At 42.7% G+C, this 72,089-nt stretch overlaps 1 protein-coding gene across 3 annotated transcripts; it reads left to right on the forward strand.

Moving 5' to 3' along the window:
• The first annotated feature begins 26,685 nt into the window (after positions 1–26,685).
• On the forward strand, positions 26,686–43,121 carry ufm1 (ubiquitin-fold modifier 1). 3 transcript variants are annotated; one of them, XM_037547567.1, is made up of 6 exons: positions 26,686–27,125; positions 27,217–27,273; positions 34,523–34,580; positions 35,940–35,974; positions 40,793–40,825; positions 41,947–42,019. In XM_037547567.1, the coding sequence occupies exons 1-6, from the start codon at positions 27,015–27,017 to the stop codon at positions 41,959–41,961; spliced, it is 309 nt and encodes a 102-aa protein (XP_037403464.1). In that variant the 5' UTR covers positions 26,686–27,014; the 3' UTR covers positions 41,962–42,019. The 3 variants fall into 3 exon arrangements, with proteins under 3 accessions (XP_037403464.1, XP_017546925.1, XP_017546926.1); XM_017691437.2 differs by having other exon boundaries at positions 26,901–27,125; positions 35,935–35,974; positions 41,947–43,121; XM_017691436.2 differs by lacking the exon at positions 34,523–34,580 and having other exon boundaries at positions 26,866–27,125; positions 35,935–35,974; positions 41,947–43,121.
• The last annotated feature ends 28,968 nt before the right edge of the window (positions 43,122–72,089 follow it).

Raw genomic sequence — 72,089 nt, forward strand, 5'->3', positions numbered from 1 at the left:
GGCTGGGCATCAGCATGCCGGACAAACTGGGTAGGCCTAAAAGCGGGGTGAAATTAGATGCATTGGAGGAAAAGGTCACATTAATAAGTGTCGAATAACGTGCGGTCCAGGCCAAGCTCCGTTAAGGAGGTGTGCTGGGTGAGGGCTGAAAACATGAGGCGCGAGGGCTTGGGGGCATGGAATTTTCCAGGATCTAAAGAGACCAAAGTGAGTTAAATCAGAGGTCCTCACTGAAGCGCTACCACGTCACTCAACACAAGCCAAGGACAACCTTTTCTCCAGCGAGGCCTCAGCCTGATGTCATAAAACCTGGCTCCAGGGCTTGAACCTGCTCTTGGAATGGGAATATGTGACTAAAATGATCAAATTGTCTGATGATGCTCTAGCAGCTCTGTGAATATTGATCATGTAAGCGAGCATCAGCTGCCTGCGCTCCAAACAGAGCTGAGGGCGCTAATTAACGAATCTGCAGCTCAGGCCTCTCACTTCATGTAGCCACGACGCGATCCTGAAGGCTAAATATGGAGCGTGAAGAGTGGCAAAATTACTCGCTTGTGAAATTGGTGCAGCTAGGTGCAAAGATGCACGACCGAATGTAAATCCAGCTGGGAAATGTTATTAACTGTAATCAACCAGCTTTAAGTCGCTCCTGAGTTGGTGACTCGAACTAAAGGGGAACTTAATGAGGCCTATTTGTGAGCCTGCAGCCTGGTGGCTGCCACTGAGGAGTACATCTGATTTGGTTCAGCGGACTAAAATCACACTTCCAAGGCAAATCTTACACGTCTGATCCAGCTGGGCAAGGAGTTCTGATTAGACAGGTGTTTCTGTCTGGGATCATTTAAGGATTCTGATTCTGATTCTGATGATTAGGTTACTTTCATATTAGAGAACTGATTATAATGAGAGCACCCATTACTGTTATCACCCAGCCCAAAACTAGCAAATAAAACATTTTTTCATTGTCTGAGTTTCATCAGTATCATCAGTATAAAATCCTATTCAGGCACTATATATATATATATATATATATATATATATATTGTCAAAAGTATTGGCTCATCTGCCTTCATGAACTTGAGTGACATCCAATTCTTAATCCATAGGGTTTAATATGATGTCAGCCCACCCTTTGCAGCTATAACAGCTTACACAGCACCAGCAGTAGGAGGGTCAGTTCATGCAGGTGAGATTTGCACAGCTTTGTACAGCATGAAACTCCATGGTGGTCAAAACGGTGCAGATCAGCCACCGGCCAACGGAGATGGAGCTCTGGTGATTCTAGCAGCTCTGGTGGCTGCAATGAGGCGGCATCACTCAGGGGCTCAAACAAAGGGAGAGAGAGAAATTGATTAAAGCAATTAAAAGTTCTGATATAAGGAACATTTGTGGGTTGTGGATGCTACCTGGCTTATTCTCAGTGGTGTTATGGAAGAGTGGATGCACTGTGAATAAGCTGGGCAGCAGAGTCTGGCCACTGTGTTAGGGTGAGGAATAACGACACTGCCCTCCCAGCTGGCAAAAGCACTCCACAGCCCTGTTGCTGACTGGTATGTGTATTTCTCTTCCTCCTGTCCTGACGGGTTTGATTTGCTTGATTTATTTATTAAAAATGTCACATGACCATCTGCGGCACCGCTTGTTGCTGACAGCAACAGTGCAGCCGGCGGGGGTCACTGCCAGATGGAGATGGGGAGAGGGAGTCTGCTCCACATATGCAGTCATGACTCTTGGTTCCTGCACATTTGGTTAATCTCCATATTGTTTTGTTTTCATTTTTGAAACCTGCTGTGGATGAAATGATAATCGTAAAAGTGAATCAGGTGGTTTTGGAGAATCACTGGTCTAAAAGCATCTAATGTTCAGACACAGAGGCAAAACCGAACCTCTTCGGTCCTCTGAGCAAAATATCCACGTAATTATTATGACCATTTTTTGTTTTCAGTGACAGATGAACGGCCAGACACCGATGGCCGGACACCTGTTGGCAGACATGCAGTGCGGCACGGACAATTAAAGTGCACTTCAGCGATCGCGAGACCACACAGAGCGCACAAAAGGCCCATCTCAGTCATTCAGTTACAAATGACACCCAATATCCAAACAGCATTAGCACTGATGGAAACCACTCAGCCTGGCTAGTAATGGACGGGAAAAGGCAGAATGATGAGTTGGGCGCTGATGATGTGCAGTGGGGGGAAGCAGGCGATTTTAAGCTGATCTGAGACCAGTTTTGCCAGTGGCCAAGGTTAGAATCTGACTGAGAGAGCTTGTTCTAGATCAGTGTGAGGGGCCAGTTTCTACCCAGAGACAGTTTACTGATCAGGCCATGGGCACAAGGCCCTCTGGAGACTCACACTGTGCTGATGTATTATGAATCCACAGGTCCAAATGCATATAGTTATTACCAAGAGGGCTTATGGTCTTCCAACAGGAGAAGATCATTATGTTATTCAAAGAATATGCTCCCTGTTTTAAAAGTTTGGAATCTCTGTTTTCAACAATATAAAGGCTATTTTGTTGCAGAGACATGTGGGTAATAAATGCTAATATTCAGTGTTAAACAATTTGCAGGTAGCTGTAAAAAATTAAGTCAATGTCCGTAGTGAACAGAGCTGAAGATGATCCCATTTCAAATTGTATATATACACTATATTTACAAAAGTTTTCACTCACCCATCCGAATCATTGAATTCAGGTGTTCCAATCACTTCCATGGCCACAGGTGTGTAAAGCCGAGCCCCTAGGCCTGCAGACTGCTTCTACAGACATTAGTGAAAGAATGGGTCGCTCTCAGGAGCTCAGTGAATTCCAGCGTGGTGCCGTGATCGGACGCCACCTGTGCAGCAAGTCCAGTCGTGAAATTTCCTCACTACTAAATATTCCACAGTCCACTGTCAGTGGGATTATAACAAAGTGGAAGAGATTGGGAACGACAGCAACTCAGTCACGAAGTGGTCGGCCACGAAAAATGACAGAGCGGTCAGCGGATGCTGAGGGGCATAGTGCACAGAGGTCACCGACTTTCTGCAGAGTCAATCACTACAGACCTCCAAACTTCATGTGGCCTTCAGATCAGCTCAAGAACAGCGTAGAAAGCTTCATGGAATGGAGTTCCCAGAAGGTGTGGCAACACCATATTAAACCCTATGGATTAAGTCTGGGAAGTGAAGTGAGAAGGCAGATGAGCAAATACTTTTGGAAATATAGTGTAATTACATTAAATGCATATGAACTGATTAAATAGAATCAGTAATTGTTAATTCCCTTTTTTCTCACAGTGTAAACTGGAGCTTACCTGAGCTAGACGAAGTGCAGCACGATGATTGTTGACATTAACAATTAATATGACGTTTCCACCTGATTAGAAAATCCACGCAGTTCCACTGTAACATACAGAGACGATAATTACTTGGTAAGTTCCTTTTGTCCTTTTCAATTATTTTCTGTCAAAGCTGAGCGATTACTCTCACAGCGCTGATGCCATCTTCAATTAACCATGAGCAAAAATAAATGGAGGTTAATGGAATTTGTTCATCGGAGGCAGAATTCCTTTCACGAAGTATCAGGATGCTCTCAGATTTGTCTTTTTCTCTGAGCAGCTCTCTGGTGGCACAACCTGCACGAAGTGCTCACTGGGAGGCGCTAATCAAGACGGGGATTAGACGAAGCAGATAAGAACACCAGGGGTGTTACGTGCCTGCGATGCACGGATGTTTTGTTGTTGGTTTTCTTTTCCAGATCGCCATACAGGTGTGTTGCGAATGCTTGGCTGTGCTTTTCTCTCCACCAATCAAGGTGGCTGCTTTCTGCTGAGGGGCGGGCCTTGGCAGATAAAAGGACTCACCTGAGAGGAGTCATGTGTGGGAGCATTTAGTGTGCGTGAGACTTGTGGTGAGGTGTTGGGCGAGCTGTGCTACTCCAGCTCTCTTTCTCTCAGTTCTCTCACCCAGCACGACGTGTGGACAGGCAAGTCGGGCATGCCTATACACACACTAGGCGTTGGCTTGTTTAGACCAGGGCTCACCAACCTTTTTGAAACTGAGAGCTACTTTATGGTTACCGAGTTATCCGAAGGGCAACCAGTTTGATGTGCTCTTCTTAAAAAAATTAGCCTTCAGTTATATATTATTAATAATGATTAATGATACTCATCTATGTGAAGACGCTGATCAGATGAATGAATGATTTCTCACAATAATTATCAACAATGACAACAAGGTGGAAAACAGATATCAATATTCAGCACTTTATCTCTATTAATCTCAGCGAGTTTTACATTTTCTGATGATCACTACATGTCATCACCCCCAGTTGGACGTCGGAGGGAGTGGAGATCAGATCGGTTCCATCTTTCTCATCTTTCAATAGAGTGTTAGCACTTATTAACATTGCTTCTTTGACAACTTCTCCATCTGAAAATGCCGTCTTCTTCGTCTTGATCAGAAAATGTGTAGCTGTGAACGAGGCTTCGGTTGCTTTTTGTGATTTTTATGTTCGGCCTCGTTTTTCTGCCCTTAGTGCGCTTCCAGGTGGATAGGTAGCATTGTAGCTTTTGTGGCAGGTAGTGAAGTGTCTCTCGACGTTGTGCCGCTTTGGTATCGCCGCAGCCGCCCCGCAAATGAGACACGCAGGTTTCTTCAACAGTGGTAAAGAAGAACTCTACCTCCCATTCGTTGTGAAAGTGATACGGTTTTTTTCTTTTTTCTGCCGTGGTTCTGGGGTAAGAGACCGCATGCTGTGCCCACTAGTTTACTCTCCACGATCACTGGTTTTGTCTGTGCGCAGAATACTGACCTTTGAACTACTCTAGACAAAAACTAAGACTTCATGTATAATGAACATAATTTTAAGATATTTTAAGATAAGATTTATATATATATATATATATATAAATACAAGTGGGGTTAAAAAAGAATCAAATTAGGTTTTAGATGCAGCTCACTAGTGAGTTGTGCTATTTTTAGGACAGATCTGCTGGCGACTCATATGGTCCTTGCGGGCGACCTGACCACCGTGTTGGTGACACCTGGTTTAGACAGATCAGGTAAGGGGCGAGTGCCACCCACTGTATCTTGGTGAGGATTAGACTTAGCTGGGTAGATTCGATTTTGGCTTGTTTGTCTCATTTCTTAGGCACCGTAAAGAAGATAAACAAATCAAGCCTCTTGTCTTACTCCAAGCCCAGATTGCTCAACTGAAGCTTTTATTTTGGATATATTATGAGAAGAATCGGTACAATGGAAAAGACAGTTATGCCTGGAACAGTGAAAGAAGAAGAGGAGGGCCTAGAACAACATGGATGTAATCAGAAATAAGCCATAAGAGCTGCACGATGTAAGATTTGGGGTTTTGGACATGGAAATGTATTCCAGGTGAGCGGATGAACTGGATGTTTGCAAGCGAGTTGAAAGCCGAGGACGTGAGTAAATGATCTACTATTATCACAACCCCAGTGTTAAGAAGAGTCATTTTGTCCTTTCAATCAATTTGGGAGCCACAATATGTTTATGTCCATTTTACCATGTTGTACATTGTGCTAGTGTACTAATACAGGCTGTCATATAAATGACAATACAGATTTACTTTGCTCTGCTTTAAGCTTTAGTCATGGGCTGGAGGTTAGGAACCCAGCCCTGTGACCAGAAGGTTGCTGGTTCAATCCCCACAGCTGACAGTACATGACTGAGTGTGCTCACTGCCTTTTAGTGTGTGTGTGTGTCTATTCACTAGTGTGTATGTGGTGTTTCACTCCACGGATGGGTTAAATGCAGAGGTGAAATTTCCCTGTTGTGGGATTAATCAAGCAAACTTATTTATATTGTGCTTTTTACAACAGGTGTTGTCACAAAACAGCTTTACAGAACAAGCAGCATTACCGAAAGAAAATCCAGGTCTGAGTCCCCATGAGCGTCGCCAGTGGTGACAGTGGCAAGGAAAAACACCCTAAAGAGGAAGAAACCTTGAGAGGAACCAAGACTCAGAAGGGGAACCCGTCCTCCTCTGGTCGACACCGGATAGCAAACAGTGTTGCACAGCAAGAAGCTCAGTGGTGGTCAAGCCGGTCCAGAAGGCTGGTGAGCAGCGGCACCTGATCAAGGCAGAAGAGGCAACAGCATCAGACGCACAGGATGGGCAGCCGATCAATTCGGCAAAGAAAGTAAAGAAAGTTCTGTAAAGAGTGGCACAGCAGCAGAGACTCCAGCAGGTCTAGATCTGACAGGGAATCTAATCACCAAAGGCTCCACTATACAAGTAGGTTTTTAGCCTGGACTTTAAAAAATATATATTAAGTGTCTCTTAATCTTAACATAGCTCAGCTACAGCCACTTTTCTCGCAGCTCTGGCGTGAAACTTTTCTACAAAAAGTAGAATCATTTCTATGTCTCTCAACGTTGAACTTTTACGAGGTTGAAATTTTGCCATTCCACCTTAAATGGTGCCTGAGGAGCCAGAATGTAACTGCTGCACTATTTAAGGGAAAATTGGAACAAGAAGCTTTTTAGTGTTAAACATATTAAACGTATCAGGAAACCAGCTGGAGTGATTATAAGTACAAATAAGTCCATTCATCCCCAAATTACTGACATTCATCTCTCTTGTCTGTCTCATTAGCTGCTAGCTAGGCGAGACTGTTGTCTGTGTTGCTATGCTGACCAGCAGTCTGCATGCCAACCTTTAGGATTAATGAGTAAATTAGAAGTTCTACATTAACTCCAGCGTTTAAGACCATTTACTGTTATTGATGTATTATGTACATGATCACAAAAGAGTCCAGTGGCGGCGCTTTACTCCACTGCATTCCACGCTTTGCACTGCGCTTGGTGATGTAAGGCTTGGATGCAGCTGCTCGGCCATGGAAACCCATTTCATGAAGCTCTCTACGCTGTTCTTGAGCTGATCTGAAGGCCTCATGAAGTTTGGAGGTCTGTAGTGATTGACTCTGCAGAAAGTCGGTGACCTCTGTGCACGATGCCCCTCAGCATCCGCTGACCGCTCTGTCATTTTACGTGGCCGACCACTTCGTGGCTGAGTTGCTGTCGTTCCCAATCGCTTCCACTTTGTTATAATCCCACTGACAGTGGACTGTGGAATATTTAGTAGAGTAGTACCCATTCTTTCACTAATGTCTGTAGAAGCAGTCTGCAGGCCTAGGGGCTCCGCTTTATACACCTGTGGCCATGGAAGTGACTGGAACACCTGGATTCACTATAAAGATCCTTTAAAGAACCATCCACAAAAAGGTTCTTTAGGAAACCCAAAGTGTTTATTCTATGGAGCCTCTTTGAAACTTAATTGTTACAAGTGTGTTAGGCTGTCGTATCTACCTGAGCATGAAATCACAAAAGACTCTGTTCCATTGCTAATAAATACGTCTGCCTGCCACGACCCACTGCATGTGGCCCAACAGTACTCAGGCAACACATCTTACACAATCAAATGCCTTTACAATGGCTGCTCTTTGTTCAAAAACCTGCACAATTAGAATGCAGCACTGACATTATCACTGTTATTCAAGTGCCAGCACTTCAGTAGCTTTGTCAGGTACATGTGAACCTGTTAAGAGCTAAATTACATACTCAACTGTTCTTTTCAAGGGAAAATGCTGCATTTATGAACATAAAAGGGGGAAATATCTGACAATGAAGCCCAATCAAAGACAATGGACCTGCATGGCACATGATAGGAACATTCTTCAAGAGAACATTTTCTTCTAGAGACTCTGTGCAACAGAGATGGTCTGTTTTAGCTTCTTTCATGACCACTCAGATCCCAGAGTGCTGGCTTATTAAGTGTTCCCAGAATTCCTAAGGCTGCAACTGGGGGAAGAGCTTTTTGGAATGATCTTCCAGAAACTGTTCGGGACTCAGACACAGTCTCAATCTTTAAGACCAGGCTGAAAACTCACTTGTTCAGTTCAGCTTTTGGTAGCTAATGTTCCCCCTTAGATAAAGGCAGCAGATCCAGGGATCCATGGACACAGGGAATTATAGTAAACTGAGACTGGTGCTGTCATCCCGCTGCTCGCGCTCGGTCACTCAGGTTTGTGGACGGTGGAGCGGAGGGATGCCAAACTGTCTCAGAGTGCTGCCGTGTCTGCGTGTCCTTCTGGTTCCCTCCTTTTAGCTAAGCTGTCATAGTGAGATCTGCCGGACTCTTTCGCCACACTTGGGAAATGTTCACATTCCCTGTTTTACGTAATACTTCTCTCTTGGGTTTCTCATCCAACTCCACTAGTTCTTGTTTAATGAAATTGGTATCTCATCATCATCATCATCATCATCATCATCAACAAAGCTGTTTACATCATAAAGGAAAATCTTGAATTTAATGTTAATGAAGCTTTCAAATAGTTCGATATAGTGGCCTTTTATTTAGATAGCCCCCAAAAGATTATCTATAAAAGTCCAAATTATTAACAAACTATCGGTTGGAAGTCTCAAAAGGACCAATGTTACGCTTAGGACCAGGGTGAGGGTTTGAGTTTAGACTTGGGATTAAACCAAAATTAAGGTTATTTTAATAGATAGTTATTAAAAGTATGTTAAATGCAGGATAAGCACCTACAAGGCACCTACAGTGTGCTACCCAAATAAACTGCTCTCAGATAAGTTTAATTATTACAATACTGGAATCAAAAGACTTTTTCTGAGCTAATTTTGACAATTTCTTTTCATCTCTGGCTGCGGGGTCCCTCAAGGTTCTATGTTAGGGCCTGTACTCTTGTCCCTGTACACCCAAAAAAATGATGCAAACAGGGTTGTTTGACTGAAAACTGAAAATGTTGATGTTGATGTCAAATAAATGAAACGTTGACTTTAAGTAACTAGTTTATGCAAAATGTGCAAAAATGTATTTAATTACATTTCAGTTCATGAAAACCGTCTATTTTGATCAAAAAAGGATTCCATTCCAATGAAACCCAAAAACATTTCACTGAAATGTTTCAAATTTGTTGAAATTTCAAACCTCACTATATGGTGAGGTAACAAAAGCCTACTTTAAAGCCCACTATTGAGATGTATAGCATCTCTCTCCATGGTTACAGTGGGGATCCTCAATTTTGTCTAAGGCACAAAAATTTGTGCTCAATGATGTTTTTCAGTGAGTGCCGTGTGGATATTAAAAAGCGCATATCCAACGATTTTCTGCAACTAAATGAAAGTAAATATGACACTGTCCAGGGTGTATCCTACCTTCCACCTGATGACCGCTGGGATAGGCTCCAGCACCCCTCCAGCACCCCAAACAACAGACCTTAATCTGTATGTGCCTGAGGTCACTTTAGTGTTAATTTCAGGACATTTTCAGGATGTTTATATTATTATTTTATTCTTATTCTATTTTTCTACTATTTACGATTGGCTTTTAGTGTTTTTTTTTTTATGTCTATTGTTTACCGTCTATTTAATATTATTGTTACACCACGGGTTCTGAGCATAATATAGTTTCAGTGCACTGTATGTCCTATACATATTGTAGTATTAACAATAAAGCTGACTTGACTTGACTTGTATCTCTTTAAAATGGTAATGGTAAAAGAGAAAAACATATATTACTTTTAATGTAAGTCAATGGAACCAGACTTTTTTCCAAGTTATTTTGGGCAATTCATCTTGAAATTATGATACAAGGTAAAGGCGAATAGGTATTTTCAAATTATGTCAAAAACTGAAAAATGACAAAATTTAAGATACAAGCTTTTGTTCAGACAACAGCAAAATATTCCCAAAAAAGGCTATTGCGGTAGTTCATTACCACACACTTCAGTGTTATTCTTGTTCCCCTATAGACATCCATGTATAGTTGTCCATCTATAGTTGACTAACAAACACTAAGGGGCACTGTCACAATATGGAAATCCATATATGAGGAATCATATTGCCATTTTTGAAACCAGCCTTTAATTTGATAATAAAATTGATGCTGGGCTTTCTTAAATAAAAATTCAAGCCATTTATCTCCTGACTTTGGAAAAGGTTATGTGATGATATTTGCCCTGTGGTACTTGGAAAAACCAAGATAATTGCATTTCTATTGAACACATCACATCAAAATAAGCAGGATCCAGGACAAGGACCTTTTACCTTGCCTACAAAGACACACAAGAAGCACTCACTGGTGCAATCGGAGGCTGTCGCGCTGCCTTGATGCCTGAGGAAACCCTGGAAATTCCTCCCGCTGGGCAGTTCCACTGCATTGAAGCTGCTCTGATCATCTGTTCTTATCAAACGAGAGCAGAAGCCCTGCGAGCCTGGAAACAGCTGCCTCTTTCCAGATCAGGGTCAAAGCTTGCCCAAAATAAACGGACCAAATGCTGAGGGGCTTGCCAGAGGGGGAGCTAATTTAGACAGGATGCTTCGCAGAGTTCAGGTGAAGCGTTCAGAAGAATGCAAGGCTTTAAGCAACGTCAGTCAAAACCACTTCATCAATTCCAAGCATTAAAGTCCTGCCTGCTTGCGTGTCTTGGAGAGTAAAGCTTCAAGAGAAAACAATATAAAGCATCTGAAATGGAAGCTTGGAATAACAAAAAATGTGTAGGTGTGAAAAAGCTTATTTTAGATAAGCTCAGCACACAAAGCTAAAGTGTGGTGAATAGCTGAGTCATGTTGCAGCTGTTTGCATTTAACATTTATGTTTGGCCTCACTACTGCAACAGGCCTGGGAGCTATAAAAGTTACTGTACAAATTCACTTCAGCACAGATTCCAACATGAATATTTCAAGAATAGCTCCTTAGTTGCACTCACTTTTCCAAATCGCTGCTGCTGGAACAAAACCTCCGGGCCAGGACCAGCAGACTGGGGGACAGCTTCATCCACCAGGCTGTCAGGATGCTCAACTCTCTCCCTACTTTGCCCACCCCCCCCACCCCCCCTGCTCCATAAGCTCAGTCTAACTGCACGACTGTTTATATTTGCACTATTTATACCCACAGACCTGCCCTGCGATGGACTGGCGACCTGTCCAGGGTGTATCCTACCTTCCACCTGATGACCGCTGGGATAGGCTCCAGCACCCCTCCAGCACCTCAAACAACAGACCTTAATCTGTATGTGCCTGAGGTCACTTTAGTGTTCATTTCAGGACGTCTGATATTTATATTATTATTTTATTCTTATTCTCGTCCCATTCATGCTCATAAAGAGGACAAGGCCTTTTCCGGATGCCCCCTTTAATGCCTTATTAAAAAACATGAGTCATTCTTTGGAAATGCCCCTTTTTATGTTCCTAGCATTTACAGATATATTACACTCGAAAAACACGTCAGTTTTAAAATAAAACAATATTTATATTAACTGTTACACCTTCTTTATATTGGTTTTTACATCAATTATTTAGAATTCCAGGCACCCCAGAAGAGCTCGGCCCACAGTCATGTGTAAAGGCTGCAGCCTTTATTCTGAGGTTAAAAAAATATTTAACTGCAATAAAATCTATACATGACTATAAAATATATGAATTGAATGACAAAAAGAAAACAAATTCCAAATAAACATTATAAAATATAGAATGAAAGTTCCCCAGCAGTCACTGGTGTCACACCGATGACGTCACTCGACCTCCTTCGACCTGTTTTCTGAGGATCTATGAAGAAAACCTCATGGTGAGTCCACTGCGTCTCTCAGTGCTCAGAGATCTTCTCATTCTGCTCATGATCTCATATGAAGCTTCTAGCTGACGTCACTGGTGCGACCGACTTTATTCTGAGGTCACTGTGAAAAAATAGAAACACAAATGGATTAAATTCCATATTTTAGTGGACGTTCCCTGATGGACAGTGTTCTGTAAAATGCACTGATCATTAAAAACGCCTCTGGTGTTTCCTTTGTTATGTGGAACACCGATGAAGATCAGTAACACCAGCGACTCCTATGGATGGATAAAAACGTGGATGTGTCTGTCCCAACCTTTTTGGAATGTGTTGCAGGCACCAACTTCAGAGTGAACATATATTTCCAGAAAAACAATTCAGGCCATTAGGAAAAACGGCAGATCTCGTGTCTTGACATGGTACAGGGTCAAAGTGGATTCCCATATCACTTTTATGTTCTACAGTAAAAACTTTCCATTAAAACTGGAAAATGTCTTCTGTCAGTGTTTGAAAAGGATTCAACAGTTCCGAATTCAGCACCACGGATAGCGACCGAGCGGCTATGAATAGCACAGTGACGCTGTCGCTCGAGAATTGAACAGCTTATGGGACGGTCAGGGCTTTCTTATCTTGTGCTGCCTCTGTTTCACAAAGGCGTCTAATTTGGGATAATAAGAGGACAAAACCCGGCAGGAGAATTTCTTTCAGACATCCAGAGTGCCAGGAATCTGATCTCAGGAATCTCAGACACAGATCAGAGGAAAGACAACCCTGAAATAGATTCAGTTTCCACTCAAAATAGTGCAAGCTCTCTGCAGAGAAAACAAAAGGCTGCTCAGAATTCAGTCTCCGACTTAGACGCAGCTGATTACAGTCTGCTGATATTGTCTGACTCCGTTTTCCGCACCTCAGTTTCCTTCATAAAACCCACAAACTATAATTTAGTGTCTTGCCCCACTGCTTCCTCAGAGTCGACCACCTACCAACTGTAGAGCACGTCTTCAGAAATGGAAATAAGATTGGAGTGCATGAGTTATCGCTCGAGAACGTGTTCGTATTCAGACGACTTACCGTTCGCACCATGTAGTAAATTATTTAAATTTGTTTTCTAATATGGAAATGAGATTTAAATATATCTCGCACCGTTATTCTGCTGTTTAATTCAGTCGGCTGGAAGCATTAATCTCGTCTCTCTTATCAAAACATCGTCTACGCTCAAAAATATGATTTATGGCCATCATAAACATTAAGCAGATATTTTACATAAAGCTTATTTTAAAAACATATAAGTCTATTCATTCATTCATTCATTAGAAGCAACCTAATTTAACCTGATTTAATTGAATTGTATAAGACCTGTTAGATTTCTCTTTAACTCTTATGCTGATGTGCTGATGTGCAATAGCCACAGGAAACTCACCATCAGCCGGGAAACTGCTTCCTCTGGCTTGGTGGGCCTGAAACGGCTCGGTTTATTTTTACAGTCTCCGCCATCCTTCGTTATTCAGTGCAGCTGCAATGAAATTGTGATGCGCATGAACTTGTGTTTTTAATGATTTTGAACAGATATTAAAGTTTCATTTTGCTTATTTTGAGAGAAACTCTAGACAAACACCAGCGAACTAGATCTGCTGTCATGGTAACGGGTAGAAAGGTAGATTAAATAAACGCTGGCAGTGATTTATTGTGTACCAGCATTTAAAGATGTATGCCATTGATATTCAAATCAACAGAAATCTCTAAAGTTCTGTTTATTTCTTTCACATTAGACTCTAAAGTGTACATGTTTTCTGTAATGTGACTCAAATACTGTCTAATGCAGTTTGGACAACAGTAAATGTTTGTGAATTTAACATGTTTGGTCATTTAATACGTTTATACAGTCTAAGTAATTGTGCTATGGATACAGAAGGATCTGTGGATACAGAAGGATACTCTAGAAATACATCAATGTTCTGTAAAAGAATTGTATAAATCCTACAAACACTTCTAATATGAACATTATTTAATTAATTCAGGTTTATTGAAGATGATGAAGAAACAAATGATAATACCAATTTTTTACACTGGATTTATGTACAGTACTGTATACATACATACAGCACTGTGCGAAGGTTTTAGGCTTGTAAGCAAATGTTTAACCAGTTGACCTCAGCAGTGAGTTTATCACAATATACATTAGAATAAAGTCGTATTTATAATTCAAATAAACAGAAAAACAATAAGAGTAACAAGAATTTCTTATTCTTATATTTCCATATTTTTTATATCGACACCTTCACAGCCACCACAGAGACTCGTTAATATCATCAATTACATCATGAGCTCAATTTACTGAGCACTGATTGGTCAAACCAGGAGCTGCTTTTTAACTACATATAATACTGGGCTTCCTCGAGGAGAGGCTTGGAAATGGGTAAACAAACACACAAACACACTAACATCCAGAAAATCAGTGTTTATTTTATATATATATATATATATATATATATATATATATATATATATATATATATATATATATAAAAGCATTATTAATTAATATTCTATAAATTCTGTTTATGCAAATATTAACACTTTTCTCAGCAAATAAACACAAACTACACAAATAAACCGATTTTGAAAATGTGTCTTGGGTGCCTCAGACTTTTGTGCAGTACTGTATTTAAATTGAATGGAAAATTTACGTGTAATTAAAATACATAAGTTTTAACTTTTGGGCTTAAATATTTTTTGAGTCTAGGCTCATTCATTTTCTTCCTTCTTGTTGTCACAACACAGACGTATTGACCAAGCAAAGTATTTCTCCGTGTGCTTGTCTGGATTAGAGCGCTGGTCCTGGAATATTTCCTGCATCACCGCGGGAACCGACTGAACTGGTACCTGCCGGAGTGTTTACAGCGCAGCGCTGCTGGCATGTGTACACAAGACAATTATAAGACTGTGGAAGGTACGTTTGGGCTCAGCTAAGCCCGCGTGGGGTGAGTCACACTCGGGGCTTTGTGTTTGTGCAGAGGTGTGATGTACTGTGTTCATCTATTTCTCTTCCTCGGCCTGAAATGAATCATGCGCAGCCGGCTTTGCCGTGGAATAATTATTTGTGTCAGAATAATAATAATTAAAGTGGCTTTAGATGCTGGTGAAACACAAGACTTCTTGCTAAAAGCAAGTCCATTTCCAGTGAAGTAAGGGAGGACTGGCTCTAAGGTGCGTCAGTGTGGTTTACATACTAAGAGGTTTTCAATTCTGCACATTCACTTTAGAGTCCTACATTACATAACCATGCAAAGGTAATGCAGGGGTCGGCAACCCCAATATTAAGATAAGTAAAGTTTCTCCATCTTGGCTGTAAATATGTCTCAGTATGTTCTAAAAATATAATACACTGTATTTCCAAAGGTATTCGCTCGTCTGGCTTCACACACATATGAACTTGAATGACAGCTCATCCTTAATCCATAGGGTTTAATATGATGTCGGCCCACCCTTTGCAGCTATAACAGCTTCAACTCTTCTGGGAAGGCTTTCCACAAGGGTTAGGAGTGTTTATGGGAATTTTTCCAGAAGCACATTTGTGAGGTCAGACACTGATGTTGGACGAGAAGGCCTGGCTCACAGTCTCCGCTCTAATTCATCCCAAAGGTGTTCTATGGGGTTGAGGTCAGGACTCTGTGCAGGCCAGTCAAGTTCTTCCACACCAAACTGGCTCATCCATGTCTTTATGGACCTGCTTTGTGCACTGGTGTGCAGTCATGTTGGAGCAGGAAGGGGCCGTCCCCAAACTGTTCCCACAAAGTTGGGAGCATGAAATTGTCCAAAATCTCTTGGTGCTGAAGCTTTAAGAGTTCCTTTCACTGGAACTAAGGGGCCGAGCCCAACTCCTGAAAAACAACCCCACACCATGATCCCCCCTCCACCAAACTTTACACTCGGCACAATGCAGTCAGACAAGTACCGTCTCCTGGCAACCACCAAAACCAGACTCGTCCATCGGATTGTCAGATGGAGAAGCGTGATTGGTCACTCCAGAGAACACGTCTCCACTGCTCTAGAGTCCAGTGGCGGCGCTTTACACCACTGCATTCCACGCTTTGCATTGCGCTTGGTGATGTAAGGCTTGGATGCAGCTGCTCGGCCATGGAAACCCATTCCATGAAGCTCTCTACGCTGTTCTTGAGCTGATCTGAAGGCCACATGAAGTTTGGAGGTCTGTAGTGATTGACTCTGCAGAAAGTCGGTGACCTCTGCGCACTATGCCCCTCAGCATCCGCTGACCCCGTCATGACTCTGTCATTTTATGTGGCCGACCACTTCGTGACTGAGTTGCTGTCGTTCCCAATCTCTTCCACTTTGTTATAATCCCACTGACAGTGGACTGTGGAATATTTAGTAGTGAGGAAATTTCACGACTGGACTTGCTGCACAGGTGGCGTCCGATCACGGCACCACGCTGGAATTCACTGAGCTCCTGAGAGCGACCCATTCTTTCACTAATGTCTGTAGAAGCAGTCTGCAGGCCTAGGGGCTCGGCTTTATACACCTGTGGCCATGGAAGTGACTGGAACACCTGAATTCAATGATTTGGACGGGTGACTGAGAACTTTTGGAAATATAATGCTAGTGTATTTGTGCTAAAAAACTTACTGTTTTAAGAAAACTTTTAGAAGTGAAGTGAATCAAAATGTAGTGTATAAACAAAAACACAGACTTACTTTGCTCTACTTTAAGCCTTAGTTCAGCTGTAGCAGATTTTCTTGCATCTCCAGCAGGAAACTTCTCTGCAAACATAGAATAATTTATTGTAAAATTGAGCTTTTCATTGGAATTCTTGCTTAAATTATCCCATTCCACCTTAAATGGTACCAGAGGCACCAGAATGTAGGTAACTGTTGCACCATTTAAGGTGGAAAGTAAAAATTCACACAAGAAGCTGGCAAAAAAGAAAACAACTTCAGCCTCGTGGCGTATTTTACAGTTTCTCTCTGCAGATGAAACATCAGGAAACCAGATGGAGTGATTATAAATGCAAATAAGTCCATTCATCTCCAAATCACTGATGTTTGTCTTAAATCTCTCTCTTTGCCCTTTCGTAGCTATTGGCAACGTCAGATTGTTGTCTGTGTTGCTATGGTGACCAGCAGTCTGTGCTGATCTTCAGGGTTAAAGGGTGAATCAGCAGTTCTACATTAACTCCAGCGTTTAGGACCATTCATTGTTAAGCCATGTTGAACGATCAGCAGAGCTTTATTTTACCCCATGAGCGTCACCAGTGGTGACAATGGCAAGGAAAAATGCACTAAAAGAGGAAGAAATCTTGAGAGGAACCAAGACTCAGAAGGGGAATCCATCCTCCTATGGTCGACACCGGATAGCAGTATCTGAGGGTGAGGACTGCACAGCGTTGTACAGCAAGAAGTTCAGTGGCCAGTCCAAGCCGGTCCAGAAGGCTGGCAAGCAGTGGCACCCGACGCACAAGATGGGCAGCTGTTCAGCTCGGCAAAGAAAGTAAAGAAAGACGTGATCAGTTCTGTAAAGAGTGACTGACCAGAGATTACAGAGTTAACACAGCAGCAGAGACTCCTGCAGGTCTAGATCTGACAGGGAATCTAATCACCAAAGGCTCCACTATACAAGTAGGTTTTTAGCCTGGACTTTAAAAAATATATATTAAGTGTCTCTTAATCTTAACATAGCTCAGCTACAGCCACTTTTCTCGCAGCTCTGGCGTGAAACTTTTCTACAAAAAGTAGAATCATTTCTATGTCTCTCAACGTTTAACTTTTACGAGGTTGAAATTTTGCCATTCCACCTTAAATGGTGCCTGAGGAGCCAGAATGTAACTGCTGCACTATTTAAGGGAAAATTGGAACAAGAAGCTTTTTAGTGTTAAACATATTAAACGTATCAGGAAACCAGCTGGAGTGATTATAAGTACAAATAAGTCCATTCATCCCCAAATTACTGACATTCATCTCTCTTGGCTGTCTCATTAGCTGCTAGCTGGGCGAGACTGTTGTCTGTGTTGCTATGCTGACCAGCAGTCTGCATGCCAACCTTTAGGATTAATGAGTAAATTAGAAGTTCTACATTAACTCCAGCGTTTAAGACCATTCATTGTTAAACCGTGTTGAACGATCAGCAGAGCTTTATTTTACTGTAAAGGATGATTATTTTATTATTATCTAATAATTCTGCTGTGGAGCCACAACAGGGCAGTGAAAGGGCTGCATGCGGCTCCGGAGCCGTGTGTTGCCAACCCCTGGGTTAATGGAACATTTCATTCCAAAACCATAGGCATCACAGTGGAGTTGGTTTCACCTTTACTGCTGTAACAGCCTCCACTCTTCTGGGAGGGCTTTTCACTAGATTTTGGAATATGCTTGCAAAAGGGCCATAGTGAGGTTGGGGACTGATGTTGGGTGTTGAGGCCTGGCTCACAGTCTGTCACAGTCAGCTGTACGATTCATCCAAAAGGAGGTGGAAGGGGTTGAGGACAGGGCTCTGAGCAAGCCAGACAGATACTTCTACTCAGCACACCATTTCTTATGGACCTCAAGATTAAAACGCCAAGCTTATTACATACTAAGGTTTATTTTTCAATAACTACAGGGATTTCAGTGCAAACTATTCTTAGGCTGTAGAAGTGAGTAATAAAACTTTGGGCCTGCTGACATTATTTCCCATATGGAACCAAGGGGCCTGGTCCAAATTGTGAAAAACAGCCCCAGACCATAATTCAATTAATCCTCCTCCACCGAACTTTGCATATGGCACTATAGTAAGTAGGTAGGTAGCGTTCTTCTGGCATCCACCAAACCCAGATGCAACTACCAGACTGCCAGACAGCAAAACATTCTCCACTCCAGAGAAAGTGTTTCCAACTGGTCCGGAATTCAATGGGGGTTGGCCATGAAACCCACTTTATGAGCTTCTCTTGGCTTCTCTACCTACATCGCTCTATGGTGCATTTGTGTTGTGAATTCTTTGAGCTCTGTCTTGCTCATATTGTGCAGGAAGGAAACCAGTTTTTTTTCTCTCCCAGAAAAGAATAGATTCCAGTTATACCAAATGACTGCCCTTTCTTTTGAGCAACACTGATTTTTTTCTTTTTTATAGTTTATAGTGAATCATATGGTGTTCTAAACCACATTGCCATCTGTCTGACCTGAATTAAGACCTGGATGTGGTTTGAGCTGTTTGAGGGAAGTGTTGGGCACGTATTTATCGAGACAGTTCGACTATTCACTTCCAGTGTTAGTTGGCACTACTAAGTGGAGAATCATGTCAAACAGGTAAAGCTGCGTTCAGAAGCGTGTACTGCCAAAAACGCACTCATTCTTCCACGAGATGTGTTTGATTTACACCACGGATCATTGCAGATGGAGTCGAGAAACATTAAACTTCAGTGGAAATGCTCCGCTCAACATTTGTCACCTTTCACAAGGTAACCAATCAAAAAAAAGGCGTGTAACGCTGATAGGAGAGTCATTGGGTCTGGGTTTGATTCCCCGGCCGGGCAACGAGGGTCCTCTCTGTGTGGAGTTTGCATGTTCTCCCTGTGTCTGTGTGGGTTTCCTCCCACAGTCCAAAGACATGCAGTCCGGCCAATTGGACATGCTGACCTACCCCTAGGTGTGAATGTGTCTGTCTGCCCTGCGATGGACTGGCGATCTGGCCTGGGGGTGTGTCATGCCTTCCGCCCCAATGACAGCTGGGATAGGCTCCAGCATCCCACTGTGGCCCAGAAGGATAAGTGGTTTAGATTGTGTGTGTGTGTGTGTGTGTGTGTGTGTGTGTGTGTGTGTGTGTGTGTGTGTGTGTGTGTGATAGGTGTACCAACCAACATTGACATCAATGTGGTGGGGTTAGGGTTAGGATTTGGACCAGGGTTAGGGCTAGAACCAGTGAGAGAGTTGGGTTTAGGTGAGTTTAGTAGATATTCAGTGGAATGTAACTTAAAAGTAAATTAAATATCTACAAAGCGTATAAAGTGGGCTATCCAAATGAAATGGTTCTGTAGCTTGGTGAGTCGTTTACTTTTACTTTACTACTTTACCATACTAGTTCTGGCGTTCAAAGCACTTCCTCATGTTGCAAATGTTTACAATGGGTTAATTAGGAAAAATTAAATCTAGTGGACTTTTGTCCCCCAAAAAGCCATATGAACACATCCTAAAGGCACATATGCACTACCGCTAGCTTGGCACTCAAAACATTGCAAATCCCATAGACAGGCTAGAGGAAATTTGCATGTCATTGTGATGGTATGCAAATTAAAAGGGTTCTGAGATATTGCAAAGTAATGAGGTGCCTCAGCTGGCACATATAACTGTATCTGGCTCTCTCTCTGTGCCAATGATTAGAAAACATCTTCATTTAAAGTTTCTATCCCTCTTTAAAAAACTTCTAAAAGTTCTAAAAATGCACCTATTTTCATTCTACAGTTAGTTACTCCCACTTCTTATCAAATAATAAACTTGCACAATATGCCTGGGACAAATCTATAGCTATTGCGCAACTCTCCGCGCCCAGTAGATGCGAGTTTAAAGAACCATGTGTAGTCGGTTCTTTTCAGCTCCCTCCTCTGCCTCCAGGGAGGCTCCTGGCTCTAAGCCCTGATGTGCTGGCAGCAGGGCTTGCCCTCCGAGTATGACTCATTAGACTCTAGCTTCCAGTCTCTCTTACTGACAGTAGCTCAGCTGCCTGTGAAGCTTCACTCCCACTGATGCTCTTTTCAAGGCATCAGGAGCGACAGCAGTTCAGAGACACAAGCAACGTACTGTAGATGATTTCAAGCTGCCAAGAAAATATAGAACTTAGTGCCCTAAATATGATCTTTCGCTTGTGCCAATGGGTGGTTCCTTCGTTTAGTGTGTGATAGGCATAACGTTGGATTTCTGAAGATCATTCTAAGCACTGCAGTAAAACTGATGTGGTGGTGGTGGTGTGTTAGTGTGTGTTGTGCTGGTCTGAGTGGATCAGACACAGGAGTTTTTAAACTCTGTGTCCACTCACTGTCCACTCTAGACACACTTACCTTGTCGGTCCACCTTGTAGATGTAAAGTCAGAGACGACAGCTCATCTGCTGCTGCACAGTTTGTGTTGGTCATCCTCTAGTCCTTCATCAGTGGTCACAGGACGCTGCCCACAGGACGCTGTCGGCTGGATATTTTTGGTTGGTGGACTGTTCTCAGTCCAGCAGTGACACTGAGGTGTTTAAAAACTCCAGCAGCGCTGCTGTGTCTGATCCACTCATACCAGCGCAACACACACCAACACACCACCACCACGTCAGTGGTACTGCAGTGCTGAGAATGACCCACCACCCAAATAGTACCTGCTCTGTGAGGGTCCATGGGGGTCCTGACCACTGAAGAACAGAGTATCAGAGAAACAGATGGACTACAGTCTGTAACTGTAGAACTACAAAGTCCAGTTATACAGTAAGTGGAGCTGATAAGGGTGGATGCTTCTAAATGCAAGATAAGGCACACAAAAATGACCAACTCCAACAATGCATAGCACCGTGTCAATTAGCTCTGGCCCTAAAGCTGATAGGGAGGATAGTGGACTGCAATACTAACCACCAGGGCCACGTTCGGAACATTTGGGGGTCAATGTCATATTTAGGGGGCCCCGCACGTCTATTTCATGTGTAAAAAAAAAAAGAAAAAGAGTTCATCATCCATTCTTACTAGAAAAAGAGTATAAGCTGAGGTGAATACACACACACACACACACACACACACACACAAATTCTAAGCCGCTTATTCTTCTGAGTTTGTGGGAGGCGAGTACACACACACACACACACACACACACACACACACACACACACAGATTCTAAGCCACTTCTCCTTCTGGGTTGCAGGAGGTGCTGGAGCCCATCCCAGCGGTCATCAGGCAGACTCAGGATACACCCTGGACAGGTTGCCAGTCCATCGCAAAGCAGAGAGACAGACACACAATGACACAACACTCACACCCAGGGGCAGTTTAACATGCCCAATTGGCCTGATTGCATATCTTATGCTACCCACCATGCGGAGAATACAATAAAATAAAAAATACATTACATATATTGACAGAAAAAGTAGTAAATAAATAAGATTAAATGACCCTTATTAGGCTCACAATGGGGAAATTTCACCTGCACATTTAACAGTGAAACACAACATACACACTAGGGAGCAGTGAGCACACTTGCCCGGAGTGGTGGGCAGCCCAATCCGCAGCACCCAGGGAGCAGTTGGGGGTTAGGTGTCTTGCTCAAGGACACCTCAGTCATGTACTGTCGGCTCTGGGGATCGAACCGGCAACCTTCCGGTCACAGGGCCGGTTCCCTAACCTCCAGCCCACGACTGCGTTTTTTTTATTTTATTTTTAATTTATAAAATGATGTGTTTTAAACGGCATGTGTATCAGGTTTGTTATTATTTTTGGGCCAAGTCTTCAAAGATGTGTTCATAAGACACTGTGACTGACATACATTATATGACCAGTGCATGTTCAATGTGTTTGTTTTCATATTAAAGAATACGCTTCAGTATTCAATGCAGTTCATATGTTTATATATTCAGAAATAAAACTGTTCATCCATTCAACTTTTTCACTGTAATAATGTCACGGTTTCCCCTTGTTCCCACTTGTTCCCCTTGTTTGCCCTGTGTGTGCTTTCTGACATGTGCTTGTGTTTTTGTTTTGGTTCTTGTGCTCCGCCCTCTCCCCCGCCTACCCCATTAGTTTCTTCACCTGTCTGCAGTCTCTGTCTCCTCCCTCTCCCAGGTGTTCCCCATTTGTTGTAGCCTTTATCTGTTTCAGCCAGCACTGGTCTGGTCTACCTGTCATGTTGTCTCATGTACTTGTTTGTTTCCTGCCTTGTGTTTTGTTTGCTCTTTGTGTTTCTTTCTTTAAGCCCTGTAATTAGTTACTTTGTATTTTGTAAGCTTGTTTTGGTTTTTGAAGTCTGTGTGCAGGAGCTGAATCCGCCACAATATACACACGCAAAGACTTTCTACCTAATGGGGACATTTCATATTCAAACAGACACATGCTGTTTTTAAACAGCCTTTGATTGATGTTTACGCTGGAAAGCTGAAGCTGAATGGTGAACAAGAGCAAAACTGCAGGGGAAAAAAACTTAATGGTGAATATGAACTGTTTTATTAAGAGTTAATGTTGCTTGCTTTAGCAATACAGTTAAATGGTTTAAGCACTGTTATATTCCTGGACACTTGGGGACGGCAAGTGGTTGGTTAGTGTAGTGGGTAACACCTCTGCCTTCTACACTGTAGACTGGGGTTCAATCCCCCACCTGGGTAAGCACCCTACACTATACCAATAAGAGTCCTTGGGCAAGACTCCTAACACCACCTTTGCCTCCCTGGATAAACTGCATTTTTTTGTTTTTCTTCACTGAGATTCCATAAACACCCACTTTCGCACCCTAACCTGAAACGTATCCAAGTGTCTCATTCCATACATGAAAAATAACCAGTTACAGCCTCAGTTCATTACAACTTGCATTTTGCGAATAAAACAAAACAGTACAAAAAAATTAAGATGAAACTGGAAAAAACTGATCCTTGGGACAGAAACTCAGAGAAAAATGCTTTATAAGAAACTTGGCTCTTTAGCTTTATGTACCAAACCTGAAGTAGGAAGTCTGGGTGTGATCTGAGCTCTTTTATCTGCACGTAAACACAGTCACTAAAGCAGCTTTATATCATTTGAGAAATATATAATATAAGTTTGGCCTTTTCTCTCTCAGAGCGACGCAGAGAAACCTGTTGATGCGTTTCTTACAGCAGAGTTGATCACTGTAATGGTCCTCTTACTGGACTTCCTAAGAAACACTACATCCTTTACAACTCATACAAAATGCATCGGCATCCTAACAGAAACTAAACGGAGAGATCAGATCGGTCCCACTTTGAAAGAGCTGCACTGCCTGTATCGCTCAGGATGGATTTCAAGTTTCTGCTGCTAGTTTTTAAAGCTCTAAATAAACCATAAAGCTCAGATTACATCACAGAGTGTCTGTCTATCATCTTAGATCTGCAGAAACTGGTTTCCTTTAATCACCCTCTGTAAAATACAGAAATCGTGGAGAGACTCTGTTATTCTGCTTCTGAACTGTGGAGCTCAGTTCAGCTTTTATTAGACAGTCGAGCTCAGAGCTCACTTTTATGAAGCATCTAAACACGTTTAACATAAATCTCTTTAACTTAGCGTTTAATTAAAATCCTACGTCTTTTGTGTTTATCCTTTTAAAATGCTCTGTGTCACTGAATGCGTTTACATGCACTTAATAATCCAATAACTGCAGAAAATCTGATTTTGTCAGTAATACAAGCAACACGTTTACATGTTCTGGTGTAATCAGATAATGGGGAAACTCCAGGTCTACAGGAGTCAGACAGTAATCAGATAACGGGGAAACTCCAGGTCTACAGGAGTCAGACAGTAATCAGATAATAGGGAAACTCCAGGTCTACAGGAGTCAGACAGTAATCAGATAACGGGGAAACTCCAGGTCTACAGGAGTCAGACAGTAATCAGATAACGGGGAAACTCCAGGTCTACAGGAGTCAGACAGTAATCAGATAATAGGGAAACTCCAGGTCTACAGGAGTCAGACAGTAATCAGATAACGGGGAAACTCCAGGTCTACAGGAGTCAGACAGTAATCAGATAACGGGGAAACTCCAGGTCTACATGAGTCAGACAGTAATCAGATAACGGGGAAACTCCAGGTCTACAGGAGTCAGACAGTAATCAGATAACGGGGAAACTCCAGGTCTACAGGAGTCAGACAGTAATCAGATAACGGGGAAACTCCAGGTCTACATGAGTCAGACAGTAATCAGATAACGGGGAAACTCCAGGTCTACAAGAGTCAGACAGTAATCAGATAACGGGGAAACTCCAGGTCTACAGGAGTCAGACAGTAATCAGATAATAGGGAAACTCCAGGTCTACAGGAGTCAGACAGTAATCAGATAACGGGGAAACTCCAGGTCTACAGGAGTCAGACAGTAATCAGATAACGGGGAAACTCCAGGTCTACAGGAGTCAGACAGTAATCAGATAACGGGGAAACTCCAGGTCTACATGAGTCAGACAGTAATCAGATAACGGGGAAACTCCAGGTCTACATGAGTCAGACAGTAATCTGATTTCTGCTGTGCCACCAGGCAGTAAACTCACAGGAGAACACGCGATGTGAATGTAATCAACTCCAACTCATCTTTGGTTTGCTGCCAACTTGTGAGGCCACTTGTTTAATTTGGGTTCCACAGTCGCTCAGGTTTCTCAGATCTCGCTCATGCACAGATTAATATATTAATATATTGTTTCAGCTACTTCTAACACTCGTCACCGGAGTCCCAAACCTCCTGGATTTCAACACCAGCAGGAGGAGGTACCAGCTGGTTTCTCCCCCCGGGCCATCAGCCTGCCTGCTGAACAGCCAGTAGTTCTGGTGTATCGGTCTGTAGGCCAGTCCCTGCACCTCTGAGTCATCATCTCCATGGACAATCACCACCTCATCCACATCTCATCAGGCTCACTCTGACCCTCTGCACCTTCAATCCAGCAAATCTGTGCTTACATATATAGACAGACATCTTGCGCATCTTCTATCCATGTCCTATATAATGTGGAAGATTCTATATCAGTGTCCTGTCCCGGAGAAGCTGCATCTCATTTATTATCTCCCTCAGACTATCTGCACATACGGAATGTGGACAACACATTTCATAGTTTTATTCCAGAAATTATTACTGTACAGCTGTACATTGGAATAGCACAGTACTAGTGTATACTGTGTATGTATACATATACATATATGAAATCCAGGAGGTTTGGGACTCCGGTGACGAGTGTTAGAAGTAGCTGAAACAATATATTTAAAATGCATGTTTAGAACATATGCAAATATTTGAAATTGTGCCAATAAATATGCCAGTGAATGCACAAACATTCAAATATAAATATTGCAATATATGTCAAAACAAATATTTTGTATGAATGTAAGAGTAATGAATCAAAGACAGCACAACAAACTGATAGAAATGTATTAATGTGATGATAATCATAATGTAATGATAATAATAATAATAATTATAATAATATAATGCCGGTCGCAGCCCAAAGTACTTTACAGACAGGTGATAAAGCTCGGTAGTAACAATAGAGACCAAGTACTAATTTCAAATCATATAAGACATTGAGTGTGTTTACATGCACTCAATAATCCGATCATAATCAGATTTCTGCAGTTATCTGATTATTCAAATGGCCATGCAAACATCATACTCAGAAATCCAATAAAGAGGCTGGATTTTAGCTCAGGATGTAAGCTCTTAATCTGTGCATGAGCGAGATCTGAGAAACCTGAGCGACTGTGGAACCCAAATTAAACAAGTGTGTATGTATATATATATATATATACATACACACACATATTGCCTTCCGCCCGATGACTGCTGGGATAGGCTCCAGCAACCCCCTGTGTGTGTGTGTGTGTGTGTGTGTGTGTGTGTGTGTGTGTGTGTGTGTGTGTGTGTGTGTGTGTGTGTGGTGTTTCACTTTACAGATGGATTAAATGAGGAAATTTCCCTGCTGTGGGACTAATAAGGGTCTCTCTCTCTCTCTCTCTCTCTCTCTCTCTCTCTCTCTATATATATATATATATATATATATATATATATATATATATATATATATATATATATTTATTTATATACACATTATTAAATCTTTTTCTTTTGGTATTTAAATTTATAAGAGGCCCACGCACCTAAGATTTTCACTGACTTTCCACCTGTGTAAATGTGATGTGATGTGATTTGATTTGATTTAATTTGCCAGTGCGCAAGAAACGATCCTGTTAACAAGAAAGAAGTAACGAAATCGTTCCAGGTGACTTAAAACTTAAGATACCACGTGTTTAGTTCTTTATCGGGTCTTACTGTAAACACAGTGTAGTTACCGTATTTACAGCCTGTAAATAAACCGTAATAACGGCACAGCCTATTGGAGAGCAGCGCAGCGCTGCATGAGCGGTACTACTGCACCTCTGCAGTGTGAAAGCTTGTGGGAGGTAATCATGAGCTGCAGACATCTCCCTGCCTTGTGAAAGGATAAAGAAAAGCCTTTCATGCGACAGAACGAACGCTTTACACACAGCTCGACCTTCCCTGGAATCGCCGTCTGTCAAAGTCAGTGTGGGCCTTTTACACTGGTACTTACGGTAGCACATAGGCACCAGTGCAACTCGCCTGACTGTAACTGCAGAGCTTGCGGGGATTTAACTCGTCTACCGGGGAACGTGTTCACGCGTTTAAGTTGTTTTTAGTTGGATTAAACGTGTAGCAGTTGGAGAAAGTGCGGGGTGAGGTGATATGTGGGGAGGATGGGGACAGCCCAGCTCTCTGAATGGATGACGTGTTCCAGCGGGTCCTCCTCGCCGCTTTTCCTGCTCGGTGTAAACAGTGAGCGGTTCGGCTTCTCAGCGCTAAAACATGTAACTGAGCCTCATTTATCCGACTTAACGAGCGGAATTTAGGTGTCATTACTGCTAACACTCTAATGAATGTGTGTGTTTAATCTTTCAGGTCGAAAGTAACGTTCAAAATCACGCTGACATCGGACCCCCGGTTACCGTACAAAGTGTGAGTACCGCCGTCACTGCTGGCTTTTCCCCGCAGACTCGCTTCCAGGGAGGCTGTGGCGCTGCTTCTGTCCTTGTGGTCGTTTATTTGCGTTAATGGCTTGAATTTTCGCTTTTTGGCAACTTGTATAAACTCTAATGGCTTTATTTTAGCCTCTGACGTCTGCTGTCCTGACCGACTGACCGGCCTAAACAGCTGTTCTTGGCTTACACACACACTATATTTCCACAAGTTTTCACTCACCCATCCAAATCACTGAGTTCAGGTGTTCCAGTCACTTCCACGGCCACAGGTGTATAAAGCCGAGCCCCTAGGCCTGCAGACTGCTTCTACAGACATTAGTGAAAGAATGGGGCGCTCTCAGGAGCTCAGTGAATTCCAGCGTGGTGCCGTGATCGGACGCCACCTGTGCAGCAAGTCCAGTCGTGAAATTTCCTCACTACTAAATATTCCACAGTCCACTGTCAGTGGGATTATAACAAAGTGGAAGTGATTGGGAACGACAGCAACTCAGCCACGAAGTGGTCGGCCACGTAAAATGACAGAGCGGTCAGCAGATGCTGAGGGGCATAGTGCGCAGAGGTCACCGACTTTCTGCAGAGTCAATCACTACAGACCTCCAAACTTCATGTGGCCTTCAGATCAGCTCAAGAACAGCGTAGAGAGCTTCATGGAACGGGTTTCCATGGCCGAGCAGCTGCATCCAAGCTTTACATCACCAAGCGCAATGCAAAGCGTGGAATGCAGTGGAGTAAAGCGCCGCCACTGGACTCTAGAGCAGTGGAGACGTGTTCTCTGGAGTGACCAATGGAGTGGAGTCTCTGGAGTGTAAAGTTTGGTGGAGGGGGGATCATGGTGTGGGGTTGTTTTTCAGGAGTTGGGCTCGGCCCCTTAGTTCCAGTGAAAGGAACTCTTAAAGCTTCAGCACCAAGAGATTTTGGACAATTTCATGCTCCCAACTTTGTGGGAACAGTTTGGGGACGGCCCCTTCCTGTTCCAACATGACTGCGCACCAGTGCACAAAGCAGGTCCATAAAGACGCGGATGAGCCAGTTTGGTGTGGAAGAACTTGACTGGCCTGCACAGAGTCCTGACCTCAACCCCATAGAACACCTTTGGGATGAACTAGAGTGGAGACTGTGAGTCAGGCCTTCTCGTCCAACATCAGTGTCTGACCTCACAAATGTGCTTCTGGAAAAATTCCCATAAACACATTCCTAACCCTTGTGGAAAGCCTTCCCAGAAGAGTTGAAGCTGTTATAGCGATGGATTTGTCTACTTTTATTCATGAATTGTCAGTTTCTCACGTAAAATGGCTGATAATGAATTTTGACCTTGCTGCATTATGTCTACTTGCTCAGTGTCTTTAACATACCCTTCATCATTTTCCCTTGAGGAGATCTCCGATTCCACATTAAGCAGCAGTTTATTACCTGCATCAACTCGGGTGACGTTTTTACATGACGGTCAACATAAATGACCTCAGGACCAGAACGTAGCCAGAAAGCATTGTAACCTGTCTGTGCTTTCAGTGTAGTTTCTGTAGGAAGCTGTTAATTAGCCGTAGTTAATTAGTCTGAAGATGCTTTAAAATACTTAATGTTCAAAGCCACATCATTAAATTCCCTATGTTCAAACTGGGATTTGTGTAGCAGATTACTCCGTCTGTTTTCCTTGGGCTTCTGTTGTGGCCACAATATTTGGGACTGAATTTCTGGCGTCACCGCTGCACACGAGCGTAAATAGAGGTGAAATACGGCTAAAATTAATCATTTTATTTTGTAATAGAAAAAACGAGACCTTGACAGAGTCCATAAATCAGGCTGTAGTCCTCACACATGCAAGCCTTTGTCATGCGATCAGTTATCTCCCACTCAGGCCCTCTCCCTGTTCTGGAGAGTCTCTCACGGCGCTTAACAACACAGAAGCCCACCGGCTCTTCACGTCAGGGCAAGTAATGGATCCCGTGGTGTTGCATAAAGAGGGGGTATAGGGTCCTCTTGCTTTGAGTATTTATTTATTTATTTATTTATTTTTCTCTCTCCAGTAATTTGAAGGTACTTTTGACCAGAGGAGGATGAGTCTCCCCCCCTGGTGAGCCTTGGTTTCTCCCAAGGTTTCTTCCTCAGCTCTGAGGGAGGTTCTCCTTGCCGCTGTCACCCCTTGCTTGCTCACCTGGGGGTTTTACATTTATGCCAAAACTTTGTCCTTTCTAGAATTCTGTGAAGCTGCTTTGTGACATCAGTTATAAAAAGCGCTACAGATAAATTTCATTTGATTAGAAGAAAAACTCTGATCATGGGAGGGAAACGACATCAGCTCATTAACACAGATGTGGACACAATGCTGGACTTTAGAGAACTTTAGCTGATGTTAACAGCTGAGAGATGAACAGTCGTCCCCCTAACGGAGCTGCAGACCACCGGATAACTTTACTCTCTGTTTCTGATTTAAATGACGTTTGAATGGAGAAACAAACGTTAAATATCAGACTGAATGTCGTGGGACGGAAACGACGTCGTGTGTCGACAGACGTGATTCTGTAAGTTTGCTGGTGCAGTTAGTTCAGAGTTCAGCTCCAGTCCTGAAACCCCTGCCCTGCATAACTGTGGCTTCCCGGTTAAAATTCCTGATCTTATTAGCTGATTAATCCCTTCTGGAGCTGAACGAGGTGTGAACAGCAGAGAGAAACACTGAACTATGCAGAGCGGCGGCTCCAAACCTGGAGTGAAAGCACTGAATTAAAGGTCTGAGTGTCTCGTCTCTCGGCTTCTGTCACATATTGCAGGTGAATCATTCGCACAGCGCAGCAGATTGAAGGCGTCGCGCAGCTCAGTCACCCCCTGATTCGGCCCTCAAAATGACAGCGGCTTCTTTACTCTGCTAGTAGTAGTAGTAGTTGGTGTGGCCAAAAACTTTTTATCGATTTTAACGATTATCCACCTAATTAACTTGGCAAGTTTATTTTTTTTACTCAGTTTTATCAAAAGCTTACTTCTTGAAAATCCTGTTCCTTTTCCTTGAGTTGGCCGTGACTTGTGTAACCTAGATGTTGGTGAGGACACAAAACAGTGAGTGTATTTATGTGCGCTCAGTAATCCGATCATGATCTCATTTCTGAGGTTATCTGATTATTCCAGTGGTCATGTAAACAGCACACTCTGACTTCTTAGCTCAAAGTAAAGTCTAGAAATCAGAGAAATAGGACGGCTGGATTTTAGCTCAGTATTCAGATTTCTCAGTGCTGTGAACTCTTACTCTGATTTCTTTCCGATTTCTTAGTCTGAGCATGAGTGAAAACGGACGAAAACACTTTTGAAGTGACACTGAAACCAAATACATGATTGATGAAATAATGGATTTAAATCTTCTCTTCATCGTCTAGATGATGTACATTCATATTTTCAGGTAAAAAAAACGCCTGAAGTTACGTTACGTTTTTCGTCTCGTCGTCTTCTGTGAGTTTATTGGCTGGCGGCAAAGCAGAAATCTGATTACTGTCTGACTCCTGTAGACCTGGAGTTTCCCCATTATCTGATTACTGTCTGACTCATGTAGACCTGGAGTTTCCCCATTATCTGATTACTGTCTCACTCATGTAGACCTGGAGTTTCCCCATTATCTGATTACTGTCTGACTCATGTAGACCTGGAGTTTCCCATTATCTGATTACTGTCTGACTCCTGTAGACCTGGAGTTTCCCCATTATCTGATTACTGTCTGACTCATGTAGACCCGGAGTTTCCCCATTATCTGATTACTGTCTGACTCCTGTAGACCCGGAGTTTCCCCATTATCTGATTACTGTCTGACTCCTGTAGACCTGGAGTTTCCCCATTATCTGATTACTGTCTGACTCATGTAGACCCGGAGTTTCCCCATTATCTGATTACTGTCTGACTCCTGTAGACCTGGAGTTTCCCCGTTATCTGATTACTGTCTGACTCCTGTAGACCTGGAGTTTCTCCATTATCTGATTACTGTCTGACTCATGTAGACCTGGAGTTTCCCCATTATCTGATTACTGTCTGACTCATGTAGACCTGGAGTTTCCCCTTTATCTGATTACTGTCTGACTCATGTAGACCTGGAGTTTCCCCGTTATCTGATTACTGTCTGACTCATGTAGACCTGGAGTTTCCCCGTTATCTGATTACTGTCTGACTCATGTAGACCTGGAGTTTCCCCGTTATCTGATTACTGTCTGACTCCTGTAGACCTGGAGTTTCCCCGTTATCTGATTACTGTCTGACTCCTGTAGACCTGGAGTTTCCCCGTTATCTGATTACTGTCTGACTCCTGTAGACCTGGAGTTTCCCCATTATCTGATTAATCCATAGCATGTGAACATGTGGATCGGATTACTGACAATCTGATTTTCTGGAGTTATCAGATTAGTAAGTGCATGTAAACCCAGTCAGTGTTGAGACACACGTTAAGTTTTCAGTGTTTGGCTTAGTTTTTGAACAAAGGCTTCCGTCCAAAAACATAGATCCCCCCTGTGTTACCTTTCTATTGAGACTTGTCTTCCTTCTACAGAGTGAAGCTGTGACAGCACTACTGCTCACTTGCTCTGTTCTAATGTATACACGCTACCAGCGCCGCTCTGTAGGCGACCCCGCCCGTCTGCAGGGACAGCAGAGGAGGGGAAAGTTCAGCTCCTCACTGCTGGGCTTTAGTTACATTTAGGGATCATTCGCCTTCAAAGAGGGGGGCAATTATTTATTATCACCCCCCCCTAATTCTTCAGTGATGTGAAGCTGAAGTCAGAGATTCTCCAGATTCTTCTTAAAATTTTCCCGTTCCACCTTAAATGGAGCAGCAGGTACATTTCTGGTGTTTCAGGTGTCAAAAGCGCCGGACTGCTTTGGTTACTTGTGTAGCCGTCTTGCCGGGTTTTCTTTTTTCCCCGTAACACTCTGTTCGGAGGGTCATGTAGCCCCAACACCCCCCACCCCTCTATCTCAGCAAGACTCGGGACTCCCTACCCCTAGACATGAACACGTTAAACAGAGGGCTGAGGACTGGTAGGGGTAAGGGGTAAGGGGTGAAATGGGATTGGGCCCAAACCGAGTATCTACTAGAAAAGCAGACACTAATACAGCATTATCCCCCTAAGAAATGAAATCCCCTGCAATTCCCCAAAGTGGGAACGCTCCAGTGCATTCACTTGTTGAAAAGTGTTACTTTTTATTTTTTAAGATGTTTTTAGATTTTCTTTGAGCCTTGTCCCGCACAGTCCGCTGCACTTGCATCAGCAGCAGAGATGTACTCATGTTTTCTGTAAACAAGTTCAACAGCAGAGCCGATTCAGGAATCACTGATGGGATTTTTAACTGCAGAGCCGAATTACTGAGAGCTCTGTATGCGCTCCATCCTGCATGCACACGTTTCTTCTTGTAAAATGGATAATAAAGTAGCAGCATGACAGTAAACGTGGGAGTTAATTCCTCTCTCAGTAAATATTGACGCACTCGCGCGCATCCAACAGTGTAGCCTATGGGAAGCGACCTTGGGTTTGTGAAAGGCGCTATGTAAATGTAATTTATTATTATTAACCTCATATTTTGTAAAGGACATGATGGTTAAGCGGAGAACAGGCCTGTTGGCTGACAGTGATATTTCTACCACATCCAGCTGTTTTGGTGACCGTCAGCATTTTAATCCGTAGTGTTTCAGGTGAAACTGAATCAGAAATCTCTTTACAATAAACTCGTCGACCGAGCGTCCTTGAGCTGAATGTCTTTCGCAACTTCTAGCTTTATGAAGCATGGCGAGTGTCTGTAGGCGGCCAAAAAAATGAACCTTTCAGCTGCAAACGTTTCTCGTCATAAGCATTTTGACCACCCTACGAAAAAAACATTACATAATTTACTTCCTTGCACTGGTTCGAGCCGTTTCGCTGCTGAAGGACGTCAAACAATTTCAAACAAACTTTCAAACAAACGCCAATTTCAGTTACTGTTCATGCCGAGTATCAAGAGGGGGTTCAGTGCTCGATACAGAGAATGCAGGCAAGCAGAAGCATTAAGAAAAGTTCAGCCATGACCAACCATTCTGTTGTTGAGAGTTTTGGAAGTGGCAGCACATCCTGTAACTTCGATTAAATACGTTTATCATCTTTTTACCGTTACGGTTTTCCACCCCGCATGCGCTGATTCTCAGTTTTGGTTTCGGCGAAGAGTTTTCATTTCATTGTTTTAGCTCCACGATGGTCCACACTGACCTATTAGTTTCAAACCAGTAGTTGTAAACAAGTCGTACGGCTTGAAGATGAGAGACTTTTATCATCCCAACTGGGGGAAATCTGCTGTAACAATGCAAAACACACAGTAAGCAGATAAAGAGCAGTATGTAGACAGAGATGTGCATCATACAAAATGCAAAATATAAGATATACTATAGAAATAAATAAATAAATAAACAAGGCAACAAGCAGAAAAATATGAAAAATAAAAATAGAATTAAACTACAAATTTACATTGAAAAGACTTGATTAGTCAGAGTTTTGCAACACTAACTGGAATAATCACCGCTGAACTTTGTTTCCCTCTGTACCCAAATGAGTAACTGTACTCACTGTAACTTGCATTAAGGGATGTTGTTGGGCACAAAGTGTAAAATCAATGCGACGCATGACCTCAGAAGCTTAATTGCCTTTATAAAATGGCCACAAATTCTAACATAAAATGTCAATATTCAATAAATATCAATAATTTATTTGTTAACGATTGCACTAAACCATGAGGCAACATTCTCAAGCAGGATCATTTCGATCATTAAATCCTGACATTTTAAGTGCCGTTTTAAAAAGTGTAGGAAAAACGTTCTTACTGACACGCGGTGAACTGAAGGCTTTCGATTAAGGTTTAAATGATGTCTTATTTTGGGGCATTAGGCAGGAATTAGGACTCCAATCCTAAAGCAGGGATATCCAGGTGGAAATTTGAATGGAGTATAAATCGACACGCACCGACTGGCTTTGACAAACGAGTTCTTAGTCCCTGAGAAGTTTTTATTGATTTTATTTTTAGTTATTTTTGTAATGATGATCTACAGATTTAGCTCCCTTAAAAATTCATTTTGCCTTTTGTCTTTTTGTTTTCTTTGCTGCCTGCTGCGTCTTTTGGCTTTGAGCTGTTCCGTTCTTCAAATGAAGCAATGGGATGATCATTTTAATGATCCTGTAGGAAAAGATCTGATCACTCCTTGTTATCTTGATTTGCTTTCATCTTTCGCTGTGTTTCAGATTAAGTGTGCCCGAAAATACGCCGTTCACAGCGGTGCTGAAGTTCGCAGCGGAAGAGGTGAGGCTGTTTTGGACCGTAATTGCAAAATGTAACCGTTTGTGTTTTGATGAAACTGTTTACAAAGAGGTTTCGCTCATTTTCCGTGAGCTTGCTTGGACTGTTGACGTTACCCGTCTGTCCCTGTAACGATCCGCGGCTTCGTTTTCACGTCAGTCAGTCACGGTCAAGCGGTTCACATGCAGTGAGCTTCAGGCTAATGGCCTAATAGTCACTTTATACCTTGCATGCACTGAATCGATTGGCGTTTCATTTCTTTGTGCCTCATTTTTCCTTTTTTGTTTGCTTTTCCGTCTTTGCCGTTCTTTCTAAATGCCGTCCTGTCTCATCGGGAACAGGTGGTGCAGCGCTGCTCTCAGTAGCGTTCCTCTCTCTCCGCTGAGAGTGTGAAAGGCCCATAATGGGCAGCCAGAGTGAAGGATCGCACTCATTTTGTAACCTTCTGAAATGCTGCGTCGCGGCACAAAGCCTGATGACTGTGTTTAGCAGTGTTTTTTCATCAGCCGTACTGAATGTATGCCCTGCCAAACTCAGGAGTTCTTCCTTCAGATTAATTCTCAGTGCTTCTTGAATAAAATGCCAAGGTTGACAGGACCATAATAGGCTTCTGGGGTAAAGTGAGGAATGGAGAGAGCAGAAAATGATGGACAGTTTTTTTTGTTTGTTTTTTTTTAAACTGCATTTTTCTGCATTTTATGCTCTCGAATATCCATCCTGTCGTCAGCGAAAGCTTTGAACGTTTTTTCCCCCCTCTTTCTTTCACTTGCTCTCTCTCTCTAGCTGCCTTACTGAGTCCCTGTGGAATGATGGACTGAGAGTTTAGCTTTTTCACCGGTGAAAGAAAAGCGTGCATTGAAAGTTCCCCACAGTAAACACACACCCTCCACAGATGACTGTGCATTTGCTTGGCCCAGTCCTCTAATTCAGATTCAGCACGAGTGGCAGTAATTGATTTTTGATGACAGCAGGCGGCCGCCTCGCATCCCCTCGTTGCGCTGCAGAAATGCCTTTGTGACTTCTGGTGTGTTTTTCCCAAACCCCAACTGACTTCAGTCTCTCTCTCGCTCTCTCTTGCGCTCTCTCTCTCTCTCTCTCTCTCTCTCTCGCTCTCTCTGTCATTTCAGCCCATTTCAGCCTCTTTTGTCCTTTCCCTCTCGCTTTCAGCTGTCTAAATCTGCCAAACGGAGACCTCAAATTACCTCAAGTAAATACAAATGCTAGTGGAAAGCCATTGCTCTGTCTGGGAGAGGCTGACACTCGGGGCTCAGTGTTCATATATATTATGTGGCCTGATGTAAGTGTGTGTCCTTAGTTTTCAGTTGAGTGTGTTTTCACATCTCTCTCTCCTTTAAAGTTTAGAGTGCCTGCCGCTACCAGCGCCATTATCACAAATGGTGAGTAGAGATGAATCGTATTGTTTCCTTTGCCATGTGTTTGTGTTAGCTAACACCTTAAAACCATCTTATCCCCCCACCCCAAACCTCTGGATCCCTGAATCCCCCCCAACTCCCAAAACCCTACAGTCTATGCCTGCTTCCCTCTACTTAAAAATACAACCCCAATTCCAGTGAAGTTGGGATGTTGTTTAAAACATAAATAAAAACACAATACAATGATTTGCAAATCCTTTTCAACCTATATTCAATTGAATACACTACAAAGACGAGATATTTAATGTTGAAATGGATAAACTTTATTGTTTTTTACAAATATGCACTCATTTTGAATTTGATGCCTGCAACACGTTCCAAAGAAGTTGGGACAGGGGCGTGTTTACCACTGAGTTACATCACCTTTCCTTTAACACTCAATCAGCGTTTGGGAACTGAGGACACTGATTGTTGAAGCTTTGTAGGTGGAATTCTTTCCCATTCCTGCTTGATGTCCAGCTTCAGCTGCTCAGCAGTCCGGGGGTCTCCGCTGTCGTATTTTGAGCTTCATAATGCGCCACACATTTTCAATGGGAGACCGGTCTGGACTGCAGGCAGGTCAGTCTAGTACCCGCACTCTTTTACTACGAAGCCACGCTGTTGTAACACGTGCAGAATGTGGCTCGGCATTGTCTGCTTGGATGGCAGCAGATGTTGCTCCAACACCTGTATGTACCTTTCAGCATTAATGGGGCCTTCACAGATGTGCAAGTTACCCCCGCCATGGGCATTAACACACCCCCACACCATCAGAGATGCTGGCTTTTGAACTTTGCACTGAAAACAATCCGGACAGTCCTTTTCCTCTTTGGCCCGGAGGACACGACGTCCATGATTTCCAAAACCAGAGTGAAGTGTGGACGCGTCAGACCACAGGACACTTTTCCACTCTGCGTCAGTCCATCTCAGATGAGCTCGGCCCAGAGAAGCCGGCGGCGTTTCTGGGTGGTGTTGATATGTGGCTTCGCTTTGCATGGCAGAGTTTTAACTTGCACTTTTAGATGGAGCGACGAACTGAGTTCACTGACAGTGGTTTTCCGAAGTGTTCCTGAGCCCATGTGGGAATATCCGTTACAGAATGATGTCAGTTTTTAATGCAGAGCCGCCTGAGGGGTCGAAGGTCACGAGCATTCAGTGTTGGTTTTCTGCCTCGCTGCTTACTTGCAGAGATTTCTCCAGATTCTCTGAATCTTTTGATGATGTTATGGACTGTAGATGATGAAATCCCTAAATTCCTGCAGTTGCACGTTGAGAAACGTTGTTCTTAAACTTTTGGACTATTTGCTCACGCAGTTGTTCACTAAGTGGTGAATCTCTTGTGAACGACTGAGCCTTTCAGGGATGCTCCCTTTATACCCAGTCATGACACTCACCTGTGTCCAATTAACCTGTTCACCTGTGGAATGTTCCAAACAGGTGTTTTTTGAGCGTTCCTCAACTTTCCCAGTCTTTTGTTGCCCCTGTCCCAACTTCTTTGGAACGTGTTGCAGGCATCATATTCAAAATCAACATCAAAATAAAAAAAACAAAAGTTTATCCGTTTGAACATTAAATATCTCGTCTTTGTAGTGTATTCAGTTGAATACAGATTGAACAGGATTTGCAAATCATCGTATTACACCATGTCCCAACTTCGTTGGAATTGGGGTTGTAAATAAAGATTGAGAAAGGTAGACAAATGGATAATAAAGCAGCAAATAAGAACAGAAAATAAATAAAAATGAGAGAAGAACATCCTCTAATCAGTGTCGAGATCTGGTCAAACATGTCTGCAGTACCTCTCAAGCTAAATTTACTCCGGGTGAAACATGACATCAGTCAGCCATAGAGCATGTAAGCGTGGGGTGGTAGATTTCCACACAAGAAAGATCTTTCTTAGCCAAGAGGAGAGGAAAGACAACTGCGTCAGCCACCTGGGGCTTGGAGAAGCAGGATTCTGCCGGGACCCCTAATAATGTAAGCAGTGAGCTGGGATTTATTTTACCACAAGCGCAATCTTAATGCAAACTTAGCCTAATTCTGTGTGAGGCCTTTTGCTGCTCATGACAACTGGGAGCTCCAGCTGGGAGTGTGCTGTTGGTCTGCAGTCTGATGGAGCTCCGTTCATTTAAAAGTGGATGTAGGCCGTTCTTCAGATTTCAGTGCTGGTGGGCAGCAGCACTGCTTACTTCAGCACTGTGCCTCATTAAATACACCTGATTCAGCTCCTCAGCTAATTGGCTTTTTACTTTTACAAATTGAATTCAAAGCATTAGAAGAGGGGGAAAAAAAATAAAGGCAAATTAGCTCATCTCTGCAGAGCTGTGACCTGCAAGGAACCCAGTTAGACACACCTGATGTACGCAATGGCAGTTTTCCATTAATTCCATTCGTTAATCTTGCACAGAAAAAACCTTCCAATTAGCCAAATATCTCACGGTGTTTAAAGAGCATAGTATATCACATAAACATAAACAGAAACGCAGGAAAAAAGTATACTTGAGTAGAAGTGGGCTATCATCATCAGTACTGTTTCATTATCAAGAGATCATAATTAGATTGAATTTATTGTAGTGCAGCATATAAAATGATGAATAACAATCATTGCATTCCCATTTTTTCTGCGGTTTTTAAATATGACCCTACTAGCGTATTTTATGTGTCAAAATATCATGATACTTATCGTGAAAATGGCATTAAGTATTGTGATAATTTTTTTAAATCTTGCCCAACTCAACACTTAAGCGAACAATAGGCTCAAGCCAAATAATGATTGTATCATCATTGCTGACGCTTTTTTCTGTCATGTTTGTCAATCACAGGGGATGATTGTAGGATGAAAATGTACCATTCACAACTTTAATATGAACAAAAGTAATAACATTTGTCTTGCAATCTTTTTTCACAAGGTAGATTACACCCCCCCCCCATTACTGTCAAGTTGGGATGTTGTCCCATGCAATGATGTGCAAATAATTTAAACCATATATTTAACTGAAAATAGTATAAAGACAACATATCAAATGTTAAATCTGAATTTTTATTTATTTATTTTTTGTATTTGTTCATTTTGAATTTGATGCCAACAACACATTCCAAAAAATTGGGACGGGGCAACAAAAGGCTGGTAAAGCTGTAAAATGCTAAAACAAAATGAAAATAAAAATCACCTGGTGGTTAATTAGCAACAGGTCAGTAACATGATTTGGTATGAAATAGCAAAGAACTTTTGCTTTTCGTCATCTACAGTACATAACATTTAAAAAATAAATAAATACATCACTGCATGGTCTGAGGAACACTTCTGAAAGTCACTGTCTGTGAAAACAGTTTGTCGCTACATCCACAAATGTAGGTTAAAACGCAAAGAAACAGGATCCAGAAATGCTGCCACCTTCTCTGGGCCCAGGCTCATTTAAAATGGACTGTAGTGAAGTGGAAAAGTGTCCGGCGGTCTGACGAATCAACTCTTGAAATTTTTTGTAGTTGAAAGTCTTTGGAAATCATGGACACTGTGTCCTCTGGGCTGAAGGCCACTCAGCTTGATATCAGTGCACATTCCAAAAGCCAGTATTCATGATGGTTTAGGGGGCATTAGTGCACATGGCGTGGGTGACGTGAACATCTGTGAAGGCACCATTAATGCTGAACCATATACAGGATACAGGTTTTGTCAACATATGCTGCCATTTAGATGACGTCTTTTTCAGGGAAGGCCTTGATTATTTCAGCAAGAAGATGCCAAAACACATTCTGCATGTATTACAACAGCATGACTCCGTATTGAGTCCTGGTGCTAATCTGACCTACCTGTAGTCCAGACCTCTCACCACTGAAAACATTTGCCGCGTTATGAAATGAAAAATATGACAAAGGAGACCCCGAACTGTTTCAAAAGTGCAGCAGCATCTCCTCCGTTCCCAAACACTTACAGTGCGCTGTTAAAAGAAGAGGTGATGAAACACAATGGTCAAGTCAGAACCGTTGGCCAGCTGTGCAGTGAAGCATCCACATACATGCACACAAGGGGGCAGTGAGCACACTTGCCTGAGGCGGTGGGCCGCCCTATCCACAGCACCTGGGGAGCAGTCGGGGGTTAGGTGTCTTGCTCAAAGGCACTTTAGTCACGTACTATCGGCTCAGGGGATCGAACCGGGGACCTTCCGGTCACGAGGCGGGTTCCCTCCAGCCCACAGCTGCCACCGGTCCCCATAGAAATGAATGAGGCAGAAAATTAAAATCGTCTCCCTTCTCTGTAATGTTAATGCAACGTAAGTAGGAATTACATCAGGTCGCCAGGTTTGCCGACACAAACAATATGTTTCACAAAAATTAGTTTAATAACTGTTTCCTGCCCCTTAAAGTAATTCCAAAACCCCAAATTGTGGTTGGTCATTGTGAAAGTAGCCACGGTCAGTGCCGAAACAAACCCAGACTCTCTGACGATACTCAGAAGTAGGATTTGAGTGATTAATCCTTATTATTAATGCGTATTAATTAATAATGAACGATAATAAGAACTGTATAGGTGTGTACGTAACTCAGGCCTTTCCGAGTCCAGTAGGAGTCGGATCGTTTAATATTAAATGATGAGCGGATATAATAACTGTAGGGAGTCGTACCTGACTCATTTATCTGTTTGACAGCAGACCGGATATAAACATGCTGCGCTGTGGTTATTCAGCGTGGAGTGTGATGCTCATCTGCCTCACTTATTGTTTATTTTCCACTTTTCACTGTTTTGTGCGTATAATTGCCGTCATGGTATTTCAAATGATTTTTTTTTTGCTTCTCTTTGTGCAGATGGCATCGGAATCAATCCAGCACAGACAGCAGGTTCGTCTCATCTTCTGTCAGCCGAGTCTGAAATCTTTCATGTTTTCTAATAGCAGGCCGAGTACTTTCCCAAGCTTCTACTGAAACGGCCTTTCTTCTGAACCTCGTCTGTTTGGTTCAGACTTGGCCGAGAATAACTGCTTACGGAAATCTAGTTCATGAAAACAGACAGGGATATCTGTTTAGTCCACCGGGGACGAGTCTCCGTGGTAGCTGTCGAGAGCCGTTTAGGCAGATAAGACGATATTCCAAAACAATGCTGCTCTTTGAAGACTCCTATGTAAATCTCCCATATTAGCTGATGAATATTGACGATGCGCTGTGAGCAGGCGTACCGCAATATGTCTTCTCCCCTTGTTATGAGATCAAGTCCCTCTCGGAGGATTGCGTTTCGGATATTTTCCATTCTAATTTATTCTTTTCTGCATATTTTATACTGCAGCCTGCCCTCGAATCATGAAGTGGTGTAACCGTTTGGAGCTCTATAGTATTAGCGTCTCGTATGTATTGACCTACGAGTTCAGTGTAATTATGTAATAGCAGTTGGCATCAATTCCGTTGTGAAATTGGCTTCATTGGAAAACTAACTGAAGTGGGGCAGCACCTCCAAAGCTGTATTTCTGTATTTTCATGCTAAAAAGGATGTCGATTTTTGGAAAGTGTAAATCTCCCTTTATCAAAATAATCTAAAATGCAATTTTTTTCTTTTCATAGTACTTTGAATTTATTATAGTAGTAAATAATTTGTAATAGTATGAACTGAAATTCTGTTTGAATATGTTGCTCCTGTCGGAACAAATCCTCGTACCTCCAAAAACCTTTACAGGAGAAGGAAAAAACCTACCTAACTTTTAATGTAAGTCAATGGAACCAGATTTTTTCAAGTCATTTTGGGCAATTTCTTTGGGTTCATTCATCATAAAGTTTACATACAATGTAAAAGGAAATGGGCATTTTCTGTCAAAAATTGAAATATGTGCATCTCTACTGGGTGAAGCAGCAGACGTCTACCACTGTTTTAGTCCCTCATACGGCGCGGAAACGGGTTCTTTAGTGGATTTCTGAAGTCAGAGTTCTCAGAACCGGTTGTGAATTATAACTGTTTCTCTGTAACTTCACAGGAAACGTATTTCTAAAACACGGATCAGAGCTTCGCATCATTCCACGAGACCGAGTCGGAGCAGGCCGCTGTCCAACGAGGATCTGAGTCTGCTGAGATTAGTCCTCACCTCAGATGACTTACCTGCCTGTGTATTTATTGTCCGGCCCTGAGCTGTCAAAACCTGAGCCTCATAGCAGCCGCAGCAGCAGCAGGTACAAATCTCCCTGCTTCGTGGACACCTACAGTCAGCCCCCCCCCACCACCCCCTGGCTTTTGATTTGTGCTTTCTGGACACTTGCAATACATTTCAGTTTGCCCACTAATCCAAATGACCACAAGTCCTTCTAGCCATCTAGCAACGTCAGCTGTGTCACATCTTCCGCAGAGTTTCGTAATGTTGTATATCTTTTTTTTATACTGCATTCTCTATGTACGATGTTCGTTTGCAATATTTAAGAAGTAGTCATGTCTGCATCGGGTCATCTGGGCTTTTAGCCATTTGGTCAGATTTTATTTCATAGTTGTTTTGCAGCTCTTTGCAAATGATCCACTTGTCCTCACCTCCAAAACTGTCTGGACTGACATCAGAAGCCTCTTCAAATCTGCAGTTTATCAGGCAAAGACAAAACCCTCTATATTTTACAGTGCTTTAGCTTCATCATGCAACTGGGAGGTGTTTACAGGGGGGGGTTTGTTTAAGCTCCACAACCGAATAACGTCTCGAAGGCATGAGAAGGATTTCCAGTTTTCCACAGCTTTAAAAACAACTGTCAAAAATGGAGATTCTTACGGCGGTGACACTTTATAAGCTGCATGGCTTGTATTTTGCCCACGGCTGTTCTTAGGATGCCGTTCTCTGGTTGTTGGCGATGCAGTAAATAAAGCAAACGTCTGTGTGATGAACTGAAGAAGCCTGCTCGTACTGTAACAGTGTTTCCCCATGAACGGTGTGACATGCAGTAGGGCACATAAAACTAAAACTAATTCATCTTGTGAAAAATTGTTTGGCTAATACGCATCTTTCTTTCCCTTGGTATTAATTTCTAACAGCTAACAGTCTGTCTGTCATTTGTAAAGTGGCTTTTGACTGTAGGCCAGAGGCCTCCCACATTGGCTCTGTTTCAACTGTATGACAAATATATTATGGCAAATAAAACTATAAATAAAATCTACTTGTTTATTTTGTGGGGAAAACCTGATTTGCTAATGCACATCTTTATTTTTACACAGTGTTAAAGGGTCCAGATCAGGGAAAAGATAGATGGGTATTCAGGCAGGTAGGTTAATAGCTGTTTATGTGGTCAATATGCATAGATTTGCCCAGGAAATTCAGTGAAATTTTTAGGTGGAACTTCCACCTAGTGTGTTTACCATCCAGCGGTGGACGAAGTGCACAAACCATGTACTTGAGCTAAAGTCGAGACCCCCAAGGTAAAATATTCCTCCAGTAAAAGTAGAAGTTCCTCCCTTTAGACCTCCACTTGAGTAAAAGTACTAAAGTATTTCCCTTCAAATGTACTTAAGTATAAAGTAAAAGTACTAAAAGAGTAATTCTGGCACTGATGTGGTCCTGTTATCATTTTTATAACCAGACTGGCTTCATGAACTCATTTCAGGTGAAAGTCCTCCAGCGTCTCTCTTGGTAAACCAGTCTTTTAATAGAACGTCATTAATTAGAGACGCTGACGTCTATTAAAATGATCAGAAGCACAAAACACTGAAGGTAAACAGTTTCCATCAGGGAGAACCGAGTGGCTCTGAAATCACTTTTTACACACAAGCAAAGTTTCAGTTTCAGATTTATTTACAACTTAGTTCCAAGTTTAAGTTGAATAAAAACTGGCTTTAAACTCAGGATCACAGATGAGCTCCTTTACTATGTTGATCTGTAGGCGTCTGTTCATAAACATAAACCAGCCCAAACTCATTTACTATAAAATGAAATGGTGTTTGTAGAAATTCAGAAAAAAGCCGCGTCAGTCTCGACTGCATATGTGGACATATTTCTATATTGAGCTCTATTTACACAAAGTTAGGTTAGTTCATCATTTATGTTGAACAGACTCTCCCAAAGTTTTACGCTGCTGCGCTGACGTTGAACCGCGTGCTGCACTGGGTCGGTATGACCAACAGGTCAAAACCAGCTCTAAACAAAGTGACCGCTGGGCCCTGATTGGTGCTCTGGCTTTGCGCTTCTTTCGTTTTGACATGTTACGTTTTTATACACACAGAAACCAAAAGGAACGACAGATTTCTCAAAATGTAGGAGGAAAAAGTCGGATATTAGACTCTGAAATGTAGTGGAGTGAAAGGAAAAAGTCCAGAACGGAGAAACTTCAGTATAGATACACCAAAAATACTAAAGTACAGTAAAAAAATGAAACTGTCCTCCACTTTTACCGTCTAATATCTGATCTGGTTAATACTTCATTTAGTTCAATTAAATGTGCTGTTGATGAAATTATGCACATCTGTTTGATGACCGGCGACGTCCAGCAGAAATCTGGAACTAAACTTGCTTGTCAAACTAAACCAAAACATCCACCCACAGATCTCAGCTACTTTCTTGAAAACGACATTTGTTCCTTTTTGCTGTATTTGTGTTTAACTGTAATGATGTATGGTGTTTGCACAAACACTAGTTTTAAATAATGTACTTAGGTGCCTCTTAATAAATGAGCTTGGTGCAGGATGTGGACTCGCGTTTCTAAGCTTAAACAGCCCACTTTAAAAATCATTGGCCCATATGCATCAAACGTCTCAGTAATGCTGATCTGTGGTCAGCTTGCAGCTTTTACAGAACACTGAGTAGAATTACATGAACCGATTAAAGCTAATCTTAGGTCTGTGTTCTTACAGGCCATGTTTTCTGGGCAAGTTTAAGAACAAACTTAATGACTGTGGTGAATGAGGCCCATTCTTAGCTTTACTCTGCATTAATGTGATCAGATTTTCTATGTAGATTTGTCCCATTTATATTGGTCCATAGTTTTGGTACTCGCGCATGTGAAAGGAGCCCTAAATAAGACGAGTATCTCCAAAATACAGGGAGATTCACTCGAAAGAGGCCCTGAATATTCTGCTGTTTCTCCAGTTAGGATGAAGGAATCTCAACCAAAAAAGTTAAGTGATACTTTTTTAATCCCACAAACGGGGAAATTCCACCTCCGCATTTAACCCATCTGTGAAGTGAAACACCACATACACACTAGTGAACGCACACTTGCCCAGAGCGGTGGGCAGCCCTATCCACGGCGCCCGGGGAGCAGTTGGGGGTTAGGTGTCTTGCTCAAGGACACCTCAGTCATGGACTGTCAGCACTGGGGATCGAACCGGCGACCTTCCGGTCACAGGGCCAGTTCCCTGACCTCGACTGCCCATAAAATGAGGTAGAATATTCTAAATATTCTATAATAAAAAAAGCTGCATACCTTGACGTGTCTAACCGATTGCATTACATGTGATGCTGGAAGTGATCTCCGTTTTCTGCCAGACACATGAAGGGGTACAGGGGGGTCTGCACCTGGAAATTGCAAACAGAGGTTAAACCAGCATCTACCTCATCGCTCCGACGCAGGGGCATCCCAGCTTGTTCGAAGCTCCATACGCTGTGAAGCACATTGGACATTGCTTCGGTCAGATTGCTTCGTCCTACCGAGAGTTATTCCAGAATATTCAGAGCCCTTTTTGTGTGAGTGAATCTCCCTGCAGTCTTACTTTACAGGAGAAGGCAAAAACACTCAATCAAGGTCAATGTAAAGAGATTTTATTCCAAGTGATTTTAGAGCATTTCTGTTGGTCCATTCATCATGAGATGTTTACACAATGCACAGGCTGGTGTGGTGAAATAACGTAGAAAACTGAAAAATGGAGATGCATGATTTTCTTTGGCCACCCGTACAGCCCCGCCCATTCTCAATGAAGTTATAAGGAGTACTTCAGCTTGGACTGACCCGGTAGAGGTCAGCTTATTAGAACAGAACTAATAGAATTTCCTTCTGTCTTAAAGGCACAAGCTGTTTAATTCAAGGAGTAAAGTGAGAGTGGACGTCACTTTTTTTTGGCTACCTTTGAATTCTAATGGCATGAACTCCAAGCGGCATCTGTCTTATAAAGTACCTCCACCTACGTTTCTCCCACTTGGACGCGGAAAATAAAACGGGGAGTAGAGCTGTTTACATGTTCGACGTGTGAAAAGCCTTGATTTGCTAATACGTATTGAATTCTAATGGCGTACACACTTAACTGCCTCTGCCTCGTTTGTAACGGGGCGTTTATCTGTAGGCCGACGCTTCTCCCGCCTCGCCTCGCCTCGCCTCTGCTCTGCTATTTCCCTATATCACAGCTAAAAGTGTGTGCGCCTGGAGAAAGCGGAGAGGACTGGTAAATGACAGTCTCAGTTTTTTTCCACCGTCCATTAGAGCTGGGCACAGTAGGAGGGTCTGGGTATTCAATCGTCTGTCATAATGGATGTTTCATTTGTTTTAATCAGACAGCGAGCGGTGCCCATTGCCTGCCACTCATTACCGAGAAAAGGGGGGAAAGCCATTATAGATTCAGCAGGGCTGTTATTATTCTAGCGTAGAGGGCCTACTTTCTCTTGCACTTAAGAAGCCATCACTTCACTCTGTCTTCGTTTGCTTTGGTGGCTGCGGCTCGTTTATTAGCTGCGGAACAAGCCGTGCATTTGCAGGCGTGCGAGATGGTGTTCAAACGTTGCACTCAGTTCTATAAATTTAAGGCTTTTTCCTTTTCCCCCCACCACACTAGTGGGTGGCTTCTGGTGCACTGATGTGAACAATGTGCATGTTGGGAAAACGGCTCACCGCACAATGCTGTTCAGGTCTTTGTACTTCTTGGTCTTGTTTTCTTGCTCGCTTATCTCTGACGAGCGTCTGCCGAGCGAGCACGCATGTTCCTGAGCTTCAGAACCTCTAAAGAACACGGTTTAAAATGCACCAGTGTCCTGTATGTTCAACAGAGACACAGCCATGTTGTGATTTACATAAATTCAGGTCCACAGTTGGAGCTTAATCATGCAAATTAATGGCAGTGAAACGGCTGAATATGCATGAAGCACAATGCATTGATTTCGAATTGAGCAGTCTGGTCCTGCTATTAGGACTGTGTGTGTGTGTGTGTGTGTGTGTGAGGGAACCCATGCATATCGCTGTTGTCTGTAGAAAACCTCGTATCTCCAGTATGGTAACTTTACAGGAGAAGGAAAAAACCTACTTAACTTTTAATCTAAGTTAAGTAAAAAGTCCCAAAGGTGGTCTTTGTGTTGTTGTAATACACTTAATTTCAATCATGTTGTTGTATGTTACGTTGTGTGTTACGTTGTGTGTTGAAACTATATATGATATAATCAGCCATAACATTAAAACCACCTCCAATAGTCCATCTTATCAGCTCCACTTACCGTATAGCTGCACTCTGTAGTTCTACAGTTAAAGACTGTAGTCCATCTGTTTCTCTGATACTCTGGTACCCTGTTCTTCAGTGGTCAGGACCCCCATGGACCCTCACAGAGCAGGTACTGTTTGGATGGTGGGTCATTCTCAGCACTACAGTCATCATTAAGTATTAAAGGGAAAGTGGTATATTTATACTTCACTGTTTTTAAAGCAGGAAAATAGCAGACCAGACCAGACCCAGGACAACAGAGTCAACAGACTATGGTACAAGAACGTCTGTGAACTAAAGCTACTGATGATGTACCCTTGTGATTACCACAGTGAGGAAGTTTGTACAGAGGGTTTGTGAGAGTGCATACTCCAAAACTAAGAATGCTCAGCTTTCTCTTCTCTTTAATGATGGGTACAAAACAAAGTGATGGGTTTCTTTCAGAAGCAGCACTTGGGGGAATTTCACAAAGCTGGATATCTGAATTGGCCAGAGAAGAGGCGAGAGAGTCAGGCAGGGTTCAGCTATGTCAGGAGCCCGGCAACACTCAGCTCCGTGACCTGTCGCTGCTCCCCAGCTGATTTAGATCAGTAGGTAATAATAAAATAATCCTCCTTTACAGTAAAATAAAGCTCTGCTGATCCTTCAACACAGTTTAACAGTAAATGGTCTTAAACGCTGGAGATTCACCCTTTAACCCTGAAGATCAGAGCAGACGGCTGGTCACTGTAGCGACACAGACAACAATCTCGCCTAGTTAGTATAAGAATTTTCACTTTCCACCTTAAATGGGACAGCAGTTTTCTGGCACCTCAGCAACTATTTAAGGTGGAATGGGAAAAATTAAACAAGAGGCTCAAGCTCAAGAGTCTTTGTACAAGAAACTGTTCTACTTTTGCGAAAAGGTTTCCTGCCGGAGATGCGAGAAAAGCAGATATAGCTGAGATAAGTCTGTTTTACATCAGCACATACTGAGACACATTTACAGCCAAGATGGCTGAGGTCATTCAGATGAACTGTCACTCTGGTATTATGCAGCTCTTAGTGGAGAAGCCTTGTTTGAGTCCAATTTGCACTCTCTGAACAAACAGTCATAACTCGGGAAATGTTTACTCTATCGCTTAACCGGATAGACGGTGTGAGATGAGACCCCTTGGGGATTATTTAGGTGTAGTGTTGTGTGTATTGAGAAGAAAATGTCTGAGTTATGACGAGTTAAACACAGAGAAAATCTTGAAATAAGCAGATTCTGATTTTGAGAAATTTACATGGGAGTGAATGGGGCAGTTTTCTGTGCCTAGTGCCAAACAAATGCTCATAACTCTGAAGCTAATTGATAAAACGGTGAGATATTTAGAGGTTTCAGAAAGGACAAGTTTCTCTACCATTTAAAACTGAAATGGAGTTTCTAGGTGAAAGGATTTTAAAGCAGATTCCCTGCGTGATCGGCTGTGTCTGTGAGACTGAGTGGCCTGCTGTGACGTCATCGATGTCAGATAGAAGTTGAAGTTCTGAACATTCCGCCGTTCATTCTTATGGGAGGTTTTTCATTTTTAAACTTAATTTTATTCAAAACTACCAATCCGATCGACTCCAAACATACAGAGCACAAGTCACAGCGCCGAGACCTTCGAAACACAGTTTGAACGGAGTCTGTATGTTCAGCGGTTCGGGCTGTATTAATCGCAGAACAGTGTGGAAGAAGAATAAGAAGAATGAGAGATAACAATAGAGATAACAATAGAGCGCTTCTTCAAGAATTCTAATAAAGTCCAGTTTGGTCAGATTTCAACAACATTTACTGAATATCATATCAAATAAAGTCCAGTTCGGTCAGATTTCAACAACATTTACTGAATATCAGATCAAATAAAGTCCAGTTCGGTCAGATTTCAACAACATTTACTGAATATCATATCAAATAAAGTCCAGTTCGGTCAGATTTCAACAACATTTACTGAATATCAGATCAAATAAAGTCCAGTTCGGTCAGATTTCAACAACATTTACTGTCAGTTTCCTCTTTTTAGATCACGTCATGTGGAATAACTTCCCTCTGACTCACTTTCTTCTCTGATTGCTGTTTCTTTCCTCGTCCCTCCCCTGTGTGGCGTCACTCACTCGAGTCTCAGAGCTCATCGTAATGCACAGATCTGATTGGCTGAGTAGCGTCACGTGGGATATGTACAGCACATGTGATTGGTCTGTGAGTCTCCCGGGCGACTAAAGCTGCCGTAAAGGCTACAAAAGTTATGCCGATTAAAACAGGACCATCGAAATTAAATAATTCCCCATAGTTTATCGGTTGTAGGTCCAGGTCGACATGGGACAGCATCTGGGTCTGGATTCGGACCGCGGTCCGCCTATTAGTGACCTCTGCTTTATAAGGTTAAAATTATGATGGCAGCCTTTAGATGCAGGTTAAAAAACAAGACAGTCTAAATCCCACTCAGTGATCCTCCCAGCTCAGACAAAAGGCTGTGTTGTGTTTCTGTCAACAAGTCTTTCTGTCTGAATCAAGCTGGAAAGACAAGTCTGCGCATTTGTTTCAGGACACGTCGGGAGATGTGAGGAGAACGTTTCATTCAAACTGAAATGTAATAAACCAGAAGAATTTGTTGACCAATCAACGTCATACCGTCTTTTCCTCCTCTGCGGGTGCTGGTCTTAGTCTGCATGCTCTAAAGATAAGCTATCAGCCTCTGCCAGTTCTCAGTGCAGCTGAGAGGAGAAAAACACACAGCGCAAGATTATGATTCGTCTCTCCTCTGGAGCTCCGCTGGCAGGATTGTTCCTCTCGGTTCAAACTGGTAATTAATTTGGCCATTTTGGAAGAGAACCAAACAAAAGAAGAGACAGTCCAAACAGATTTTCCAGAAAGGAGGACTGTTTTTCGGCTGTCATGTTCTTCTTAGCCTGTCTGTACAATCTGGAATTACAGGGTTCAGAGTGTTTATTACTGTGTAGTCAAGAACAATGACAAGTGACAAGCCAGTGATCAGTATAAATTTGTGTTGCATTCAAAATTACACCAATTACATCATCTTTCACTACGTTTTTGGGGCCCATTTTCAGATTGATTTGAATCTTTATCCTATTTAGCTAAAATCTGTATTTATTTCACTTATTTTCATTCTCATCTTCCCCCAATTTATGCCCATAATTTGCATATTTTTGGGCCTACTGATAGATGTATATCGCTGTTGACTTAAGAAAACCTTGTATCTCCAAAACAGAAACTACAGGAGAAGGAAAAAATCTATACTTTTAGTGTGAGTCAATGGAACCAGACGTCTTTCCAAGTCATTTTGGGCCGTTTCTTCTGGTCCATCCATCAAAAAAAATTTAGCATCGCAAATTTCTCGTTTGGTGTGAGACCAGCGCTGCAGGGTCCCCAGTCTGTGACTAAAATCTGTGGCGTTGTCTTTAGATGTGAGAGTGTCAGTCTTTAGTCTTTTAAGTCTTCTCGTGCATTTTTAGCATTATTGAGCTTTAAGTGACCGTCTTCCCCTTCCTATGTTTATAATTTGATCACTTTGGGGGCCCATTTTGAGATCTATGTGTCTTATTTATTTATTTATTTATTTACCAAAATGTCTTATTTTAGTAACACCCACACATATTTGACGTAGCTTTTAAGTAGGCAAAGTTTTAAGTGCTCTTCAACTTCTCTTTCCTCTGTCGATTCCCACTCCTTGTGTTTAAGCTGTTATCATTTAGGCCTTTTCCCTGTGATCCTATCTAACGTCTCCGCTGCCAGAGTGTGAATACGCTACTTAAAGTATTAATAAAAGGCTAAATCTGCTTTTGTATGCGCGACTGCTCCCCGGGCCCTATCCTGCCACTCGACTCTGAGCCCTCGTCTGAGGAGATGAATGAGCAGTCCTTCACATTGCCTCCTGTGTTTTCTCTGTTCATGTATTCTTCAGATGTTCTGACCTGCTTTAAATTCTGTGGGATAGAAATGTTACAGTGGAGAGGGGCAGTGGTGGTCCTCCTCGAAGCCGCAGCCACAGTTTAATCTTACTCTTGATCCTGCAGAGGTGACGTGACTGCGGGTGTCAGGAGCTGCTGTGCACAGATCGGAGAGCAGCGGTGGGCTTTCTCTTCACAGTGGTTGAGTTTGGAGGATGTGGAAAAGAAACCGGTCCCAGAATCGTGCAGGAGTGTGACGAGCTTCATCCAGATCAGTGGTCCATATGATATGTGACACCCAAGGGTGTTACAGTTGGGGGAACGAGATAGCGGACTACCTAGGGCACCTTGGTGGACGGGGCCCACAAAGGGTCTGGACTAAAGAAAGTTTGCTTTGGTGTACGATTAAATGTGAGTTTAAACGTTTTAGAGAGATGAGAAACGAGCCCACAGGGGAGGCCAAGTGGACAAGGGCATGTTAAAACTGCTACTGAGGCGGAATCTCATTTAGCATCCCTGCTGAAAAAGGACCGTTAGAATGGAATTGGCTCAATTGTTTTTCCAATAATGACCGCTGCTCTCCTGTAGAAAAGCTTTAGATGCCATTATAAACCATCAAATACATTTAGAATCGGCCACTGGTCACCCGTTAAACCACAAAGGTCCTTATGCTGCGATATCTACCTGAGGCCAAAACACATTACGAAACGACGAGGAACCACCAGAAACACCGTTTTTTTCCATCTGGGATTTTTAGCCGTTTAGTTCTATTGACTCCCATTCACAGACGGAGGCTAGTGCTCAGATTTTTGGGTTAGTTACAGGACATAATCTGCTATTTAAAATGTTAATGTTTTTTAATATTTACAAAGGCCAATATGTTCAGTATCCTATGTTTATGTCTGTAGGCATGATGCTCATCAGCACAAACGCGAGCTCCCTGCAGACCACTGAGCTGGACGTACTCATTGATTGGAGGACTCGTGAGAATGTAGGTGATAATGAGGTGCCTGGTGTCGAAGACGGAGTGTGTGTATGTGAGTTGGAGTGTTGGGGAGACGGTAACACTTGCTATGCAGAGCTGTGTGAAAATAAAACCAAAGGCATTCCTCAGGTTCCTCGGCAGAGTGTCAGTGCTGCTCTGGCAGCTGCTCTGCTGAGGTGAGATCGGGATGTAAATTTAGACGCCTTCGCCTCGTCTTGGCTGGAACGACTGAGAAGGATGGAGACGTTTCGTAATGTGTTATTTCTGCCGCAGCTCTGCTTTTTAAGCCGTCCTCGTGGGAGGCCTGCGAGTGGTTGTTAAAAGGCACGTCACCGCCGAATGGGATTGTGCAAAATCCTCCACCGAGCAAATACTGATCTGAATCAGACCCATTTTTGCGATATGACTGCCAGGAATCCTGCCAAAATTCCGGCCTTCATCGTGAATAGGATTTGATCCGCAGTGCTCCAGTTTGTCAGGTGTCACCAGGAGGCAGCCGTGTCTGCAATTCATCAGCGCAATCAGGTATTATGTAAAGCTCCAGGCTGCCTTCCTTAAGAAAAGGAAATGCGTGTTCAAAAGTATCCGGACTCTCTTTCTAACCCACAGATTGCATGATTTCCAGAGAAAGGCACTGCTGATAAAGCAGGGATGCTCTGGAGCTGCCACAGTGTCACCATGACTAATGCCAGGCATCAGCTTGGGCTGTTTAGCAGTGGAACTGTGTTCTATGGAGTGGTTTGTGATCCAGAACTAATCATCCAGCATCTAATGCAAACAAATCCTCACAGCAATGTTCCAGCATCTAATGTAACATCTTCGCAGAAGAGTCAAGGCTGTTACTCCAGCAAAGGGGGGAAACTCTCTTTTCATACTCTTGTTTATCAGAAAACGCACTGGATGAGCAGCTGTCTACAAACGTCTGGACATGAGCTGGTTGTTAAGATCTACGAGGACAGGTACGATTTGGGTGGTGGGTCATTCTCAGCATTAAAGTGATGCTTATGTGTGTTAGTGTGTGTTGTGCTGGTCTGAGTGGATCAGACGCAGCAGTGCTGCTGGAGTTTTTAAACACCTCAGTGTCGCTGCTGGACTGAGAATAGTCCACCAACCAAAAATATCCAGCCGACAGCGTCCTGTGGGCAGCGTCCTGTGACCACTGATGAAGGACTAGAGGATGACCAACACAAACTGTGCAGCAGCAGATGAGCTGTCGTCTCTGACTTTACATCTACAAGGTGGACCGACAAGGTAGGAGAGTCTAATAGAGTGGACAGCGAGTGGACACAGTGTTAAAAACTCCAGCAGCACTGCTGCGTCTGATCCACTCAGACCAACACACCACCACCAAGTCAGTGTTACTGCAGTGCTGAGAATGACCCACCACCCAAATAGCACCCGCTCTGTGAGGGTCCATGGGGGTCCTGACCACTGAAGAACAGGGTAACAGAGTATCAGAGAAACAGATGGACTACAGTCTGTAACTGTAGAACTACAGAGTGCAGCTATACAGTAAGTGGAGCTGATAAAGTGGACAGTGAGCGTAGAAACAGGGAGGTGGTCAGAATGTTACGCCTGATCAGTGTGTGTATATATATATATATATATATATATATATATATATACACACTGCTCAAAAAAATAAAGGGAACACTCAAATAACTCATCCTAGATCTGAATGAATGAAATATTCTCATTGAAGATTTTGTTCTGTACAAAGTTGAATGTGCTGACAACAAAATCACAAAAATCTTCAATGGAAATCAAATTGATTAACCAGTGGAGGCCTGGATTTGGAGTCACACACAAAATTAAAGTGGGAAAACACACGACAGGCTGATCCAACTTTGATGTGATGAACTTAAAATAAGTCAAAATGAGGCTCAGTGTTGTGTGTGTGGCCTCCACGAGCCTGTATGACCTCCCTACAACGCCTGGGCAGCTCCTGATGAGCATTTATCACGGAATCTCAATTATGCCGTGCTATTCTGGATGAATTTATATTGGGGATTGGGTGTAAATACACAGCCGATCACTCTCTGCAATTCCAGTGTTCCTCGGCGTGGTTACCCGTTCAGTGAATTTGAATTTGAGGGGGAACTGAATAGGATACAACACCAGTGCCAAAACAGAAGAACCCAGAGTGAACGGAAATTGACAGTGTCAACAAACCACTTGCTATTCTGCTCACCAGATCATGGGGCAGGACAGTGAGGTGCAGCTGTGATCTACCCTCATGCATGTTACTCACTTACGCTCTGAGTTTTGCTGACTGTGTGACGCAGCGCCGCCAACCCAAACAACACAAAAGGTGTGAAAAAAAATAATCCTATTTAATCATTTTCAGTGTGACATATGAAACCTTATGAGACACATAGTTCACTGGTGATTTTGGACAGCAGGTAAAGTGGTGATATTTGTAGTGTAGACATACAGACGTCTGGTTCCTAGAACTATAAAGTGCTACTTTAAATCCATGAAAATCGACCCAGTGTGAAAACACTTTATGAAATTAAACCACACTAACCTGTATAACCCATCATAATCTTTACTTCATATCTTTCATATTCCATAAGCTCCATTCGGAAGCTGGGCGTCGTGTGGGGCTGTAGCTCTTCTCTCCAGTCTAATAGACGGTGATGTCATTTTAAACCCTTATAATAAAAGAAGCTGAACTTTGTTTTTCTACTGAAAGTCGACCCGTTTTTCCCCAAATCTGGGCTCTAAACTATAAACAGACGGCGTCTCTTCAGTGATCTGCTCTGGAAACATCACTTTTAGAGAACAACACAAAGAGCGTCGGAGATTTTTGAATAATTTGAGGGAAGCTTTTACCAAAAACAAATAAATGAATAAATTCACAGGTATTTCATGCAGTTACTGAACAATTTGCCTTAAGATGTGCGTAAGAGGCTAAACTACAGTTTTTGAAAAGTGCTGCTTCTGATAGCGTCTTCCCTGTGTAACAGCGCCTCGGGTGACGCTCCCATTGCTGTATGTGTAGATTAGGTAAAACAAGCTTTTTAGAGTTTTGGAGTCACAGGACGCTCATGCATGCACCATGAGTTCCACTTATTAATTTCATGCTCGTTATCTAAAATATTTGTGAATCGGTAAGTAGGCCCATCACTGATTTTCTCAGCACTGGCATCATTTCCTAGTCCAGTCTGTTTTTGTCCTGCTTACTCATACTGGAATCATAACGATTGGCCCCCCACCCTGGACGCCGTACACCGGCAAACATGCGAATGAGTGGATTTGCATAAGACTGTGTGAAGAAATCCAGAGGCGTGTGTAGCATCTGTTGTATTTGCAGAAGATTTGAAGGCAGATTATGACACCAGACTGAGAAAGCTGGGCTGCCTTTCTGTGTGGCCAGTAATTACGCCCTCTCGCTGTCTCCCCTTCTGTCTTCCTCTCTTTCCCTCTCTCTCTCTCTCTCTCTCTGTCTCTCTTTCCCTCCCTCCACTTCACCCTCTCACTCCCTCACGCCCTCTCTCCCTCTCTCCCTCCCTCCCTCCCTCCCCCTCTCTCTTTCTCCAATCTTGCAGTTCTGGGCAGGAAAAGAATGTGTTGTGGTCAATTACAGGGGCTTATTATACTCGAGTCTGCTGTTCGACAGAAGGCTTGAGACTGGAGCCGCCTCTTCAAAGCTGTGCCTGTGCTCACTGAGGTTAGCGGCGAGTGAGCAGGGCCAGGTGGGGGGCCACAAAGGCTGCTACACAAGCATGACACTCAGTTTTCAGTCAGCGTTGATAATGACCATTATACTGACCAGGCAGCGTTATAATGACGGCCCCAAGCAGATCAGAGTACACAAGAAGCAGCAGTCAGCACACCTCTACGGTGAAACCCCTTTAGCCAGCATAGAGGAAAGTTGCACTGTAATGGACAAAGTTGTGAATTTTATTGCTTGAACAATACACCGGTCAGGCATGACATTCTGACCACCTCCTTGTTTCTACGCTCATTGTCCACTTTATCAGCTCCACTGACCGTATAGCTGCACTCTGTAGTTCCACAGTTACAGACTGTAGTCCATCTGTTTCTCTGATACTCTGTTACCCTGTTCTTCAGTGGTCAGGACCCCCATGGACCCTCACAGTGGTGTGGTCAAATCTGATCACAAAATAAGTGCACACAAATTTCACTGACTGCTTTGTTATTTAGCAAATTTTTATTGGTGTAAACAAATCAAAACAATTATTAATGTCATCAATAAAGTCAATAATAAGTATAAAAAATCTAATAATAATAATAATTTGTGCACATGCCAATCCAGTACAAAGGTGGGTATACATTATATGGACAAACGTATTGGGACACCCCTCCTCGTAATTAAGTTCAGGTGTTTCAGCCACACCCGTTCCTAACAGGTGGATAAAATTAAGCGTATAGCACTGCAGTCTCCATAGACAAACAGTGGCAGTAGAGGGTCGTACTGATGAGCTCAGTGACTTTAAACATGGCACTGTCTTAGGATGCCTCTTCTGCCAGTTAGTTTGGGAAGTTTCTGTCCTGCTAGATCTGCCACAGACAACTGTAAGTGCTATTAGTGTAAAATGGAAGCACCTACAAGCAATAACAGCTCAGCCAGAAAGCGTTAGACCTTGCAAACTCGCAGAGTGGGGCCGCCGAGTGCTGAAGGGCACAGTGCCTATCCTATTTTGAATCACTCACTAAAGAGCTCCAAATTGCAACATCAGCCGAAGAACTGTGCATCAGGAGCTTCATGAAAAGGTTTTCATGGCCGAGCAGCTAACATCAAAATGCACAGTGCCAAGCGTCGGCTTTGCTTCTGAAAGACTCTCTGTGATGCTTTTTAAACCCATCATGTTACTCACCTGTTGCCTGTTTGCCACCAGGTGCATTTTATTTTTAGGATTACACAACTTTACCAGCTTTTTGTTCCCCCATCCCAGCTTTTTTTGGAATGTGCTGTTGGCGTGAAATTCGAAATGGGCGTACATTAAATTTTTAAAAAATCAGTAAAATTTCTCAGTTTCAACATTTGATATGTTGTCCTTGTACTATTTTCAATGAAATATAGGGTTCAAATGATTTGAACATCATTTTGTATTTATTTACATTTTGCCCAGCGTCCCAACTTTTTTGGAAATGGGGTTGTAGTTCCAGGTGTTTGTGCATATTTTATTAAATCGAGGAATTCATGAGGTCTATCCATCCATCCATCCATCCATTTTCTAAGCCGCTTCTCCGTCAGGGTCGTGGGGGGTGCTGGAGCCTATCCCAGCGGTCATCGGGCAGAAGGCAGGATACACCCTGGACAGGTCGCCAGTCCATCGCGGGGCAGACAGACACAGACAGTCACTCACACCCAGGGGCAATGCAGCATCTCCAATTGGCCTGACTGCATGTCTTTTGACTGTGGGAGGAAACCGGAGAACCCGGAGGAAACCCACACAGACACGGGGAGAACATGCAAACTCCACACAGAGAGGACCCCGGTCACCCGGCCGGGGAATCGAACCCAGGCCCTCCTCGCTGTGAGGCGATCCTGAGGTCTAATAAGTGTAAATTCTTTTGGTATAAATAGTACAGGCTGGTTTTGAACCAGTAACATGTAACTGATTCATCAGTGCTTCTTTAATGTATTGTGAGTGGATCTCACTGTAAGATTATGTAAGATTAGTCATAAGAGCTCATCATAAAACTCACAGCCTAATTACTGAAAACGATGAAGAGAGAATTTGGCCCGATTCCAGTTTTCTCCCACTCAATAGCTGAGATTTTCACTGCCGGACTACAGGGCCCGGCAAAATGAACAGCGCCTCTGGTGCATAGTTCATATGCCCAAAAGTTTCCAGAAACAAGGGTGTTACTAATTAAGGGTCCGCCCTTTGATGCAGTTACAGCTTCTACTCTTCTGCGAAGGCTTGGAACATTGCTGTGACGATTTGATCACATTCAGCCACGATAGCGTTAGTGAGGTTAGGTGCTGAGGTTAGATTAGTTCTGGAGCACAAGCTCACCTTCATCTCATCCCAAAGCTATTGGATGGAGCTTATTACTCCAAAGAGCAGTTCTCTGCTCCACGGCTCAGTGCTGGGGAAGTGAGGGGGTGTTTATATCGCTCTAGCTGACTCTTGGCATTGACTGTGTAGATTATACCTTAACGTCACATTGATCGGGTGACATTTTTCAGACGCAGCTGCCGACTGGTGACACCTGACATTTCAGTTTCAAGTTTATTTGTCATCGTCAGGACTTGAAATGCTTGTGGTGAGACTGAGATACTCACTCCACAGGAAGGAAATGAGTAAAAGTACAATCTAAAAATAATTGAAATATATTAAATATACATAGAATATAGAGAAATGTACCCCAAATATAGAGAAAATGTACACAAAATATAGAGAAGTGTACACAAAATATAGAGAAAAATGTACAAAATATAGAGAAATGTACACAAAATATAGAGAAGAATGCACAAAATATAGAGAAATATAAACAAAATATAGAGAAATGTACATAAAATATAGAGAAAAATGCACAAAATATAGAGAAAAATACACAAAATATAGAGAAAAATGCACAAAATATAGAGAAAAATGCACAAAATATAGAGAAAAATACACAAAATATAGAGAAAAATGCACAAAATATAGAGAAATATAAACAAAATATAGAGAAATGTACACAAAATATAGAGAAAAATGCACAAAATGTACAGTTTTACATCTAATCTTACTTTTGATGGGTGACGTTTCTCATACATCCGATAATTGACACTTTTTATAAGGCCAGTGATTCTGTAGGACACTGTGTATGACTAATATCTGACTAAGTGATTCTAAACGACCCTGCGATGGGTTTATGTATACTGTACATTATAAATCTGGCCGGTCAGCACTGAGTGAGCTAACTGCCTCGTGCCTAGGTGTGTTTTATTCCGGAACCCGAAGCGCGGAGGATGTAGAAAAGCCTCTAAAAGCCTGCCTCACCTCTTTACCCCTGAAGTCTATCAGGGCTGGCTGAGGTTTGCTGTGTTCTGACCTCTTGTACTGACCACATTAGTCTGTTTCTCGGTGGCTTTGCCTTTCTCCCAGTCAATTTCCACAGTCTCGCTTTCTTTCCCTAGAAATAAACGCCCAATCTGTCCATTTCCCTGGAGCACAGTGACTGGAGTTAAGTCAGCGCCCTGTTGTTTGCCAGATGGTTCAGAAACACATTTAATTTTCGGTTTGTTTGCTGTGTGCTCTTGATAAGTGAGTGATGCGGAAACGCTTTGCCTCCTGCCGTTTCCATTATCAGCGAAAAGCTGGCAGGTCGAGCCCCACTGGGGCCCTGAGTGAGAGCTGGGCAAGCCCTATCTGCCCACCCTCCATAGAGGCCCCATTAGATCTCATTTTAGATAGCTGCTCGTAATGGAAATCCAGGATTTCTCTTCAGCCTGAGCCCAAACTGGTGATGAGCTTTGTGCTCTTTTGTCTGTTTTTCTTTATGTTCATCCAGTCCCTCCTTTTTCCTGATGCCCTAACACACCACAGGTGTCTCTTTTCCTTGTAGAGGTGTTCCATGAAGTGCACATGAAAGCCACTGTGATTTAATCCCCTTTGTCAGAGTAATTAAGGATGCACAGTAGTGCAACATCGCCATCTTCTGGTCATTAGGGTGTGTTGTGCTGTGGGCTAATATAGTGCAATAGGGTCATTCAACAGAAACGTCCACTTTCCTGTCCCTCCACAGGAGTCACTGGTGTTACTGACCGTCATCGGTGTTCCACATAATAAAGGAAACACCAGAGACGTTTTTAATGATCAATGCATTTTACAGAACATCAAACCACACGCTGTCCATCAGGGAACGTCCACTAAAATATGGAATTTAATCCATTTGTGTTTCTATTTTTTCACAGTGACCTCAGAATAAAGTCGGTCGCACCAGTGACGTCAGCTAGAAGCTTCGTATGAGATCATGAGCTGAATGAGAAGATCTCGGAGAACTGAGAGACACAGTGGACTCACCATGAGCTTTTCTTCATAGATCCTCAGACAACAGGTCAAAGGGATCGAGTGACGTCATCGGTGTGACTTTTATTTCAAAAAAAGAGACGCAGTAACACCAGTGACACGACTCCTGGGGAACTTTCATTATATATGTTTATTTGCCGTTTGTTTTCTTTAAGGGATTTAAATCATATATTTCATAGTCATGTTGTCATTGCAGTTAAAATTGCAGAAAAATGTGTTTGATTTTTTTTTTTCTCCAAAAACACGACTGTGAGGACGAGCTGTCAGTCGATCCGTGTGGAGCTGGAGAACGAACTGCCGGCTGAGCAGCGAGTGGGCGGAGCTCGTTACTCTGACGTAGCACCAAGCTGCTCGTTAAGGAGCTATAATTAGGAAGAAGGAGCTGAACATTAAAACATATTAAAGCCGCGTTCACGGCCAGTTTATTCATTTCTTACTGTATTTATTTAACTGCTGTATTAAAGCAGTAGAGACACTCGAGGAGGGAGTTATCACCAATAACATCACGGCTGGGATGATCTACGGCCACCAAATCACAGCCGGGATGTTATTTCAGGATAACATGCTCCCTCTCGGGTTCTACTGCTCAAACATACGTCACGCCTATGATGGTGAAATAGTGCTTAATTTGCTGTTTTTCTTCACAATGCCCTGCACGTTTGTGGTGTTTGGGGTGGCAGGGCTGCGTCGCACGGTCAGCAGAACTCAGAGCTTATGTGAGTAACGTTATTCATCAGAGGAGCTGCGATAGATCTTACCTGCACCTCACCGGACTACTTACTGGTGAGCAGAGTAGCAAGTAGTTTGTTGTTGACGCGGCCCAGTTCTGTTCGCCCTGGGTGGTTCTGCTTTGGCGCCGGCGTTGGCCGTGTTGACCAGCTGTAGCTACAGGCTAGTAACTATAAAAGCACGTTGGCTCACACGCATTGAGCTCAGCTGAGAACGGGATGTAGCCTTTAGACCCATTAAATGCTTCAGACGTCTGGTTCCTAGCACTATAATGGTGAACAATTCTGACTCGGTAAATTTCGCTAGAAAGGTGCATTTCACTCCAGACCACTCTGAACGATTTTGTTCACATCTAAACCATTAAATGATGAAGTAATCGTGCAAAATCGGCAGAGTTTCCCCTTTAACACACTGGGCCCACAACCAATTTGATCAAAACTTCAGATCTTTGTATAAAAAACATTCTAATATGATGGTTTTACTGCAACTTCATAGATTTCCAGTAGAAAAAAGTGTGAAAAAAAAAAAGAACAGATAGATCGCTCCATAATCATGACGAGAAACCTGAAACACTGGCAATGAAGTTGAGTTATAATAAAATGAATGCAGTATATCCAGAATGCTTTGTCTATAAAATATCGTAAAGGGGGGTTCCACCCTTGTTTGACAAGATTTCTGTATAATTCAATCAAAGATGTAACCTGTCTTTCAGAGCGTGAAATGGTTCGCTGTAGGGAATCTTATCAGCTCAGATGGCTTTACAGTGGTGGTGATAGAAACCAGGAGTCCTGATATCTCCAGCGCAAACATACACTTTATTTACCTTCCAGAACCACCAGAGAACCACACATTGAGCTTTTATGTGTAATGTTGGCAATGATAACAGAGCAGTCGCTCTGAAAAATACGTTTTCTTTGGCTGTTTTGCCTTATTTTTATTTTTAGAATACATTTTAGGCCAAAACATTGTTTCAAAGCTACCATAAAACAAGGTCTCAGGAACTTGACAGTGTTTTTGTAGGGGCATTCAACTCTTTAGACGTCTGGTTCTTATCACCACCACTGTGGACAATTCTGGCTTGCCACGTGTCGAAGAGAGGAGCATTTCACATGAAGCCATTCTGAACGACTTAATGATGTGGCTATGCAGAAACTGGGAAAGTCAGTGGGACTTCTAGTGTCTATTTTATAGCATTTTATTCTACACTGTATAAGTTAAGTAAGTGACTTCAAACGTTTGACAGGTAATGGTAAAGCTCTTGCGCATTGCGTTCAATTCGAGGGCTTAAATCAATTTAAGTGATGCTTTTTTAGTCCCACAAACAGGGAAATTCCACCTCCGCATTTAACCCATCCGTGAAGTGGAGCACCACATACACACTAGTGAACACACACACTAGGGGGCAGTGAGCACACTTGCCCAGAGCGGTGGGCAGCCCAATCCGCAGTGCCTGGGGAGCAGTTGGGGGTTAGGTGTCTTGCTCAAGGACACCTCAGTCATGGACTGTCAGCTCTGGGGATCGAACCGGCGACCTTCCGGTCACAGGGCCGGTTCCCTAACCTCCAGCCCACGACTGCCCCGAACACTAAATCAACTTATTTTAACTTTAATTTTTAAGATCAATATTATCTTATTCCTCTTTTCATGAGCGTGATGTTGACTTCTGTTTGCCAGCCTCTCATTTAAGTTTTCTGCTCCACCTTAAATCGTAAATGGAGTGCAGGCGCTAGAAGATGACCAGTTAAGGTGGAACGGCTTCGTTCTCCATTCCATCACGTCCTGCAGACAAGTTTGTTCCTTTTTTTGGTTTTGCATACTTGTTTGTTTGCTTTTTGTTCATTTGGTTAAGCTTTTGCTTCATTTCAAAGGCCTAAGAGGTCAAAACTTTAACTCACTGACTTATTTAACCGAAACATTACCTAACATCATCGTTAACCATCATCTTACAAGACACCCAAAGCCATTTGCTCTAAAATGCTTGAGTTCATTTTATCTAGCTTTCCGCTCCTCACAAACTGAGGTACAAATACAGCCCTTTCCAAATGACCAAACAGCTGACCTGCTTTTCAGTGGGTAACTACTGAAGGGTAGAAAACCCTCATTTTACATGTGTCAATTATTACCAGTCGCCTTAGTAGAACTTTAAGTTCTACTAACTTTAAGTTTAACAGCCTAAAACAGACAGTAAATGTGTAGAATTAGACCTCTGCATTTAACCCATATGGGTGTAGTGAAACACCCACACACTAGGGGGCAGTGAGTGAGCACACTTGCCTGGAGCAGTGGGCAGCCCTATCCACAGCACCCGGGGGGGCAGTTGGGGGTCAGGTGTCTTGCTCAAGGGCACTTCAGTCATGGACCGTCAGCCGAGGGGATCGAACCGACAACCTTCCGGTCACAGGGCTGGTTCCCTGACCTCCAGCCCAAGTAGATGTTATGACATGCACATAGTTTCAACTATTCTCTTGATTTCATATGGCTTGACAGTCTGAGTTTAAAAAGCTTTTTAATAGTCAAGAAAATCTAAAAGCACTTTCATTGAATCTGCCGTTAACTAGCAACACACAGGAATCAAGGCAGACGCTTTTCAACAAGGCAGAGGCCTTTTAAAGCTTCCACTGTTCCATCAAATATACTCAAATAGCTTGCAAGGAACGGACCTTATCTCATAGACCTATCTTTTATTCCCAAAAGAAATAAACGTGAAATATTAAGTTATCGCAACAAAATTCAGCAAAATACTGACAACAGCATTTGTGTTCAGATAACTGAAGGGCCTAATAAGGTAGGTAGGACCTCATTAACTGTAATCAAGTACTATAAAGTGAATGGTGATTACACAGTATATATATCAGTAGTAGCCTTTTAACTGTCGTCAATAATGAAACACCTCTGCTGCTACATCATCAAAGCCTAGCCTGCCAGTTGTGCTGTGGCCTGAATGGGCCTTTAAAGCACTCAGTAATAGTAAGTAAATAGTTGCTCTTACAGAACTATTGGCCTTTATACAAGCCCTGCCTAATGAGGTCCATTACCACTGCTGGGTTATTTAATAACGGCAAGCAGCATTGGGTCAAAAATGCTCTAAACACACCACAACACAACTTTTAATGGCTGGCCTTACCAGTGGAGTGCATGCTGCTCTGAATCGCCTCAGTCTAAAACTTGTCTAATGGCTGAGCTTTATTTAAATGGCATGTAAAATGCTGGATGTCCTCTGGGCAATATTAATTTGTAGCTGTTGGCAGCTACAGATTCACGCCATGGGCCACTGAGTGCACAAACACACACACATACACTCACATTCAGGCAGCAGCACAGGATACAATTTACCGATGGAGATCTAATGAGCGCCGCTGGGAATGTTTCAGCCTGGCTGTGGGCGGTCGAGGAAGAAGGTAATGCAGAGGGTGACATTTCAGCTCGGTCCCATACACTTTGAACATGTCAGTCTGGATTAATTAATCAGCTCTTTCTGCCACAGGAGAGACACGACCCTGAAATGATCACTTTATTTCTCAAAGATTGAGTGTAGCATGCAGATAAGTGGAGTGAATCACTCTTTCCTATCCCTATAGCCTCAGTGCTTTACTGTCTATAGGCTCAGGACTGTACCCTTTAACCTATAGCTTATACACACATGTGTGTGTGTGTGTGTGTGTGTCCTAAAAATGTGTCCAAAAAAAATGCATTTTCACATTGAAACACATCTTAAAAATTGCTTTTCCAGTAATGGGTTTTTTATGATCCACTAATAAATAATAATAATAACAATGATAATAGCAATAATAATAATAAAGCTAGCGCTTCTGCGTTCAAGTAATAGGACATTTCAAGAGCTGAAAGCTCGGCTGGATGCTCTTCAAATGCGTAAGAGGTTTTAATTGAAAGAACTAAGACCCATTAAACTCTGCATGTTGCTAACAACAGTACTTTTGACTGATTGTTGCAAATAATGCCAGTGTTTATCCAGCTGTGGTGTTTTCATTACAGACATTATAGCCATTAAAGCTTCGATTAAACACCAGGGATTCTCCCAGTTTACTGGCAACTAAATCTCCTTAACCTTGTTTAACATTATTTTCTATAAACACAGGTGATACCATTGTTATGGAGTCATAGTATATCACTGAATTCGTTCATTAGAAATAGAAAACACCAGCTAAAAGTTGATGGCACTTTCAATGAATCTGCCGTTAACTGGCGACACTTGCAAATCTCATAGACCCATATTTTTTCACCATAGAACACACATCAGATGTTGAAAGTGAGACATTTTACCATTTCATGATATTCACTCCTTTAGAACATCTCAGAAAAGTTGGACAGGGGCAACAACAGACTGGAAAAGCAAGTGGTGCTAATAACAGTAACAGCTGGAGGAGCAGCTTGTAACTAACTCACATGACTGGGTATAAACGGAGCATTTCAGAGAGGCAGAGTCTCAGAGAAGCAAAGATGGGCAGAGGTTCACCAGTCTGTGAAAAACTGTGTCCAAAAACTGTGGAAGAATTTCAGAAAAATGTTCCTCTACGTAAAATTGTGAAGACTTTAGAGATCCCACCATCTACGGTACATAACATCTTCAAAAGATTCAGAGAATCTGCAGAAATCCCTGTACACAAGGGACAAGGCTGATGGTCAGTATTGGATGCTTGTGGTCTTCGGGCTCTCAGGCGGCACTGCATTAAAAACAGTTACAATTCTGTACTGGAAATCAATATATGGGCTCAGGAACACTTCCAGAAATCACTGTCTGTGAACACAGTTAGCTGTGAAAATCAAAAGGTGTATCATACAAAGAAGAAGCCACATGTCAACACGATCAAGAAACACTGCCGTCTTCTCTGGGCCAGAGCTCATCTAAAATGAACTGAGGCAAAATGGAAAACTGTTTTGTGGTCAGATGAATCAAAATTTTTAATTCTTTTTGGAAACCACGGATGCCGCTTGAATCCAGCTTGTTATCGGCGCTCAGTTGAACACTAGAATGACTAAAGCTATGAAAATGTTTGTAAGGGAAACCAGCCACCATGTAGCCCACTCCCCTGCTGTGAAGTGATTAACGCCTATTGTCTTGGTAATGATAAGGAATGCGTCGAAAGCACCAACAACTATGCTCACAGAAAGCTCCTACAGCTCCCAAAGCACATAACAGGACACAACTGAAGCTTTTTTAATCCCACAAACAGGGAAATTCCACCTCCGCATTTAACCCATCCGTGAAGTGAAACACCACATACACACTAGTGAATACACACACACTAGGGGGCAGTGAGCACACTTGCCCAGAGCAGTGGGCAGCCCTATCCACAGTGCCCGGGGAGCAGTTGGGGGTTAGGTGTCTTGCTCAAGGATACCTCAGTCATGGACCGTCGGCTCTGGGGATCGAACCGGCGACCTTCCGGTCACAGGGCCGGTTCCCTAACCTCCAGCCCACAACTGCTCGCTAAAGGTGAACTTGAAGTTACAACCCGAGTGTATATATCACCGATCCTACAGTGCGCAGGTCAAAGTTGTGTTGTCATGTACAGTTATGTTAACATTTAATTGACTACAAATGCGTTAGAACACATTAATCTCGAAGACGAGTTCATTCAGAATCAGCTACTTATCACGTAGCGTCAATGCATTTGCCCGTAGAAGCTGAGCGTCTATTCACTTCAACTGTGGACTCAAGAGTAAAGGGACTATCCGGCTTGTTATCAGCGCACAGTTTAAAAGCCTGCATCTCTGATGGTTTGGGGTTGCATTAGTGCCTATGCCGTGGGCAGATTACACATTTGGAAAAGCTCTATCACTGCTGAACAGTATATAGAGGTTTTAGAACAACATGCGCTCCCATCCAGACAGCGTCTCTTTCAGGGAAGGCCTTGAATATATCAGCAAGACAATAAACCACATACTGCATCCATCACAGCAACATGGCTTCACAGAAGAAGAGTCCAGGTGCTGAACTGACCAGCCTGCAGTCCAGACCTTTCACCAATAGACAGCATTTGGCACATCATGAAATTAAAAATCCGGTAAAGAAGAGCCAGAAATGAGCAGCTAGAATCTGACATCAGACTAGAATGGGATAACATTCCTCTCCCAAAACTCCAGCAACTGGTCTCCTCACTTCCCAGATGTTTACAGGCTATTGTTAAAAGAAGAGGGGAGGCTACACAGTGGTAGACACGGCCCTGTCCCGACTTTTTTGAGATGCATTGCTGCCATCAAGTTCTAGTTTTGTTAATATTTTTCATGAAATGATAAAATTTCTAACTTTCAACACTTGATAAATGTCCTGTATTCTATTGTGAATAAAAGGCTGTAGCTCTTCTCTCCAGTCTAATAGACGGTGATGTCATTTTAAACCCTTATAATAAAAGAAGCTGAAGGTAGCAATTTAGAGCAAAGCTCTTTAAAATTATGTCGACCTTTATTAACATGAGATATTCTGAAGTAATGACAAGCACTTTTGTAAGTCGCTCTGGATAAGAGCGTCTGCTAAGTGCCATAAATGTAAATGTAAATGTTTTTCTACTGAAAGTCGACCCGTTTTTCCCCAAATCTGGGCTCTAAACTATAAACAGACGGCGTCTCTTCAGTGATCTGCTCTGGAAACATCACTTTTAGAGAACAACACAAAGAGCGGCGGAGATTTTTGGCTTTCAGCAGTAAATTGTGAGCATGTAGTGATGTGTGGAGATCATAGAACACACGTTCTGTTCATTTGAGGAGCTTTTACAAAAAATAAATGAATAAAATAAAAATGTACATTTATTTCATGCAGTTACTGAATAATTTGCCTTACATTTTGGTCATGAAATTTCAGATGGACAAGCCAAAACATACCCCAGAGAATAAGAGGTTAAACCTTCAGAAAGGTTCTTCACACTCATATCACTTTTTTGCATTTAAAAGTGTTTGAGAAACTCCAAACAACCCTTTCAGCAAAGTGTGGGAAGAAAGTAAAGGAGAATAACAGGTCACTGTGCATCTTTAATAACTCAGTGGGAAGCAAACACAGGGCCGATGGAGGAGGCGATGGTTTAACTACAGACTCTGAACATGTCCAGTCAGAGTCCAGCTGCCAGCACTGAGCGCTAATTATTTCGTTTGTCATTACTTCTTCAACAAGCTGCCGCTGTAATTACAGGCTGCGCCGCTCAAGGTCAGTAGAGTTCTCACGCCGACCTCTGTTCATGAAGATTTTGTTAAAAGAGAGTTTGTGCCCAGTGATTTCTTTTCTCACGCTTTCCTTTTCTTTTTTCCTACGCTTATATATAGCGCTGATCTCCGGGGGGCATAAGTGACCTTTCTGATAATGCACTGCCAGATTCTCAGATGCACTTGCTGATGATGTTAAGCTATTTGCAGATGCTTTTAGCACTCTAAGGTGGCAAAAGCACAGCAGGCTTCAAAGAAAAAAAAACTTTTTCTGCAAATTCTTCACTTTATATTTGATTGACTTGAAAATTAGGGGAGGGAATGGGTAACACTTTATTTGGATGGTCCACTATAGATTCTTTGTAAATGTTTAGTATTTATTTAAGTAACATTCTGTGCTGGACAGTAACTGAGTAACTGAGTAAATGTAATTAGTTTCTGTACTTTAGTATTTTTGGTGTATCTGTACTGAAGTTTCTCCGTTCTGGACTTTTTCCTTTCACTCCACTACATTTCAGAGTCTAATATCCGACTTTTTCCTCCTACATTTTGAGAAATCTGTGGTTCCTTTTGGTTTCTGTGTGTATAAAAACGTAACATGTCAAAACGAAAGAAGCGCAAAGCCAGAGCACCAATCAGGGCCCAGCGGTCACTTTGTTTAGAGCTGGTTTTGACCTGTTGGTCATACCGACCCAGTGCAGCACGCGGTTCAACGTCAGCGCAGCAGCGTAAAACTTTGGGAGAGTCTGTTCAACATAAATGATGAACTAACCTAACTTTGTGTAAATAGAGCTCAATATAGAAATATGTCCACATATGCAGTCGAGACTGACGCGGCTTTTTTCTGAATTTCTACAAACACCATTTCATTTTATAGTAAATGAGCTTGGGCTGGTTTATGTTTATGAACAGACGCCTACAGATCAACATAGTAAAGGAGCTCATCTGTGATCCTGAGTTTAAAGCCAGTTTTTATTCAACTTAAACTTGGAACTAAGTTGTAAATAAATCTGAAACTGAAACTTTGCTTGTGTGTAAAAAGTGATTTCAGAGCCACTCGGTTCTCCCTGATGGAAACTGTTTACCTTCCGTGTTTTGTGCTTCTGGTCATTTTAATAGACGTCAGCATCACTAATTAATGATGTTCTATTAAAAGACTGGTTTACCAAGAGAGACGCTGGAGGACTTTCACCTGAAATGAGTTCATGAAGCCAGTCTGGTTATAAAAATGATAACAGGACATCAGAGCCAGAATTACTCTTTTAGTACTTTTACTTTATACTTAAGTACATTTGAAGGGAAATACTTTAGTACTTTTACTCCAGTGGAGGTCTAAAGGGAGGAACTTCTACGTTTACTGGAGGAATATTTTACCTTGGGGGTCTCGACTTTAACTCAAGTACATGGTTTGTGTACTTTGTCCACCTCTGGTAACATTCAACTGAACTTAATGATTTAAGTAGCTGTAGAGCATCTATAGGGGACCATCCAAACAAAGTGTGACCAAAAAAATGAAACAGTCGGGTTTTGGCCTGTGCAAAATAGTTTGGCTGACCTGAACATTTGTAGTGTGAGTGTTAAAGCATCTCAAAACATCGCTGAACAACATCAGTGAGCAAGTGTGTCATCAAAGCAGAGATAAAAGCAGTTGCATAACTTCTTTCCTATTTGTGTCACTGTTAACAGTCCATGTGATCTACAGTCATGAAATCCAATCATGAGTGGTCACTGGAGACCATTTAAGCATTTGAGACCCATGGAAACGCCAGGTGTGAACAGCTGCATGGCTCACAGTCCACTTGTGTTCAGATCACCCAAGCCTGATCTTAGTACTTGTTTGATCAAGGCCAGAGATTCGTTATTAAACAATAGTATCTTTTATAAGGTGCCATAGAATGCATTTGGGTCATTTTACAGAAACATCCACTATTTTAATCCATCCATAGGAGTCACTGGTGTTCCTGACCGTCATCGGTGTTCCACATAATAAAGGAAACACCAGAGACGTTTTTAATGATCAATGCATTTTACAGAACATCAAACCACACGCTGTCCATCAGGGAACGTCCACTAAAATATGGAATTTAATCCAATTGTGTTTCTATTTTTTCACAGTGACCTCAGAATAAAGTCGGTCGCACCAGTGACGTCAGCTAGAAGCTTCATATGAGATCATGAGCTGAGTGAGAAGATCTCTGAGCACTGAGAGACACAGTGGACTCACCATGAGCTTCTCTTCATAGATCCTCAGAAAACAGGTCAAAGGAAGTCGAGTGACGTCATCAGTGTGACTTTTATTTTAAAATACGAGATTTTTTTGTCATACAGTAACACCAGTGACACGACTCCTGGGGGACTTTCATTATAGATTTTATCATATTTATTTGGAATTTGTTTTCTTTATGTCATTTAAATCCATCCATCTATCCATCCATCCATCCATCCATCCATCCATCCATGCATTCAACCATCCATCATCTTCCGCTTCTCCGGGGTTCGGGTCGCGGGGGCAGCGTCTTAAGCAATGAGGCCCAGACCTCCCTTTCCCCAGCCACTTCCACTAGCTCTCCGGTGGGGATTCCGAGGCGCTCCCAGGCCAGCTGGGCAATATAGACACGCCAGCGTGTCCTGGGTCTTCCCCAGGGTCTCCTCCCGGGTGGACTTGCCTGTGACACCTCCTGAGGGAGGCGTCCAGGAGGCATCCTAACCAGATGCCTGAACCACCTCAACTGGCTCCTCTCGACGTGTAGAAGCAGTGGCTCTACTCCGAGTCCCTCCCGGATGACCGAACTTCCCACCCTATCTCTAAGGGAGAGTCCAGACACCCTGCGGAGGAAACTCATTTCGGCTGCTTGTATTCCCGATCTCATTCTTTCGGTCATTACCCAAAGCTCATGACCATAGGTGAGGGTGGGAACGTAGATCGACCAGTAAATCGAGAGCCTTGCCTTATGGCTCAGCTCTTTCTTTACCACAACAGACCGGTAAAGAGCCCGCATCACTGCTGACCCAGCACCAATCCGCCTGTCAATCTCCCGCTCCCTTGTACCATCACTCGTGAACAAGACCCCGACATATAGATTATTGCAGTTAAAATTGAAGAAAAACATTTTTTTAATCAAATTATGGCCTCACCAGCTCGATTGGCTGCTGTGTCTAATCCACTCAGACTAGCGCAATGCACACTAACACACCACTGGGGTGGTCAGTGATACTGCAGTGCTGAGACTGATCCACCACCCAAATAGTACCTGCTCTGTGAGGGTCCATGGGGGTCCTGACCACTGAAGAACAGGGTAACAGAGTATCAGAGAAACAGATGGACTACAGTCTGTAACTGTAGAACTACAGAGTGCAGCTATACAGTAAGTGGAGCTGATAAGATGGACAATGAGCGTAGAAACAAGGAGGTGGTCAGAATGTTATGCCTGACCGGTGCGTGTTCACAGAAAATGAGCAAAGACCGAGGAATCTGGGGTTGAAATAATAATAAATCATCACTTTTTCTTTTTTTAAACACTGAAAACGGGTCCCACAGACCTGAACACCACACAAGGGCTAATACAGAACAAGCAGAGACTCCCTGGAAAGAATCTCCTAAAGCATGGAGAGAAAAGGCCTCACTGCTGAGACGGGTTTGTTTGAGCAGGGAATTTTCACCCATTATCTGAAGACATACAATTTGTCTTTGCCCTGTAATTACACAGACTAACAGGAACTCTCATGCTTAAGAACAAAGCGCTGTCTGTGACACTGACAACGTGAGAAGTGCTACCAGCTGGCAGCTTTTACACGCAGGCGTTTTTCTCCCTCCTTTAACCCCTTTTCTCCAAATAAATGCAATGAAGTCATCAAAAAGTCTTCAGTCCAGCAAATGTTACACTGTTCTCCACTCACTGTTCTACGGTACCCTCAACTTTTTAGCATCACAACTTTGATTTGCCCTCTAAACCCAATTACTCCTCGCTGACCCATTCA

The sequence above is a fragment of the Pygocentrus nattereri genome, chromosome 18 (genome assembly GCF_015220715.1).
Source record: "Pygocentrus nattereri isolate fPygNat1 chromosome 18, fPygNat1.pri, whole genome shotgun sequence".
NCBI lineage: Eukaryota > Metazoa > Chordata > Actinopteri > Characiformes > Serrasalmidae > Pygocentrus > Pygocentrus nattereri.

Bases quoted from the DNA above. Each gene is read 5' to 3' on its own strand.
- ufm1 (XM_017691436.2), top strand. From the start codon at position 27,015: ATGGGGACAGCCCAGCTCTCTGAATGGATGACGTGTTCCAGCGGGTCC. The intron at 35,975-40,792 runs GTGAGTAGAGAT...CTCTTTGTGCAG, and splicing joins CAGCGCCATTATCACAAATG to ATGGCATCGGAATCAATCCA. The intron at 40,826-41,946 runs GTTCGTCTCATC...GTAACTTCACAG, and splicing joins CAATCCAGCACAGACAGCAG to GAAACGTATTTCTAAAACAC.